Genomic DNA, 72,089 nt, shown 5'->3' with positions numbered 1-72,089 from the left:
GTAGGGGATTCATGGGAATTGATCATACAGACATATTCTCAAATTATAAGCAAGCCATTATTGTTGTGATGGATCGAGTTGGTTTATATCTTACAATCCTAGGAAGGTTTGGGTCCCGGAGCTGAATCGATTAGATTGTACAACACCTACAAGTCGACTTAATCCTCCCTACTCAACTATATGCATGGTCTAATTAGACTCGAGTTGGTTTATGTCTTACAAGTCTCATTGAAAAGGTGAGTGATGGGTAAAAAATGCAAGGATTCATAGGCTCACATTTCATCAAACATAACATGTGCATAAGTTGAGATCACAACAAGCAAGCAAATAAATTATGAAAACATATTAAATTAAACATGAATCATCCCCGATGTTGGTTTCCCCTAATTACCCATTAACCCTAGTTAAGGAAACTACTCACTCATTATCAAGTTTAACATGTTAACAAGGTTGTCAATCATATTAACAAGGCAAAACATGATGAATAAATGAAGATGATTAACAATAATTAAAAAGGGATTAAGAGAATTATACCTACTAATGATTCCAAAATAAAGCAAAGAATTATAGAAGTACTTGATGAATGATTGGAAGGTTGTCAATCTCCCAACAATAACCCAAATAATCTTCAATTACCCAAAATAAAAGATGAACAAAAGAGAAATTAAGGAAATGAGATTTGTATTAATATTTGATTAGAAGTTGATTATAAGATTAAGAAGAGATTAGAATGATATAAACTACACTAAATATTGATAAGAAGAACATGATTAATCTAATTAGACTAATAAGGTATTTATAGTGGGGATTAGGTACACAAATTAGGGTTTACTAAGGGCTTAAATGACGATTAAGTCTGAGAGGAATCGCTCCTCTCAGAAAAGATGCGAGTCTCCTTTTTGCCGGTCTTCCGAAAATATGCGCATCTTTAATGGAGGGGGAGAAGAGGACGAATGGGCTTGTAAGACAATCCGGGCATCCAAGGGGTCGGGACGAGCGGATTATGGGGTGGCTGGACGGGCGGATTGGTGCTTGGACGAGCGGATTGGGGCGTGGTTGGACGGGCGTCCCTATGGCAAAGACGCTCGGATTCCTGAAGTGTTGGACGGGCGTCTTGCCTGGTTGGACGAGCGGATTGGGTTCCAGCCTTTTTTTTATTTTGTTCCTCTCTTCTTCCAATAATCCTCCGGCATTTAGTCGGGGATGCAAGGATTTCTTCATCATTGCCCATCTACTATAATATGTACAAATGCCTTCTAGTCTTGTCTTCTCCTTGATGCTTGGTCATTAGATTCGATCAATTTAACTCTATTTTGCCATGAAAATGCAAGGTTTGCACTCCTCTCTTACCAAGGAAACAAAACCTCAAAGAATATGCAAAACAAAGGACTAAAGATAGTAAATGACCCAAATATGCACTAAAAAGCATAGGAACGAGGCTAATTCGGGGACTAAATATGCTCAAATAATGGTCACATCAAATATCCCCAAGCCGAACCTTTGCTCGTCCGGAGTAAAGAGGTGACAAAACTAGGACCCTTATTTAAACTATCCTACTAATATTGCCGACATGAGACAATTAGCGGGTCTCACTCAGCCCCTTCAACTCACAACAAGACAACCATGAGGTAGGATGCCTTCTTGCAAGGCATGGTGGGTCTTGCCAAAATGGCGACACATCCAATCATTAAAGAACATAAAATCAAGTAATGGATGCATGTACAAAAGAATAGCCACTTTCCTCATCTAAGTGGCGGAAATTATCTACAAGGGAAGCAATTCAAGGGTACACACTCCTTCATAGATGAAATTTCTTCAAACTACTAAGCCTAGAAGGATACCAACAAAGCACCTCCAAGTTGTGTCAAGATAGGGTACCTTTGTCCTTAATCGTTAAATACTTTTGTCAAGACTAGACTCCCTATGGTGTTAGAAACACTGGAGGATCGCGGAATTCCCCGTGTTGCCTAGACAAGAAGAAGGGTCGTCCCCTCTCTACCATGCACAAAAATGGATACGATGGATAAAGGGATTGATAGAATTTGAGTTTCATTTGGGAGTTTGCTTTTGTTGTTTGTTTTTCCCCCCAATTTCTTGTGGCATATAAAATTTGAGAACAATTTCGTTTTGCCATTTCTTTTGATGTTTGGCATTTCAATACTTGAAAACTTTCAACTTTTGCATTTTCTTTTGAACATTTTCAAAGTCACCCCAATTAGTAACGAGGGTGCCTTATATTTGAAGCATAGGAGTTTTCATTTTTGTTACTCCTCTTTTCTTTTGATGCATTTTGCAAACTTTTTCTTTTCTTTTCTTTTCATTTCTTGAACTCAAATTTGAACAATTTCTTTTTGTGCCCATTCCCTTTGATGACGAAATGTATGGTAGAATATGGATGAATGATGGTTGCATGGTTTCAAGGGTCACCTTGGAATAAACGGTAGCCAAGGAGTTATCACTCCATAAGGTACTCTTGACTAGGCCTTAATCCATGGGTCAAAGGATACTAGCATGACACATCCTAGGGTTTTTACAAGTATTCTAACAAGCAAAGTCTTAAGAAGAAAAAGCATCTACTAGGGCCTATATACACTTGTCAAGCTTCCCAAGTAGACGGTTTCACAAAATTTTTCTAACATGCAAACTACATGCCATGATGCAACTAACATTTATACATCCTAATGCATATGATTCTACCAACTAGTATGCCAAATAATCTAAATGCAATCCTAGATTCACATTGTTTTTACCGCATCAATCAAAATAAAGCCACATAGTCATTAACATAAAGAGGAAAAAGGAGATTGGAAAGATCATACCATGCGGTCTTCAATATCCTCATGTCTCGGATGTGGCGTAGTCAATCAATATGAGCAAGGATGAACAAACACAATATATACAAACAATATATACAAGACTACACTATAAAGGAAATGAACATGTTTTTGGTTTTTTCAATTTTTCAATTTTTTGGATTTTTTCGAAATTTTTGATTTTTTTTTGGATTTTGAATGAAAGTCAAGTTATAATTTCCCATCCCCACACTAGTATGGGCATTGTCCTCAATGGCCAATACGATAGGAAATTATGCAAGTATGATGCATGATTTCTAAACTAACTACAAACTATAGTAAGCTACACTACATGATGCATTGGTTTTTGTTATGGCGGAGAGCATAATTTAAATTAGCTCCCGATGCATATGCATGGACTTCCCCAAACCAATATAGACATTATTTCTAACGTCTTGAATTTCGGGGTAGTTCATGAACATGGAATGTAATGCATGAAACTACAAATTGTCATTTTGGATTTTAAAAGTTGGGAACAATGAAAAGAACATCTTAATGAAGCCAAGGTGTTAGTCCTTCATGTCGCTAGGACTCCACAAACAAATGATCGAAATAAAATAAAGAAAACAAAAAAAGTAGACAAACCATAAGAGGGGCGAAAGAATGTAGGAGCCTCCAAGGTTTACTAATCCTCCATCATATCATCATTATCAGCATCTTCCTCCATAGATGTGGAATCATCTCCACTCCCACTTTCACTTCCTTGCTCTTCCTCACTTTCTTCTTCCTCTTCTTGAGTTTCTCCTTCCTCTTCTTCTTCACCTTCTTCATCAACACCCTCACCATCAACATTCTCCTCTCCACCCGGTCTTCCACCACTAGAGGTGCAAGGAAAGAAAACTTCCCTATCCGCCCAACTAGGCAAAGGACATGATGGATCAAGAAGTCCTTACCTAGCTAGATGTAGGAGGGGCGGATATTGGGCCTTGTAAGCATCCACTCTATCATTGTAAGCTTGCTTGTATATTTCCCTCATGAGTACAGTCATGTAATAATTTCCTACCTCGACATCCTTGGGTTTGAACTCGTGATACTCAAATGGGTAGGGTGGTGTGACAATGGAGGAGGAGGGCTCGTTAATCTCGCCTCTTTGTTGTTGAATAATATACTCGGTCTCCTCGGAGAGTGGAAGAAGGTAGTTTGGTCGGTGAACACTCAGTCGGCAAATATTTGAAGGCAAGGTGAAGGATCTAGCTTCATTGGTTAACCACCCATATTTGGTGTCAAGAGGATCATGCTTGACCCACTTAAACTTGTGAATCATGGTGTCCATATCAATTAGATGACCTCCTTTAACTGCCACATAAGTGTTGTCTTTGTTGAAATTTGGGTTAAAGTGCTCGGCCAAATGGGTAACTAGTCCTCCATTCATAATGAAAGCGGTGCCTTCTTTACCACAATCGACATTAAGCCATCGTTCAACCAAAAGTCTTAGAGCATTATATGGCTTAGTATATTCCCTTCCTATGTTCAAGGCCGACTCAAGAAGAACAAAATCGAGCTTGGTAAGATGATTAGTGTCATTTATTGCTATCAAAGTATTCCCAATGACCTTATGCCACACTCTAATGCCTGGATGGTGGACTAATAGAGCACGACAATCATGAAGGCGCACAAATTTCATTCCGGAAACTGCCTCCCAAAGAGGAGCGGGGTCATACTTGTCGGGGAGCTTTGTATATTTCGGGGTATCACTAAAGCCTAAAATCTTACTCAATTCACCAAAAGTGATGCGTCTATCAACATTTGCAAGACGAAACTCGATGTGGGTTCTAGTCTCCACCCTTGTGACTTCCAAGGAACTCAAAAATTCCAAGGTGAGGGAGGGGTATGTCAATTCTTTCATGGTAAACAATTTACCCAATCCCATAGCCTCAAAGAAGGTTTTGGTTTTTTCAAGAACACCCATATTTGTCAAAGCATCTTCACAAATAAATTTTGTAGGCATAATGGTCTTCTTAACAAAGAGAACAAATTTATCCCTATGAGAGTCGGAAGTGAAAATTACCTCCGGATAATTGGATAATTGCTCAATGACCGGAGTTGTTGATGTTGTAGCTTCTCTAGGGGGACTTTGTTGAACCTCCAACCTTCCTTCATGGACTACCAATGCCTTTGACAATTGTTTTGCTTGAAGAGTTTGTTGCCTTTTTAAAAGTGTCTTCTTTGGGGGTGCCTTGTTACCTCCTTTAGTTCTTGCCATTCTTGATTACACCAAAGAAATATTGAAATCTTCAATTTTTAGTTATGCCCAAATTGACTTAAGATGAAAGAATGTTGCTTTGTATCTTAAAAATCGACTCAAAGGTTGAAGATTTTGGTGTTTGAATCAATTGTTGTTGTAAAAGGAATGATTAATTTGTTGTTGTGGGGAAGTTTGGATTTGATTTTGTTGAATTTGGTTGAGGAAATTTGGTTTTGTTGATGTAGAGGATGCGGGTTTTTGGGGTTTTTGGGTTTTGGGTAGTGTTTGAATGTAGGAGAAATGAAAATGAATGAGGGAAAAAGGGTGTAAGAGACCCGTTATATTTGAAATAGCAGCAGGGGACGAACGGACCAAGGACTGGGACGCTTGGATTCTTCGCGTTTTGCCTCAGGAAATGACGCCACAGGACGAGCGTCTTTCAGGAAAGACGAGCGGATTTTTCAATTTGGGACGAGCGTCTTCCTGGACGGACGCTTGGATTCTGTTATAGGGTGATACCTTAAAAATCAACAGCAGAAAGACGAGCGTCTTTGCTGTAAGACGAGCGTCCAGAATTAGACGAGCGGATTCTCAATTGGGATGCTCGGATTCTGTGACAGATCATTTTTTGAATTCTACAGCTCTGCCAGACGAGCGGATTGTATCTCGGACGCTCAGATTCCTTGACGACGAGCGGATTCCCTGTTTGTCCGCTCGGATTCTTCCTTGTCCACACGGATTCAGGTCCATCCGTGGGTACTGCATAACCCGTATCATTTTCATTCTTCAATTCTCGTGTTCTTCATTGTGGGGGCACTACAAAGGCATAAATGGCCTAGGCAATTGCTATCCCCACACTCAGTCAAAGCACTACACATTAATAAAATCATAAGTCCCTCCCTCACTTCTCTCAAAAATGATAAATATCTTGATCAAGGAACAAAAATAATTCCAAAAATGCAATGTAAAAATTGAAGTGCAAGTTAGGGAGTTAGAATATTTACAAATGGTGGTTTAGGGAGGACTCCACCAAACTCTCATTCAATGTGAGATGTCAAGGGGGCATGTTCAAGGTGTTGTTGATGTTACTCAACACCTTGAAGAAGTAGTCGAAAGCTTGTTCATTGTCATGATAAAGGTCCTGAATAGATCTTTGCACTTGTTGTTCTCCGTGATGGTCTAGGTTCATAGCATTACCAATGTAGGGATTAAATATCCCTTCGAACTCATCATCCCAAAGACCGCAAACTTCGTCTATTTGATCATTAAAAATTTCTTGAGTTGATAGAGACAACTCTCCTCCTTTCTTGTTTTGGCCAATGAGGCCATCCTCTTCATTGTTGGATTTGGGTGAGCTTTTCAAGCTCTCTTTGTTGCTATTTCCTTGCTCATTGAATGGAGCATCATCAACTTTCTTTTTCCATTGGAATTCCGACTTCTTCCTATCATCCTTCCGGCTATAGTGATCAACCATAAAGCATGGTTCATGCAAACGGGGAGCTCTCATGGTTTTGTCAAGATTGAAAGTTATGGTCTCGTCTCCCACTTCTAGAGTAAGCTCTCCGTGCTTCACATCTATCACCGCACCCGAGGTGTGCAAGAAAGGTCTACCGAGGATGATCGGAATATTAGATCTTCTTCCATGTCAACAATGACAAAGTCCACCGGGATGAAGAACTTGCCGATTCTCACGGGAACATCTTCCCATATCCCTAACGGTGTCTTCGTCGACCTATCGGCCATTTGGAGTGTGATGTTGGTACATTTAAGCTCTCCCTGAAAGATCATAGATCCATATTAGACTCTCTAATAAAAATTAAATTATCTCATAATTTGTCATTTAGGTGATCTATGTAACATGCATGCTAATATGAAAGCATAAAAATGAAAGTATAAGGAAAAACAATTTCCTTACATTGATTTTGTGGTAAAAAGAGTACAAACTAGTTCACCTTACTAGCTTGTTCTTGAGCTTATTCCAAATGGATGATCCTCCTTACTAATCTTCAAAGAGAAGATCTCCTTCTTGTTGCAAGATCTCCTTCTTGTTGCATCCAAGAACTTACCCAAAAATAATAACAAGTATTGAACTAGAACTTGTTAATATTATACCCTTGATATTATTTGTAATATTACTAACTCTCTAAGTAATAAAATTTATTTACTAACAATCTTAGTAAAGATGGATAATTATTTTTAGAGAGATGAATGATATTGTTCACATGCAAAATATAAGTAAATGTTATAGTGTAGAAATGAACAAAGGGTGGAGTATAAAGGAAGGGAAAAGTGGCGGGTGGAAGGAGTGTTGGAGTGGACAAATTTTGTCTTATATTTTTCATCTTATATCACATGCAAAATCTTATATAAAATAAATTATGGTAGTATACAAATTAAGGTGAAATGATTATGTGAGTAATCATCCACTACTCTTATTTTACACGGTCCACTTGCCCATTTACGGGTCCATGTTGGTTCTTATATTTGTCGCACAAATACGTGTAATTTTTATTTTAAACATCGTTTCATGTTTAAATACTTCCATAATTAATTCGTCCAATTCACTCCGTAAATATACGTGTACCACTACACATATTATTTACGTACTAATATTAATCACATTAATCAATTAGTACAATTTTAGTAAATTAATAGTTAATTAACTAAAACCCGTCTCCCAAAATTTATTATTGAATTATTACATAATTAAATAATAACTGCCGCTCCTCGAGTTCGCAACTCGAAATCTCTCTAAAAATAATCGACTAACTTTTTAGTCTTTAAATCAAGGGACTAAATAAATTGTATCTCACACAATTAATTAGTTCTCAATTGGGGTTCGTTCCTATAGGTGTGACCGAAAGGGGTCACTTGATCACCGCCGTCTCACGACAATAATGTCGAACTCTAGTCAGCCAACCGTTATCGATTTACATTAATCAACTGATGAGGATCAAATAATTAAATATCTGATGATATTCCATTAATGAGATTTATTATGTTAACGCACTATTGTGGAGGACACTAACTCCAACAATCTCCCACTTGTCCGACACAAGGTGTGCGCTACCAATTCTCTTGTCCGTTTTAATCTCTCACTCAATACAAGGTGTCTTTCAGGTCGCACTTGCACATGAACACATCGCGAGTGGTTTTCTCAATCGGGAGTGTGACTACCTGACCGGAAAAATATCTCACAGATTACTTCCGAGCGTGGCCACGCATTTGTAGTCATTCACTCCTCGAGTGGCCTTGAGATATAGTTACCCAACGTGGGTGGACAATTCCTGTATGCCCTATTTATCCTATTGCACAATACAACTCACCATGACCTAGTAAATGCCTTTTTGGCCTCCTTTCACGGCACGACCTAGGACAAAAACCAAAGTCACCCTGAACCGCACTTGCTCGTATAATAGTCTCCAATCAAAAGAATCGACTCATTAGAACATCTTAGAGATCCCCGCCATGACCAGGCGTCTATAATTGAACTTAGGGACTCTCTAAATGGTCACTCTCCGGCAAAGTGTCACACACTCTGCCTATGTAATCGACCAGTCATCACATATGACCTTATGGTGTTGAACAACCATCAATCGACTTACAATCTAGTTACTCCGAGATGTCACCTCATTAAGTGACTAGGGACTAAATACAATGTTCATCTTATTCACTTGAATAGTGTTCAACATTGTCTCCACAACTTATTCAGATAAACAAGGTATTAATAATTTAGTCACACTAAATAAAAGATTCATAAAAGAAATGAATGCGAAAACAATGAATGTGATTATCATATATATAATAAGAGATACACTATCCAATTATTACATATCCATAATCTAAAGAAAATATGGTACTCGTCTCAATCTCATAGCGACGACATGACCATCATGCTTAGCCTTTGATAAAGGCTTGGTTAAAGGATCAGCAATATTATCATCTGTCCCAACCTTACAAATGTCAATTTCCTTCCTTTCCACATAATCTCTAATTACATGGTATTTCCTTTCAATGTGTCTAGATTTGTTACTAGACTTAGGCTCTTTGGCTTGAAAAATAGCTCCACTGTTATCACAATATAGAGTGATAGGATCTTTGGCGGAATGTACTACTCCTAGTCCCTCCATGAATTGCCTAATCCAAACAGCTTCCTTCGCATCCTTAGACGCTGCAAGGTACTCAGCCTCTGTTGTAGAATCCGCAGTAACACTTTGCTTGAAGCTCTTCCAGCAAACAGCTCCTCCATTTAGCATAAACACATAGCCGGATTGGAATTTCATGTCATCCCGATCAGTTTGGAAACTTGCGTCTGTGTAACCTCTTACACGCAACTCAGTTTCTCCTCCAAACACTAAGAACGAATCCTTAGTCCTTCTCAAGTACTTAAGGATGTTTTTTACGGCTATCCAGTGACTCTCACCAGGCTTGGCTTGATAACGACTTGTCATGCTCAAGGCATACGCAACGTCGGGACGAGTGCAAATCATAGCATACATGATAGACTTAACAGCGGAAGCATAAAGGACGGTCTTCATGTGTTCAATTTCCTTAGGGGTGGAGGGAAACTGTGACTTGCTCAAAGTGATCCCTTGGCCCATAGGTAGAAATCCTCTCTTGGAGTCTTTCATATTGAACCGGTCAAGAACTTTGTCAATATAAGCTTCTTGACTCAATGCTAGTATCCTCTTGGACCTATCCCTATAGATCCGGATACCCAAGATTCGTTGTGCCTCTCCCAAGTCCTTCATTTGGAAGTGTTTCCCTAGCCACTCCTTAACGGAAGTGAGTGATGGAACATCATTCCCAATGAGCAATATGTCATCCACATATAGGACAAAGAATGCAACCTTACTCCCACTAAACTTCATGTATAAACACAGTTCTTCCACACTTCTAGTGAAACCGTATTGTTTAATAACATGATCAAAGCATTGATTCCAACTCCTAGATGCTTGCTTAAGACCATAAATGGACTTCTTGAGCTTACACACCTTCTTAGGGTTAGATGTATCCACAAAACCTTCAGGTAGTATCATGTACACCTCTTCTTCTAGAATCCCATTCAAAAAGGCGGTTTTGACATCCATTTGTCAAATCTCATAATCATGAAATGCAGCAACCGCTAAGATTATCCTAATGGACCTAAGCATAGTGACTGGAGTGAAGGTTTCGTCATAGTGTAAACCATGAACTTGGGTGAAACCTTTTGCCACCAATCTAGCTTTGTAAACATCCACATGTTTATCCACGCCTAGCTTAATTTTATATATCCATTTACACTGAAGAGGTTGCACTCCCTCAGGTAAATCCACCAAGTCCCATACTTGGTTCTCGTACATGGAATCCATTTCGGACCGCATGGCTTCTAGCCAAAGCGAGTAGTCGGGACTAGACATGGCCGATTTGTAGGTAGTGGGTTCATCACTTTCAAAAAGTAACAAAACACCATCCTCTTCGATGTTACCAAGGTAACGGTCAGGTGGATTAGAAATCCTACTTGACTTTCTAGGAACAATTACCGTTTCAGAGAAAGAGGGAATGCTATCCTCCACGTTCTCCTCTACCTCATTCTCGGTTTATGGCTCTCGAACTTCTTCAAGTTCAATTTTTCTCCCACTCTGTCTCCTAGAAATAAATTCCTTTTCTAGGAAGACAGCATCACGAGCCACAAACACTTTGTTCTCGTGTTTATTGTAGAAGTAATAGCCACATGTTTCCCTTGAATATCCTAAAAAGACATTTGTCGGACACAGGTGCAAGCTTATTGTCAGACTTGATCTTAACGTACGCTTCGCAACCCCAAATACGCATGAATGACAAATGAGGGACTTTCCCTGTCCATATCTCATATGGAGTCTTATTGGCCGCTTTAGTCGGGCTTCGATTTAGTGAAAATATTGCAGACAAGAGGGCAAAACCCCAAAATGAACTAGGAAGCTCAGTTAGACTCATCATAGACCGAACCATATCAAGTAAAGTTCGATTTCTGTTTTTGGCCACACTATTTAATTGTGGTGTGCCAAGAGGAGTCCATTGTGATACTATACCACAATCTTTTAGGTGTGAATCAAATTCAATATTTAAATACTCACCACCACGGTCGGACCGTATGGTCTTTATCGTTTTATCCAATTGGTTCTCTACTTCATTTTGGAACTCTTTGAACTTGTCAAAGGCTTCACTCTTGTTCTTCATTAAGTAGACATACCCATATCTACTTAAGTCATCAGGAAAAGTAATGAAGTATTAAAAACCTCCTCTAACGGTGATGGTTAATGGTCCACACACATCCGTATGTATGAGAGCCAAAACCTCACTAGCTCGTGTCCCTTTTCCCGCAAAAGGTGCACGAGTCATCTTGCCTAGAAGGCAAGACTCGCATGTACCATAAGATTCAAAACCAAATGGTTTGAGCACTTTTGATGAAGCAAGTCTCTTAATGCGTCTTTCGTTTATGTGGCCTAAACGACAATGCCAAAGGTAGGATTCGTTTGGGTCACCCGTTTTGAGCTTTTTAGTTTCCACATTATAAACGTTATTAACATCATTTAAAACATAAATGCCTCCAATTGAAATGGCCTTGCCATAAACCACATCATTAAAGGAAAAAGTACAACACTTGTCCTTAATCATAAAACAAAAGCCTTCCGCGTCTAACGCGGAAATGGAGATGATGTTCTTAGTTAAAGTTGGTACAAAATAACACTTATTTAAATACAACTCTAAACCACTAGCTAAAGTGAGCACATAGGTCCCCACGGAAACGGCGGCTACTCTAGCTCCATTGCCCATGCAGAGATCCACATCACCTTTTGCTAGTGCTTGCACATCCCTTAAACCCTGCAAATGATTACAAAGGTGAGAGCCACATCTGGTATCAAGTACCCAAGTGGAAGTACAAGCATAATTAGCGTCTATCACATAGAGAGAGGAAATCATACCAATAGGCGTCACACGCCCTTCCTTGAGATCCTCCAAGTATTTGGGACAACTCCTCCTATAATGCTGTTGGAATATGTGTCCTCCGACAATAATGCGATTACAACTGTTGATCATGATGATCAAATGTTTAAATCTTATTTTAAGAATACATGTGGGATGTAATATTTTACAGTCAACTGGTCCACACATATCGGTAATGATTGGCTGACTAGAGTTTGACATTACTGTCGTGCGACGGTGGTGATCCATTGATCCCCTTAGGTCATACCTATAGGGAAATACTCTTAATTGATTATTTAATTAATCGTATACCGATACGAGTTAATTAAATTGCTTAAAATTGACGGATGATTTTGTAAGTATAATTAACGTATCTTATTATATGATTAAATGAGACACGGTCTAAGTAATCGAATTGTTTTATTACTTAGATGAAATTATTGTTTACAGAAACAATTGAAACAGAATGAATAAATTATTATAAATACAGAATGTTGTAGTTTATAATACGGAAACACTTTTGGCACAAGTAATTACGAATTACTAGTCGATTTTGTAAATGACATATTTTATGAGTATGTTGATTTTTAATATGTTAAAAATACATTACATTGTGACATGTGACAAAATTGACAAATGACAAAATATAAAATGGACTTTCCATTTTATAAGTGCCGAAAAATTGGAGGGTTTAAGGTGTATATTGTGTTTTTTATTTAAGTGGAAAACACAATGATGAAAACCTAACTTGTAGCATTGCATGCCTATTTTTCTTGGGTAGAAAAACTAGCCCATGCATTGGACATCATACTTCCTCCAACCGGTTTTCACTTGGGTAATAGAGGATGTTTCCTCTACAATTATTCATTCACATCTTTTATATTTTTCTAGTGTAAGAAAAATGCTTTCTCTCTACACATCTTAAGAGATTTCTAGAGAAATAAAACCTCACAAAAATACTCCCTCTTGACCGAAATATTCAAGAGAAAAATACAATTTATTTTGTGTCATATTTTAAGTAAAAACTAATATTATTACTAGATCTAAATAATTTTGGTTATTATGAGTTTTCCTTGGGTATATGCTTTTGGGAGGGATTCTATACTTGAATCCTTGTTCTTCTATTTGGAGAGCTCAAGAACAAGTGAGTAGGAGAACTCACTTGTGCCCATATATCCGAAAATCATATGGTGAGAAAACGATTTCTTCTCTAATTTTATTATTGTTTGCATGCATAAGATTTGTTATTAATTTTATGACTAAATTAATTAGAACATATTGATACGTGCCTAATGTATAGTCTTTTTAGCCTATTTCAGCACGTATTTCTATGCATTTCTATACTGTTTTTATGGTATTTTGCCCCGAATTGGCTACTTTGGTGTATTTTGTCCTTTTTGTAGGAATGATCGCGAAAGTAGTGGAACCATACTCCTTTTCGTCCTTTTTGCATGCATTTAGAGGAGACGGGATTGTCCCAGAGTGAGGTACTGCATTTGGAAGCGTCGTGGCACGGATTACGAGGCACTTAGGTGAAGACGTGAGCTGAAATGAAGCCAAACAAGTCGATCGAGCTGTTTTACAAGTCGATCGAGTGGTTTTCATGCCCTCTGGTGGTCGATCGAGTGGTTTTCCACTCGATCCTTAGCTTGCACAAAGACCCTCTACTCGATCGAGTGACTTTCTGGTCGATCGAGTAGAATCTGCTCAAGAGTTAGTCGATCGAGTGGTTTCAATCCACTCGATCGAGTGGTTTTGATGGGTTGGGCTTTAATTAGCCCGCGTGATGTTTTATTTCGCTAAAACTTATTTCCTTTGCTATTTAAGCACGCATTACTAGGTTAATTAGGATCATCTTTTACTCTATCTTTGACAGTAGAAAACCTTTACTACGTTACTTTTATTCCTCTTCACTGCTACTTTATTTTGGGGTTATTATTGCTCGGATTCAGTTGTTCTTTACGCCGGATTCGCATTGATTGTAATTCCTTCTCTTCCTTTATTAATAATAATCATTTGGTTGCTTTAATTTCTTGTTTGTGTTATTATTTCTTTTGCCCTAATTTCCATCATTGCAATTTATTGTTTATTCATTATGTTTTCTGCTGGAACCTTATTTGCTGTTAGTTTAATTAAGAATATGAGTAGCTAAACTCTTTCATGTTGGGATTAGGGGATCTGCGGTAGAAATGTGACGATGTAGTGAATGAATTAGATGAATTAATTACGAGACTCTGTCACTATAGCAATTTAACTGTAATTTCCGACCTAGTTGAGTGCACGCTTCTATGTCACCCATTAATCCGGCTAAAATTAATCCTGGATCGAAAGATTGGACTAAATAGGCCTGCTATAAACAGTAGACTACCCTAATGAGGACGAAAGTTAAGTTAGTGGTATTTTAGGATAGAAAGTGGATCGAAAGGACCTTTTAACATCCGTCTCACATTAGTTCGCCCTCAATCATTTACAAACAGTCACAGGACTACCGTAGTGAACCGAATTCCCGACATGTCCCTCTCTTCTTGATAGTTCAATCGTATTTTATTGCCTTTATCTTGCTCTTTATTTTATTTCCCTTCCTTTCAAACTTCGTAGTTTAGAACCAACTTCAAACAAACCCCAATTGTTACCATAGGATTAGAATTAGACATGACTATAATTACATTACCTCCATGTGGATTCGATATTCATTGCCGCTTCAACTACATTTTAGTTGAGACCGTTAGGTTTTATCTTTGATAGGGTTGCGATAGCCGTGTCAAATTTTGGCGCCGTTGCCGGGGAGGCAATTTTTCAATTTATTAGTTGTTTTATTTTAGTCCTTTTTCGCTTTAAGGAACACCTGCCTTCCTTAGACTATTCTTATATCCTCGTTTGTAGTTTCCTCTTATGCGCAGTCACGGGCGGTGAATTATTGCCTCATAATCCCGAGCTTGAGAAATCTCTGCGCGAGTTGAGGCGATCACAAAGGGTATTACCGACAGAGGAAGAGCTAAGTACTATGTCAAGCTTTCACGAGAACGAGCTTTTCGAGGAAAATCCGTCTTCATCTCCGCTCAATTCATCAATCGAGACAGATTACTTCTCGGACTTTCTACAAATGGCCAAGAAGCAACCATTGCCGATCATTCTGAACCGACACCGCCGATCTCTATAAGGGATTTGTACTACCAGGGAGGCAAGAAAATTCGAACCGAAGCCCGCTTATATCACTGATCGAGAGAAATCGATTCGGGGAGTCAGAATCAAGATGCAAAAGCAAAAATGAAGACCTTTATTGATTATCGCTGCTCCATACCCCCTCCCCCTCAAGGCGTGACAAATGGGATCGATAAAAGAACCCATGTTTATTTTCTCACTCAGCGATCTTTGCAAGGGAGTGGTATAGGGATTTGGACCGAGCTGCTCACGGTATAACTGACTGGAATTCACTGGCTTTAGCATTCTATAAGAAGTACTTTTCTGTATCAAGGACTATTGCCATTAGAGCTCAGATAACGAGCTTTAAACAAGGGCCTGACGAGAACTTTCACGAGGCATGGGTTCGATTTAAGAAGCTAGTGCGAACCATACCGCACCATGGTTTCGAAAAATGGAGCTTGTGCAATCATTTCTATAATGGACTGTATGACGATCGAGGGCTATTTTGGATGTCTGCACCAATGGCCGATTTGCTGAGAATCTGGGAGAGACTAAGGGGTGGAAGATCATAGATGATTTGGCCATCCATAAAGCTGAATATGGGAACTCGAGAGGAAATCAAAGAAGAGCTGCTGAATCTTCTTCTGTCGCTTCACTTGAAGCTCTCACTGCAAGGTTTGACAAGTATGAGTTAGGAGGAGCTTCTAAGGGAGGCATGTACCAGGTTAATGTCTTTGTATAGACGGTCCCTTCAAACCGCAAGAGATGTGGGGAGAGGGACATGTCTCGATCATTGTCCCAATTCCTATGAGTCATGTGCCCTTCCAACACTACAGGCGGAACAACAAGCATTACTACTGAGCCGAATGTCCACCCCAATTTGAGGTGGAGTAGTCAGAATGTACTCAATCCCACTGCTCCTCCGAATCAGCAGAAACCGTACATTCCTCCACACAAGAATCAACAGGGTTATCAGAAGCCTCCTTCTTTCAACCCTCCTAATCAAGGTGCATCATCTTCCAGTGGGTGAGTGAAATGGGTGAGCTAAAGTCTATGTTGCAGTCTATTTCAAAGCAATTGCAGCTGAATGATCAACAAAATCAACAGAAGGACGCGTCAATTAAAGCACTTGAGACTCAAGTTGCCCAACTTGCTGCAAATCAACCCTCGAGAAAGCAGGGTCATTTACCGACTCAAAACGAGAAGAATCCAAATGAGACGGTATATCTGATAGAATTGATAAGCGGTCTTTCTTATGAGGGACCAGAAGTGTCGAAATCAGACCCGAAGATAGCTGTAACTGATGATGAACAGTGTTCTGTTAAGAGAAAAGGGCTCACGACAAAGGAACTACTCGATCGACAAAAAACTGGCCATCGATCGAGTGGAAATGGTGAAGAAACAGGTCGATCGAGCGGTTTTTCTGCTCGATCGAGTGAACAGGAAGGTGCAGTTGGTCGATCGAGTGGAAATGTTACTCGATCGACTGAAAATGATGAAGAAACAGCTCGATCGAGTGAGGAACTTGGTCGATCGAGTGGTATTGATGACGGGAAGCTTATTCGAGAGCCTGTTAGTGCTCGTTTAAGCGAGAAATCACCGGAAAGACCTCGTTCGAGAGGTAAGAAGCGTCCAAAGGATACCGAACTTGCTCCGGAAGACACTTTGGAAGAGAGAAACAAGGGACTCGAGATACCTATTACGGTTCCCTTCCCGAGGCGGCTGCAGAATACCAAAGTTAATCAACAGTTCGACAAATTTGTCAAACTTTTGAAGAGCTTAGAAGTCACCGTGTCGTTCACTGAATTACGGTTCCCTTCCCGAGGCGGCACGTAAGAGGACTATTAATGACAGTGAGACCGTAGCTTTGATTGAGATGGGGTCAGCCCTATTTCAAAATAAGTTACCCCCTAAGCAATCAGACCCGGGTAGTTTCTCAATTCCGTGTCATATCGGTATGCATTTGATTGATAACGCGCTATGCGATTTAGGCGCTAGCGTAAGTGTCTTACCTTTGTCTCTGGCTAAGAGACTTGGTTTGACAAAACTGAGTTGCACCAACATGACTGTCCAGATGGCCGACCGTAGTTTATCACGGCCATTAGGTATAGTAGAAGACGACACTGTTCGGATCGGAAGTTCTTTATTCCCGTTGATTTTGTTGTCTTAGACATCCCCAAAGATGCACACACCCCTATCATTTTAGGGAGACCATTTTTGTCTCACGCCTGTGCGGTGATAGACGCGTCGGGGAAGACTTTGACCTTTCGGGTAGGGGATGAGGAGCCGATTTTTCATCAGTCCAAGTTCCAGAGAGCTCCCATGCAAGCCCAGTCTTGCAATGCTCTCTCTTCTATTGTTCCTATTATTGACACTCCAACTGAAAATTTGGAGAATTATGCCGCTATTGTTAACCCTCCACCTCAGATTGAGAGCAAAAAGGAGGACAAATTCGTCTTTTCCCTTCTGCAGTACGATGAAAGTAAAGAAGGGGTCATCAAGGGATATGGTGCAGCCATTATCAATCAAATTGGAAGAAAGGATGCCAAAGACGGTGATAGAGGAGCAAGGACGAGGAAAGCTGACGCCTACGTGGATGCGAGCTACTCTCCTCCTCCCGTTTCAAGTGATAATTCATGCTCATGGAAGATGAAGAGGACAATCAACGTTCCGAGGTGACGTCCTCCAGTCAGAAGCCCACGAAGGGGCTACTGAAATTTGATGGGAATTAAACGGGGAAATGCCCCGTGTAACACCTTGTAATAGATAATTTTTGAATTTCCTTTGAATTTGTTTTATTGCGTTTTAATTAGGACAATTTGTTTAGACAATTTTTAGCATAGACGTAAGACTATAGACTGTGCTTTTGCGTATTTGGTATTTTGGGAAACTCTTGGATGTGTTCTTATGCAAGTTTGGGGAAGTTTCACGCAATTCAAGGAAGAAAAGACGAAAATTCAAGAGCCTACGAGAGGAAAGTCCTCGATCGAGTACATTTTGTACTCGATCGAGTGAAAATCCGGTCGATCGAGCGTTTTTCCAGTCGACCGAGCAAAGCAAAAAGGGGACTTGGTCGATCGAGTAACATTTTTACTCGACCAAAGCAGCTAGACCATAAAGCCCTCGATCGAGTGATTTAAAACCACTCGATCGAGTGAAATGAGCAATGGACACGGGAGTTTTCTATCTTAAACTCTTTATTTCATACTTCATTTCATTTCACCCTAATTTCCGTCTAACCCCTTCCCCTAATTGCGATTTAAACTCCCCCAAATCCCCATTTTCTCGCCCAAAATCACCAAATCCGTCACCTACATTTCATTGCTTGCATTTTAATCTTCAAAAGCCCCTTAATTTCACCCCTATTTGTGTCCATTTTCGCGGTTTTAAAAGGGATTTAGTGTTTGCGGGTTTTTCGACTGAAATCCGCCATTGTTGCTTGTTTACTTGAGGATTATTTGCTTTTATAGGTTCATCACCATCAAGTAAGTGTTTCATTCACCCTCCTTGCATTTTATCTTCGATTAACTCGAATTCATGAGGTGTTATTGAACTAGGGCTTCGAAAATCCATGTTCAGTCGAATTTCTCGACCTAATTGTGTTTGTATGCCTTAATTAGCTTGCTTGAGGATCATATCCCGATTCCTCGCTGCTGTTGCTTGTTTAGTTCGAAATTTGCACAAGAATTCCGCGATTAGGGCTTCTAAGTCGAAGTTTTCGACTGTCAGACGGTCTTTATGCTGCCATGCTTTGTTTAACTTCAGTTCTTGCTTTACATGCTGCTGTTGTTAAATGTTTTTCCGTCCCCTATCGCCTTTACATGCTGTAAATTGTTGGGAATCCTGTACTGTGAGTCGGAATTTTCGACTGTTGGGAGTCTTACATGCTTTCGTATGCAGTTTCTCATGCTGTTTTTAGTCTCCATTAGCAGTCATTACACTGTCACATTATCACCATTCACGTGCTGCCATTTCGAATTTGTTGAGGATTGTTGGGAATGCTATGCTGTAGAGTCGAATTTTTCGACTTTTAGGGGACTTACATGCTGTCACATGCTGGTTAACACGTTGTTTTAGCCACGGTTAGCAGCCATTTTTCTAATCATGTCCCTTGCTTTGATTACAGGATGGAGTCTAGTACTTTACCTTCTACTAGTACCACTTCTAGCCCGTCCTTGAGCGAGTCAGTGGCCCCTACTGTTGCCACTACCTCTGCCCTAGTCACCACCTAGCCTCCGGTTTTCCTTGTTTCACCGGGAGGTTTTCGCTCCAGCTAGCTCACCGGAAGCCCGATTGTTGCCACTTCCACTTCAAAGAAGCCACCACGTGTACACCAAATTGTAGCTCGCTTAGTCCCTTACACAATCCGAGAGCGGGCCGCTGCCTTGCGTTCCCGAGAGACGGAGGTCGGGATCGTAGACGGCCTGTAGCTACGCCACTCTGTTGCCTCTACTCCACCCCACTTCCACACACTGCCTTCCGCCTCTACTTCGAGATATTCTTACTCGAGGGGACACTTCCCTCGACTCTCACCCGACTACCCGCAGTATTATTCGTCAATGCTTTACATCGCGATAAATTTTATAACTCTTTGAAGTGTGAGCATATGCCTTCCCGATTTTTAGACAAATTGGCATTAGAGAAACTTGGCATTTATGAGTCAGTGTGTGATTTATTACAGGTCACGGGGATGCCTGGCCTCATTACCATGAGGGGCCACACCTTCTTAGAGCCGAGTCTCGAGTTTCTCGCTCTTTCACCTTCTCCCCACGCACTTAAGACCGACCCAGACGCCGTCGTTCGCTCCTTCCTGGTTATTTAACCGGACCTTTCGGATGCCTCCGGCAGAGTTTGGTAGGTTGCTAGACCTTACCTCCTCGGTGTGACGTCGACTCGAGGAAGGTTTATAAACAGTTTGGCGGTGCTTGGCCTGCACCGTTTCCGAGCGAAAGCTCCACCAGTCCACCATCCCCCGTCCGTTGTTTTCTCGGACTCATGGGGAGCTCTATTTTCGGCCGAAAGGAGCCGAATAATATCACGAACCGCGAGCTCTCCATCCCGGGCGGTTACCGAATGTCGATCGTGAGGGTCCTTTTACCTTCAACATTGCCTACCTCACCGCCCAAGACCTCCACGACCCGGGGGAAGAAGGAGACGAGAACCATTACTGCGGTGGCATAGCCACCATTCTTGCCCATCGCCTTTTCCCCACCTGGCCACGTGACCTACAAGACTACCACGGGAGAGAGGTTACGAGTCCGGATGCCATGCTCTCTCAGATTGGCCGACCCCAGCACCACAAGACTTGGAAGATTGACGGCTCCTTGTCTCCGACTTACCCCGCGACAGTCTCCCCGTCTTGAGCCCTTACCTACAAAGGGGTAAAGGGCCACCGTCCGCATGCCTTGCCTCTAATTTACCTTCCACTCCACCCTCGACCACCCATCGATGCACCACCCGCCAAGAAGCGGCGAGTTGAGACTGGAGAGGGGTCTACACCTGCAGGGAGTACCCAACCTTCCACGGCTACTCCCGATCCGACCCCTACTCCCACTGTTACTACTACTACTCCTACTCCCCCCACCTCCCACCGACACTGCACCCGCCTCGATCGAGCCTGGTCTTTTCCGGCTACTTTTAGACTACCTCCTCCTTTGTAGCGCCCATGTCCAGACCAAGGGGGCGCAGATTTACTGGTTTGTTGATTGAGCTTGCAGAGCGTCAGGCTTGTATGGAGAGGGACTTAGCTTTGACACTACACCCTCTCAATACGAGTACCACTTGAGAGACACGACCGATCCCCGAGGGTTGGCCACACCCTTCCTTCTTCCTGGTTCCCACCGAGGGGTACCCGGTGTCGAGGACGAGGAGGAGAGCGAGACCCGAGGTGGCGGTGGAGAGAGCTCGCCCTGAGGAGCGGGAGAGGAGAGAGACCCATTGTACCGGGGGGAGGGAGATGGAGATGGCGACGACGACGACGAGTAGCTACTGGTCTACTCACTTCCCCAGTTTTTTGGTTGGTTTGGGGAAGTTCGTTTTTGTATGTACCTCTTACTCTTTTTATTTTGTCTCCTTTATTTTATTATTTTTATTTTGTTGGTTGTATATTCCCGTTCCCCATTTTTCTGCTGGTGTATGCTGGAGGACAACGAGGGCATTGTCCGTTTTGGTTTGGGAGGGTATTGCATCCTTTTGAGTCTGCATTTGCATTTGTTGTTGCATTCACGTTTATTTTTCAGCCTTGCATTGTTTTATTTCATTGAAAAATCAAAAAAAAAAAATTAGAAAAATTCCAAAATTCAAAAAATTTCACGTTTATTTCTGCATATAGGTTGAGTCGGAACGGTAGATTCCCATGATGACAATGCACTATAACTTGTCAATTTACTTGAGCCTTGCACTTTATTGATAGTTTTTAGCTTTGTCATACGCATAATCTACGAATTTCTGTTCAAATATAAGCTGACTGTTTAGACTTGACCTATAAATTGGCAAACTACTAAAAAATTCTGAGTTTTTAGAGCCATAACTGGTGACATTCATGACCAGTTCATTAGGAATTTTGAGTAGTACTCCTTGCATAGCATGTTCATCTCATTTGCATATTTATGACATTCAATTCCTTGTCAAATGCACATATTCGGGTTTGTGGTTGGTGTCACATGCAGGGAGGGCCTTGCAAATTTCCCTTTCTTATTACTTTACACCCATTTAGCTCCACATAAGCCAAAATTGCCTTTTGACCCATTAGCTACATCCCAAACTAAGCCTGCCTAGTCAAGCTAGTTAGTATGTTCTTCTGCGGTATATTTTTCCTTTGCAATTTGGTCCGTGTTTCTTGTTTCGGAGTTGGTGTAAGTATGGAGGAAGAAAGAAAGAAAAAAAAGAGAAAAACGTGAGAAAGAAATCAAAAAAAAAAAAATTTGAAAAATGAAAAAGAGAAGGCTGGAACGTAAGGAAGAAAAAAAAAAGAAAGAAAAAAAAGAGATTGTGAAAATGAAAAAGAGTTGAGAAGATGTTCGAAGATGTACAATCGAAAAAGGTTGATTTGTTTCAGTCAGTTATTTCAGACGGTGTTTAAAAAAGGAAGTTTGTGACCGTCTGACTCCTCCGTTCTATGCCGTATTTTTTGAGGAGATTGTGTTTTGAATCTAGTGAGTTTTGTGCCAAATGAAGGGCACTTGTACTTAGTCTTTCAGTCAGTTGAGATTCGGATGGTTTCATTATGGTCCTGTTAGGAACTAGCTTGACGCTTTTATCTCCACATTTCCATAACTTGTTTTGCCTTTTCTCACCTGAACCTCACTATTCCCAAATTATTTGTAAGCCCTCGGCTGTGACGGACATTATCGGTTGGAATTTGTGCATTAGTACTTGAATTGCCTCTCATTTTTGTTGCATGCATGCTATGTAGGTCGCAGTTAGGTGAGTGACTGTCTTTTCTTCTCTCTTTTACATACAACATTTGCCCTTTGCTTCTTGAGAGAAGAGTGACCACGAGAGAGTCCAGTTTTGTTGGTCTTGCAAGGTCGATAGGTCAGCTTTATTTCTGAACAACTTATAATTCGTTTGCGTATTGACTGCTTAGCTTTAATTGTTAATTTTTGTTGCATTAAATTGGTTCAAGTAGACAAATTAAGCTAGCTCTGAGTTATCATTTCCGTTCCATTAGTTTAGTTTTGAGTTTACTCGAGGGCGAGTAAAGGTTTGGTTTGGGGAGATTTGATACGTGCCTAATGTATAGTCTTTTTAGCCTATTTCAGCACGTATTTCTATGCATTTCTATACTGTTTTTATGGTATTTTGCCCCGAATTGGCTACTTTGGTGTATTTTGTCCTTTTTGTAGGAATGATCGCGAAAGTAGTGGAACCATACTCCTTTTCGTCCTTTTTGCATGCATTTAGAGGAGACGGGGATTGTCCCAGAGAGTGAGGTACTGCATTTGGAAGCGTCGTGGCATGGATTACGAGGCACTTAGGCGAAGACGTGAGCTGAAATGAAGCCAAACAAGTCGATCGAGCTGTTTTACAAGTCGATCGAGTGGTTTTCATGCCCTCTGGTGGTCGATCGAGTGGTTTTCCACTCGATCCTTAGCTTGCACAAAGACCCTCTACTCGATCGAGTGACTTTCTGGTCGATCGAGTAGAATCTGCTCAAGAGTTAGTCGATCGAGTGGTTTCAATCCACTCGATCGAGTGGTTTTGATGGGTTGGGCTTTAATTAGCCCGCGTGATGTTTTATTTCGCTAAAACTTATTTCCTTTGCTATTTAAGCACGCATTACTAGGTTAATTAGGATCATCTTTTACTCTATCTTTGACAGTAGAAAACCTTTACTACGTTACTTTTATTCCTCTTCACTGCTACTTTATTTTGGGGTTATTATTGCTCGGATTCAGTTGTTCTTTACGCCGGATTCGCATTGATTGTAATTCCTTCTCTTCCTTTATTAATAATAATCATTTGGTTGCTTTAATTTCTTGTTTGTGTTATTATTTCTTCTGCCCTAATTTCCATCATTGCAATTTATTGTTTATTCATTATGTTTTCTCATTGAACCTTATTTCGTTAGTTTAATTAAGAATATGAGTAGCTAAACCTCTTTCATGTTGGGATTAGGGGATCTGCGGTAGAAATGTGACGATGTAGTGAATGAATTAGATGAATTAATTACGAGACTCTGTCACTATAGCAATTTAACTGTAATTTCCGACCTAGTTGAGTGCACGCTTCTATGTCGCCCATTAATCCGGCTAAAATTAATCCTGGATCGAAAGATTGGACTAAATAGGCCTGCTATAAACAGTAGACTACTCTAATGAGGACGAAATTTAAGTTAGTGGTATTTTAGGATAGAAAGTGGACCGAAAGGACCTTTTAACATCCGTCTCACATTAGTTCGTCTCAATCATTTACAAGTCAGTCACAGACTACCGTAGTGAACCGAATTCCCGACATGTCCCTCTCTTCTTGATAGTTCAATCGTATTTTATTGCCTTTACTGCTTTTTATTTTATTTCCCTTCCTTTCAAACTTCGTAGTTTAGAACCAACTTCAAACAAACCCCCAATTGTTACCATAGGATTAGAATTAGACAGCTATAATTACATTACCTCCCTGTGGATTCGATACTCGACTGCCTCTACTACATTTTAGTTGAGACCGTTAGGTTTTATCTTTGATAGGGTTGCGATGGCCGTGTCAGGTATCAAGAGCCTAGGTTGTTTGCATGCAAATCGGTTATAGTTTTTCCGAGTTATACGATTAACATATAAAACTTGTAAATTTGTGTTATTATGATATATCACGAAAATAATTTATGCATGTTAAAGTTTCTGATCCTAAAATGTATTTAGGATATTTTGGTTAATTTATGGATTTTTATTGTTCATTTTATATAATATTGGCATTAAAATGTGATTTTTATGATAAAAATGTCATTTTTGGACGAAAATTAGCTAAACTTCGAATTTTCCAGTGGTTTTTGGATATGATTTCACATATATTATTTTTAGATGATCTGGAAATTTTCAAAATTTTTGGAGTTCTTATGCTCGAAATATGGATTTTTCATGATAAAAATCAATTTTAAATGAAAAATAGGTTAATATGAGAAATATTTCGAATCTGGTCATATAAATTTAGTATGTTGTCACATGAAATTTTACAAGATGTTTGTAAAATAATAGGCTATATAGAAGTCTTTATGCATGATTTATGATTTTTTGATGAAAAATAGCATAAATAGTGACTTAATTAGTGAAAAATTGCTAAAACATACTTCATGACTAAGGAAAAACGTCATATGTTGCATTTTATCATATATTTCAGATCTAAAATTGAAAATTTGGTAAATATAATTTTTCTTATATTTTTATGACAATATTTGATAAATCCGATAAACCGCAACATTGTTTTTCCCGATAATTTTCAAAAATTTTAACCTAAGTTTTTTGAACATTATGAGTGTCATGGTATTTTTCCAGAATGTTCATGAGTTTAAATTTCAAATTTTGAATTTAATTGGAATTTTTGTGATTTATTTGAAGTTTATTGCCTTTTTATTGTAATTTTAAGTCCATTAATGAACAATTTTAGAAATATGAGTTAATTATGGTCAAGTAGTTAGTGAAGACTAATTTTGAGTCCTAAAAGGTTAGGGTAATTAACTTATGCATAAATATGAATTTATGTATTTTATTGTGATTTTAAAAGGTTGAATCACGCAAATCCGTAAAAACCGTTAAATATACGATATTGGCTCCTTAAAGGCGATTTAGCATGAAATTTGGCATGTTCATACATATTATAATGCTGCATTTTATTTATGATTGTCATAATTTTATTTTATGTAATTTTGAATTATGTAATTTTTACTTAGTATGGCCTTAGTTTTTAATTGATATTACCCGAAATGTATGGGAATATCGATTCGGTTATAATTTATTGTGATCTCGTATCACCGTTTTGTAATTTAATAGATTTATTTTATTTTAATTACAAATGTATAGTAGGAAATTATGTAATTTGTTATGTAATTTATTTATTCCGGAGTTCCTTATAGACTGTGTCATTTAAGATGGCAATTCAAAGAGACGGTGTTACCTCGAGATGCGTGCCTCAACCGAAGTTCAAGGGACCAATGGAGTTGGTTTCCGAATATGTAATAGTTAAATAGTTTTTCTATTTTAGGAAGGCCATACTAGGATTTAATTTATGCTTTGCATTTTATTTATATGTCGCATGCATCGCTAAATCGCCATAACTAAAACATGCATTGTCATTTTAATCGAGTTTATCGACCGTGTCAATTATAATTATCGTAGTTCACCGCTTTAGTTCACTTAAAACGTGATAGATAATAAATTGACATGACCTCTCGCTAAAAATAATCAATTGAGACTTAGCCTTACCAAAAATTAGAAACCATGAAGTACCGGTTTCGCATGAGGGGAGTTGAGCCTTCGCTTTTACCGTAAGACAAACCTTGTTACGTTGGTGAAGTGGGTGATAAATGTCTATCCACCGAATTCATGTTTATGAGGGATGAATCGGCCCTACCGTGCCCAAGTTGATGTGGATTTGGATCATGGACACATTTATTCGAAATTTGGATTGAACTCAACGGAAGTATTCGTGACCGTAGTCGCATGTGTTCCGGGCTAAAGATAAATGTTAATGTAATTTTATCGGCCAAGAGTTCTAAAAGTAGAACTGATTAAAGAGTTAATCCACCGAGTTATATTGATAAGGGATGAATCGGCCCTACCGTGCCCAAGTTAATATGAATTTGGATCTTGGAATCATTTATCATAGTTGGGTAGAGGTCACTATGTAAATGTTTTACTTGTAATTTACAAGTATTAATAAAACGATAAATGTTAAGTTTTCCACTATTCCGTTATCATATTGTTCTATTTCTTTACCACAATTCATATACGATATCATTTCGATTTTTGATTCAAATCTCCATTAAAACATCGTAACTAAAGACAAATATGAATTTTCTTCTAAAACCTCATTTTATCCATTGGAAGGATCTCTTGTAAAGAGTATAGATAAAAGTTATTCATTATCAAACAGGTTTTTGATTCTTGACTAACACATCTACTTACAATGGATTGTTATTCATATACATAATTGAATTAAGTACCTTGAAGCGATAAATTGTTTTGGTAATTAGATTTGTCAGAATTCGTAATTGACCAAAATAACGCAACCACTTCAATGAAAGTTTTAAGACTAAAACGAACAAATGAAGAGTAATATTCATGAATTCAATTTTGCTTCTCAAAGCAAAGACTCATTGAAATGAGTGGGAGCATTCTCTTAAACCGTTAAGATGAGGACGAGGTTCAAGAAGTAAAGATTATAATGGAATTGATACAAGGTAATGTTAAGTGAAATTATTGAGAATAACGACACTAAACCTATCAATCCCGACCAATAAAGTTTCCATTGTCTTAAATGTTGGACACTAGAAAGGAAACTACCTCAAATTATTGAAGAATCAACAAGTTAGTTGTGGGACATCTAATAGGATCTTCTTCTTTAAATATTTATTTGATTAACATAAATCTTGCTAGAACTACATCGTCAATATTAGAAACCAATGGAGGTTTTCATCATTGTATGCGATACATAAGATGATTAGAATATGACGACTAGCAACAATAATGTCGAGAGATAGAGTAATTGTGTACTCAATCTAGTTTTTGGATTTAAAGTTGTACTTAATTGTGACTATTAAGTGCATAAACTCTAAATAAGAATATAAACTTGTTAAGATACAAAAGAGGTTTCACTTTTGTGACCCTATACACCACAATTTGATGTATGGCTAGCCCATTATCAAGGTGATTATATTCTAAACCAAACTAGAATGATATATCATGAAGATGATGCAAGACTCAAATTGGTAACCTAAGATTAAACCTTAAATTCTGGAATGATTAACGCAAAGAGTTATCGAGTACTCTTGAAACCATTAGATCTTATGGTTTATGCGTATCTTGTATTCAAAGAAAGATGTCTCGTGCCTTTTGGTTGAAAAGGAGATCGAGGTTGTAAATCATTGATCCAAAATAGGTTGATCATTTTCTTTTACCAACGATTTAGGTTGACACTAATGTGTTCACTTAATAAGGCAAATAGAGAAATCTTTGAAGAAGTTCAAAAGTTCAAAGAAGCACGACTTAGTCGTGATGGGATTATCAAAGTGAAGACTTTGATATAAGCCAAAGGAAATGTGATATAGTATCACAAGTTAATCTCTCTTAGCACGCATTATGAAATAATGTGTGAATCGAATAAGAAATCAAACGCTATTCGATATAGTTTGGACTTCAATCAAGTTACTTTGAGTTACTTGATCCTTTTGGGGATTTTATCATTTTGTCTAAGTTGTTTTTTCCACTAAACCTAAACGATACATATGAGATATGAAATGGCAGAGTACCATGCTTGTAAGTTTTTCACAAGAAATAAATGCTCATTTTTCCCTTTCAATTATCACGAGTACGACGGGTTTGCGGCTCGTGAAGCTGTCTTTCTATAAATACAAGTTTATTTCTAGAAGACAGAGTGGGAGAAATTATTCAAGAGCCACAAAGAATGCCACAAAGAATGTTATGTCGCAAGAAACTGGTCTTTCTTTTCTTGGCTACATGAGACGTTTTGTGTAAAGACGTTGTTTCTTCAAAACCTAGGAGGTTAAATTCGTCACTTGTTAAAGATGATGAATTCATGTTACTTTTAAGAAAGTAAAGAGCTTAAAACTTACAAAGAAATCGTTTGATTCAAGTTGATTACTTCTAGAAAGTAATGAACATATGACTTACATGAGAATGTTTAAGTCACAACTCAATACAAGGCTTAGAGCCATGAAAATCCGAAATTAAAGGCTTGATTAGTGACAAAGGGTTTTGCACTAATAAAGAGAGATTTCAAAGCAAGATTGGTTGCAAAGGGTTTTGCACTAATTGAAATGCTTAAGTCTATTTGGATCTTCTTAGGGATTGTGTTTCATTATGAGGATATGCATACAACAAGTGAATCTAAAACCCACTTCTTCAAAAGAAGGAATGTATTCAATACATGTCATGAGTTTTATAGATTCTTACAATCCTAAGATAATGTGAAACTTAAGAGAGGATCTTAAGTAGGACATCAATTAGTTGGAATCAATGTTTTGATCATGTTATAAAACTTTTCTCGATAAGTCGAGAAGTTGTGTTTATACATGGAGTTTAGTGGGAGTTACGGAAATTTTAATTAGTCTTATATGTGGATGACATATTGATCATTACGAATGATTTAAGACTTTCGGAGTAATATAATGCATCTTTAATATCTAGATTTATGTAGATAAATCCACATGATATTAGCGTTAATAAGAAGTCTTATGTTGATAAGATTCATGACTAGTTCAATTAAATTGAACATATTTGATTGATTCCATTTTGCTTCATTCAAATCAATTAAATAGGAAATGATGTATAACACTTCATATACTTTGAGTATGATGAATTGCTTTCAAAATCGAATTTAAGTAATCTTTACCAAGTAAGCCATAAAGATTACCCTTAAGTGTTTGCAGAAGCATTAAGGAAGTAAAGCAAAGTGTTTATGATGCAATTTTGTGTAAGGGTGTTACACAAGTGACAATTGACAATTGAGATTGCGCATGGTTTCCGACAAAACCATAATCAAAACACATTAGGATGGTTAAGATACCATTGTGGCTATGTTATTTAAGAAATAGATTTTCTAGAATCGTTCTAGGCAATAAAGAACAATGAGAAATGTTTACAACGGAAATTGAGTACACTTGCAATCATGGGATGTGCAAGAGAGTTGGGTCCCGCACACTGTGAAAACAGTGGGAGCTATTCTTAGGCTAGAGGACCTATGTCTTGATTGGATCTCGTCACGTACTCAGAAAGTTTTGTGATGCAAATGTATACATTACAAAGGAAAACGAGTATGTAGTAAGGTTGAGTAAGGTACAACAAGTTGATAAAACCTACTAACCAAAGCCTTCTCAAAGGCTAAACATGATGAGTCATGTCATTTCAATTGAATTGAAATGAACAACTACATACAAGATCTAATTAGATTATAGAACATGAAATAGTAATCAGGCATTGACTATTCATATGTGATAATCGCATTTGTCGTTCGAGTTTTTCTTTAAAAACTCCTTTTATACTTTGTTACATCCAAACGGGTTGTAGAGACAACATTGAACCCCGTTAAAGTGAACCCGGATTAACATGGTATTTGCCCATAGTCACTTGTATGAGGTGACGTCTCGAAGTGACTAGAGTGTGATGCGATTGATGGCAAGTTCAAGTGCCATGGAGTCATATGAGAATGACTAGTCGATCACATAGGCAGACTGTTAGGAACACTTTGTCGGGCCTTATGACCACTTATAGAGTTCTGGCAAATTTATATAGTCTGGTCGTGGCGAGAGCTACTATAATATTCTAATGAGTCGATTCTTTTGACTAAAGACTATTCGCCTAAAATGGCACAGTTTCAGATTAACTTTGATTTGTGTTACTACGACCTTTCGTATATGGGGTCAAATGGGCATATTTTTGGTTATGATGGCTGTGGCTAGTCGAAGGGAATGAGTGCGATAGGAATTGTCCATCCCCTTGTCAGGGTTAAAACAATATCTCAAGGCCACTCGAGGAGTAATGAATTAGAAATGCGTGGCCACGCTCGGAAGGTATCCATGGTGGATAATTCCGGTCAATCAGTTATTCTCCAAGATCGAGGAAACCACTCTCGATATGATCACTTGCAAGTACGACCTGAAAGACACCTTGCATTGAGTGGGAGATAGTAATAGGACAAGAGAATTGGTGACGCACACTTGTCAAGGACAAGTGGGAGATTGTTGGAATATGTGTCCTCCGACAATAATGCGATCACAACTGTTGATCATGATGATCACATGTTTAAATCTTATTTTAAGAATACATGTGGGATGTAATATTTTACAACAATCGTCCACACATATCGGTAATGATTGGTGACTAGAGTTTGACATTATTGTCGTGCGACGGTGGTGATCTATTGATCCCCTTAGGTCATACCTATAGGGAAATACTCTTAATTGATTATTTAATTAATCGTATACCGATCGAGTTAATTAAATTGCTTAAAATTGACGGATGATTTTGTGAGTATAATTAACGTATCTTATTATATGATTAAATGAGACACGGTCTAAGTAATCGAATTGTTTTATTACTTAGATGAAATTATTGTTTACAGAAACAATTGAAACAGAATGAATAAATTATTATAAATACAGAATGTTGTAGTTTATAATACGGAAACACTTTTGGCACAAGTAATTACGAATTACTAGTCGATTTTGTAAATGACATATTTTATGAGTATGTTGATTTTTAATATGTTAAAAATACATTACATTGTGACATGTCATGTAACATGTTACATGTGACAAAATTGACAAATGACAAAATATAAAATGGACTTTCCATTTTATAAGTGCCGAAAAATTGGAGGGTTTAAGGTGTATATTGTGTTTTTTATTTAAGTGGAAAACACAATGATGAAAACCTAACTTGTAGCATTGCATGCCTATTTTTCTTGGGTAGAAAAACTAGCCCATGCATTGGACATCATACTTCCTCCAACCGGTTTTCACTTGGGTAATAGAGGATGTTTCCTCTATAATTATTCATTCACATCTTTTATATTTTTCTAGTGTAAGAAAAATGCTTTCTCTCTACACATCTTATGAGATTTCTAGAGAAATAAAACCTCACAAAAATATTCCCTCTTGACCGAAATATTCAAGAGAAAAATACAATTTATTTTGTGTCATATTTTAAGTAAAAACTAATATTATTACTAGATCTAAATAATATTGGTTATTATGAGTTTTCCTTGGGTATATGCTTTTGGGAGGGATTCTATACTTGAATCCTTGTTCTTCCATTTGGAGAGCTCAAGAACAAGTGAGTAGGAGAACTCACTTGTGCCCATATATCCGAAAATCATATGGTGAGAAAACGATTTCTTCTCTAATTTTATTATTGTTTGCATGCATAAGATTTGTTATTAATTTTATGACTAAATTAATTAGAACATATATGATTATGAACCAACCTCTCATTCGAGCTGGGCATGGAGAAAGATTTGTCAGACAAAAACTACATTCAAGGAGCTCTTAAGCCTGGTTCTGGAGTGATTGCGTATTATTCTACTGCTTTGGGATACAAATAGTTACAAGGTCAGGATAATGTTTGTGAGTGGTACCCCTGGATCCTTAATACGTGGGTGGTCCCTAAACATGGATTAATCAGTTGGTTGATGGGTCATAACAGGCTTCTTACTCAAGATAGATTGATGAACATGCAGATTATTCAGTCGAATTTGTGCTATCTCTGTGGTTTGCAGCAGGAAAACCATCGTCACTTATTCTTTAAGTGTGAGTACAGTAGGAGGTGTTGCAGTTTGGTTGCTGTGTGGTGTGCTGAGATGCTACCTGATGAAGAGTGCATTCAATGGTGGTGTCAAAAACATTACAGGAGTCTCAGCAAGAAGAGAATAGTTGGGGTTATTTTGGCAGGCCTGATTTATCATGTGTGGATGGCGAGAAACAAGTGCAGGGTGGAACAGGCTGTGATTCGTCTAGAACAGCTTGTCAAATTTGTTCAGATAGATGTTTGTAATAGAGTTAAGAAGTTTAAGACTAAATGTCAAAAGGCTAATGTTAAAACTTGGTTAGATAAATTTGTTAAGTAATGAAGGAAGTTAGTATTACTATGCCTTCTAATAGTTTGTAATTGGAGATTATGATCTTTTAATGAGAAGCTTACATTTTCCCAAAAAAAAAATATATGAATATGTTACGTATTGAGATATAGATTTCTAACAAATGCCCCTTCCCATTATAATGGAAGCATTCGGCCTCAGAGAGAGCTTGACACTTTTTGCCTTGGGATTGCCATTCTCAACGGCCTTCCCCTTTCCCTTGTCATTTTTCTTTGACGATTTCTTGAATTGGGACTTTTCCTTCCCTTTTCCTTTCTTGACTCCAAGGGACATGTTCTTTAACTTCATGGTTAAAGCATCTACTTTTTCACTCCCACTAGCCTCCATAACCCTCTCCACTTGGGTGAGGAGTGCATGAATTTCATGGTAACTCTTATCCATGTCATTCATGTTGTAGTTTACCCTAAAGTGGTGGGAAAACTTGGTGGGGAGTGAGTGGAGGATACGATCCACCACAAGAGTCTTAGGAATCTTACACCCTAGACGCTCTAGGATGTCAACATATTCGACCATTTTTAGTACATGGGGACCAACCTTTTGGCCCCTCTCAAGCTTAGCTTCAAAGAAGCGTGCCGCCGCATCGTATTGACGGACTTTAGGTGTTTGTGAAAACATAGTGATCATACGAGTAAATATCTCGTACGCATTTAAAGAAATGCAAGATAGCTTGAGCTTTGGGGATATTGACCATATCAACACATTCTTGATATCATTCAACATCCTCACATAGTCATCATAGGCGGTCCGCACCGTCGATGAAGGTCTTGCACCGGGCTCGATTGGAGGAGCATCGGTCAAGTAAGTGAGCACATTGTCGGACAACATGACACTTTTGATGTTGGATTCCCATTCAAGAAAGTTACTACCGTCATCTTTTAAAATACATTTGTCTATTACGGACCTTAGCCATGAATCTTTGCCTAGTGAAGTAGTCGATGGAGTTGATGAAGTTGCCATTGCGAATTAAAATGCTACAACAAAAAGGAAAAATTAACATTCACTGTTTTAAAAAATTACTTGTAAAAACATGTTTAGCAAGTTTTAGCATTTATATAATGACCTCCCACTAAATTATATAAATGATTCCAAGACCCAAATATTAAACAAAAATGAGCATCGCTTGGGCGAAACATCCCATAATTGCGTAAATTCGGTAAGTCACGTTGACTAATTCTACCTCTAGAACTCTTGGTCGACGAATTTCCTCAAATTCATCTACTAGCCCCGGAACACAAGACCGTCTTATATCCCGTTGAGTCCAACCAATTTTAGCGTGTGATAACCGTTTACCACCCTACTTACCCAAGGTAAAAAGAGAACACCCCGCTTGGGCGAGCGTGGCTTTAATGAACAAGAGATTCATAGGTGTTACTAATTGGTAAGGCTAATCTCAATTTTAGTTATGTGAGAGATCTTGTCAATTTAGTCATAAATTCCTTATAAGTGAATTAATTCGGTGAATGTAAATGATGTGAATTGACAACCGCGAAAATAAAATGCATGTGAATGGCGATTTTGGCATGCGCGAAAATAAAACAAGCAAACATGTAAGCATATGAATAAATCCTAGTATGGCCACCTAGTTAATAAAAACTAGTCTATTACATTTCGGAAACCAACTCCTTGGTCCCTTTCCTCTTCAATCCATAAGTGGCTCTTCCTTGTGGGATTTGGAACACCTTCCAAAAATAGACTCCGTCTCGATGCAATCCGTTTTTTGGAAACGCCGGTAAAAATAACTATTACAATTAAACTACATAGCTATTCTTATTATATATTAATTAATAAAATAAATAAAAATATTAATTAATTACAAACCGACGATACGAGATCGTATTTAATTACAAACAAATCGATATTCCCATTCATTTCGGGTAATAACGATTAAAATTAACTAGGCCATACTAGGTACAACAAGATAAATACTTTAAATAAATGACAATCATTCATTCAAATTAAATAAATATGCTTAAAATGCTGTAAAATGATGCCAAAATCGCCATATCTATCATTCGTTGGTATCCATCTCGTTTTTTGTGGATTTAATCGATTTTCAACATGTAAAAATCAATAATCAACTCTTAAATCTCATTTACGTCCAAACTAATTGTCCAAACTGTTTTGAACCTCAAAATTAGTCATCACTAATTTTATGATAAATAATTAGTTTGATTTGGTGATATTTTGCTAATTTAATCGATAAAATCATAATATTTAAGTAAAAATCCAAAATAATTGAAACATTACCCAAAAAAAAAATTGAAACAAAAATTTTTAGTATTCTGGAACACTCCTAAGAACACCAAAAAGTCAGAAAAATTCCCCAAAACTTCCGGATAAATGTTATAAAGAAATAGATCGATATTTATCGGTTTTTAACCACTAAAACCAATAAACATCAAAACAAAGTGGAAACACAGATGAATAATCACTTTTAACATTTAAATAATATTTTTAAATGTACATAAATTTATCATGGGCAGAATCAAATGTTTCGAAGTTATGATTAATTAATTTCACTTTTATCGACTTTTATCTCATAAAATCAATAAACATGCAAAAATTCAAACCAACCTTCAACCTTTTGCATACAATCAGTAGAAAACATGCATGAAATACCATAAAAAATCCATGCACCGAGTCAACCTTTAACTATTTTTAGTCAATTTTTAACTAACATACGACATTTTGACTCGGTTTTCTACCAAAAAACATTAAAAATAGCAAAATAACTTCAAAAATCACCAAACAATACCACAAACCTTTTGAGATCAGTAGGTATGCATGTCCCAAAAATTTTGTGCTAAAACCTCTTCTAACACAATTTTTGAGTTTTTATAAATTATCTCATAATTCATTAAAATGCTTAAAATCAACATGCAAATTACAAGCCTAAGCTCTGATACCATTTGAAAGATCATAGATCCATATTAGACTCTCTAATAAAAATTAAATTATCTCATAATTTGTCATTTAGGTGATCTATGTAATATGCATGCTAATATGAAAGCATAAAAATGAAAGTATAAGGAAAAACAATTTCCTTACATTGATTTTGTGGTAAAAAGGGCACAAACTAGTTCACCTTACTAGCTTGTACTTGAGCTTATTCCAAATGGATGATCCTCCTTACTAATCTTCAAAGAGAAGATCTCCTTCTTGTTGCACCCAAGAACTTACCCAAAAATAATAACAAGTATTGAACTAGAACTTGTTAATATTATACCCTTGATATTATTTGTAATATTACTAACTCTCTTAGTAATAAAATTTATTTACTAACAATCTTAGTAAAGATGGATAATTATTTTTAGAGAGATGAATGATATTGTTCACATGCAAAACATAAGTGAATGTTGTAGTGTAGAAATGAACAAAGGGTGGAGTATAAAGGAAGGAAAAAGTGGCGGGTGGAAGGAGTGTTGGAGTGGACAAATTTTGTCTTATATTTTTCATCTTACATCACATGCAAAATCTTATATAAGATAAATTATGGTAGTATACAAATTAAGGTGAAATGATTATGTGAGTAATCATCCACTACTCTTATTTTACACGGTCCACTTGCCCATTTACGGGTGCATGTTGGTTCTTATATTTGTCGCACAAATACGTGTAATTTTTATTTTAAACATCGTTTCATATTTAAATACTTCCATAATTAATTCGTCCAATTCACTCCGTAAATATACGTGTACCACTACACATATTATTTACGTACTAATATTAATCACAATCAATTAGTACAATTTTAGTAAATTAATAGTTAATTAACTAAAACCCGTCTCCCAAAATTTATTATTCAATTATTACATAATTAAATAATAATTGCCGTTCCTCGAGTTCGCAACTTGAAATCTCTCTAAAAATAATCGACTGACTTTTTAGTCTTTAAATCAAGGGACTAAATAAATTGTATCTCATACAATTAATTAGTTATCAATTGGGGTTCTTTCCTATAGGTGTGACCGAAAGGGGTCAGTTGATTACCGCCGTCTCACGACAATAACGTCAAACTCTAGTCAGCCAACCGTTATCGATTTACGTTAATCAACTGACGAGGATCAAATACTTAAATATCTGATGACATTCCATTAATGAGATTTATTATGTTAACGCACTATTGTGGAGGACACTAACTCCAACATTCCCATCCCTAGACTTTTACTAACCGAATACGGCATAACACTCACACTTGCTCCTAGATCACACAAAGCCTTGTTTATCGTGGTGTCGCCAATGGTACACGGTATTGAGAAGCTTCCCGGGTCTTTAAGTTTCGGAGGTGAACTCCCTTGAAGGATTGCACTACTCACCTTAGTGAAGGCGATAGTTTCAAGCTTCTGGATCAACTTCTTTTTCGTAAGGATGTCCTTCGTGTACTTTGTATAGGCCGGCACATGATTGATTAATTCCGTAAAAGGAATCGAGACTTCCAAATTCTTCACAATTTCCATGAATTTTCCAAGTTGGTCATCAAACTTAGGCTTAGCTTGACGACTTGGGAATAGAAGTCTAATCATGATAGGCTCTTTCTCCTTGGCCTTTTCTTGACTTTTCTTTGAAACTTCTTCTTTTGTTGGTTCATCTTCCTTAGAGTTTTGCACAACTTCTTCTTTGTCACTAGCTTCCACAACTTCATCCTCAACTTGCTTCTTTGGTCCTTCATATCTCGTACCACTCCTCAAGTGAATGTCACTAACCGTTTAATGTCTTGGGGGATTACCTTGAGGTGGTAATTGCCGCTTTTGTCTTTGAGAGTTTGAAGATGCTAGTTGGGTCAATTGAGTTTCCAATATTTTTGTGTGGGCTAGGGTGTTGTTGATGGTGATGTCTTTTGCTTGGCTATCTTTTTGCATTTGAGTGAAAAATTCTTGTTGATTCTTTTGCATTTGGAGGACCGCTTTTTGAAATTCAAAACCTTGGTCATTTTGTTGATTGTATGGAGTTTGATTTTGGCAACCTTGGTTTTGGTTGAAAAAGGGTCTTTGATTTTGGTTTCTCATGGGAGGTGGGGTGTATGTTTGTTGAGGGTTTTGAACATTTTGGCTTTTGTATGAGTGATTTTGGTGGAATTTGGTGTTTTCATTGTAATAATTGGAATAAGGGGTACCACTCTTGTATGCTTGAAAAGCATTCACTTGTTCATTTGTTCCCCTACATTCACTTTGGTCATGTCCCAAAGTTCCACAATTCTCACATATCCCACTTGGGATTGATGAAGATGCTACCATGGCATTAACATGATGCTTTGGTGATTTTGAGGCTTCTTCAAGTTTAGCCATAGCCTTTTCAAACTTTAGGTTGATGGTATCAATGTGAGCACTAAGTTGAGCACCCAATTGAGTAATAGAGTCCACTTCATGCTTTCCTCCTCTAGTAGCCTTGCGAGGTCTACTATATTGTGAATTATGGACCGCCATTTCCTCAATCTTGTTCCAAGTTTGATTATCGTCAACTTCGGTGAACATACCATTTGACCCCATGTTGAGAATGTTTCTTGAGTCTTCATAAAGCCCATTCCAAAATTGTTGTACCAAGAACCACTCGCTAAGTCCATGATGAGGACATGAGCGACAAATTCCTTTGAACCGCTCCCAAGCTTCATACAAAGATTCTTCATCCCTTTGCTTAAAACCCGTAATTTGAGCTCTTAGCATGTTAGTCTTTCCCGGAGGGTAGAATTTTTTGTAGAAAGCTAGAGCCAACTTCTTCCAAGAGTCAATTCCAAGAGTAGCCTTATCAAGGCTTTTCAACCATTGTTTTGTGGTGCCAATTAGAGAAAAAGGAAATAAGACCCATCGAATTTGGTCTTGAGTCACACCGGTTTGTGAAATCGCATCACAATAGTCACAAAAAGTCTCCATGTGAGAGTGAGGGTCTTCACTAGGCATCCCCCCAAATTGGCTTCTTTCGACTAATTGGATAAATGCGGATTTAGCAATGAAATTTCCGGTTAAGTGTTGTGGTGTGGGAGTACCATTGGGTAGGTTCTCCTCGGTTGGTACGGAATGTGATGAAAATTTAGGCATTGTGGGTTGATTTTGTGTTGGGTTCCCCTCACCTTCTCTTGAAAAAGGGTTGATGAACTCAATAGTATTTGGTTGAATATCTACAATCTCACCAATACCTCTCAAAGTGTTTCTAGCAAGTCTTCTATTGTTGGTCAAAGTCCTTTCAATCTCGTGATCAATGGGTAACAAGTTACCTTGTGATCTTTTAGACATGCAAAGTATCAAACAACTTGAAAACAATTAGAATAAACCTTGAGGAGTTTGACTTCCCCAAGGCAAAGAAAGACACAACTAATAACAACCTAAGAAAATCAAATCAAGTTCACACCGTCCCCGACAACGGCGCCATTTTTGGTCGGACTCACTTGGAGCTTAATTTTCGGTTACTTGTCGTTAGGAGAACCTAGACCAAAACAATATTTATAACTTCACAAACAACTCTACTATTAGTAAAGAGGCAAGTAAAGGTCGGATCCCAAGGGACGGGTATTGATGTAGGATTTTCGACTGCAAGTAGCGGTGTCTAGGGGTGTCACGATTTGGGTTGAGATAAGAAGATCACTAAACTAAATAGCAATAAAATTAAATAAGCAAGATGATTAAAATGAGATGTAAACAATTGATTAAAAGCACTAGGGTGTCATGGGGTCATAGGGGATTCATGGGAATTGATCATACAAACATATTCTCAAATTATAAGCAAGCAATTATTATTGTGATGGATCGAGTTGGTTTATATCTTACAATCCTAGGAAGGTTTGGGTCCCGGAGCCGAATCGATTAGATTGTACAACACCTACAAGTCGACTTAATATTCCCTACTCAACTATATGCATGGTCTAATGAGACTCGAGTTGGTTTATGTCTTACAAGTCTCATTGAAAAGGTGAGTGATGGGTAAAAAATGCAAGGATTCATAGGCTCGCATTTCATCAAACATAACATGTGCATAAGTTGAGATCACAACAAGCAAGCAAATAAATTATGATAACATATTAAATTAAGCATGAATCATCCCCCATGTTAGTTTCCCCTAATTACCCATTAACCTTAGTTAAGGAAACTACTCACTCATTATCAAGTTTAACATGTTAACAAGGCTGTCAATCATATTAACAAGGCAAAACATGATGAATAAATGAAGATGATTAACAATAATTAAAAAGGGATTAAGAGAATTATACCTACTAATGATTCTAAAATAAAGCAAAGAATAATAGAAGTACTTGATGAATGATTGGAAGGTTGTCAATATCCCAACAATAACCCAAATAATCTTCAATTACCCAAAATAAAAGATGAACAAAAGAGAAATTAAGGAAATGAGATTTGTATTAATATTTGATTAGAAGTTGATTATAAGATTAAGAAGAGATTAGAATGATATAAACTACACTAAATATTGATAAGAAGAACATGATTAATCTAATTAGACTAATGGGGTATTTATAGTGGGGATTAGGTACACAAATTAGGGTTTACTAAGGGCTTAAATGACGATTAAGTCCTTGAGGAATCGCTCCTCTCAGAAAAGATGCGAGTCTCCTTTTTGTCGGTCTTCCGAAAATATGCGCATCTTTAATGGAGGGGAGAAGAGGACGTATAGGCCTGTAAGACAATCCGGGCATCCAAGGGGTCGGGACGAGCGGATTGGTGCTTGGACGAGCGGATTAGGGCGTGGTTGGACGGGCGTCCCTATGGCAAAGACGCTCGGATTCCTGAAATGTTGGACGGGCGTCTTGTCTGGTTGGACGAGCGGATTGGGTTCCAGCCTTCTTTTCTTCTTTTCTTCCTCTCTTCTTCCAATAATCTTCCGGGATTTAGTCGGGGATGCAAGGATTTCTTCATCATTGCCCATCTACTATAATATGTACAAAGGCCTTCTAGTCTTGTCTTCTCCTTGATGCTTGGTCATTAGATTCGATCAATTTAGCTCTATTTTGCCATGAAAATGCAAGGTTTGCACTCCTCTCCTACCAAGGAAACAAAACCTCAAAGAATATGCAAAACAAAGGATTAAAGATAGTAAATGTCCCAAATATGCACTAAAAAGCATAGGAACGAAGCTAATTCGGGGACTAAATATGCTCAAATAATGGTCACATCAGACGGCGATGCGGCATATTTTGCTAGGCAAGATGAAGGGCTTAGCTTCTTTGATGAGCCACTCATAGTTGTTGTCAAGATTTTCATTCTTGACCCAATGGAATTTGTTGATCAAAGTGCTCATATCAAGGAGGTTGCTCCCTTTAACCGGTTTGTAGGTTTTGTTTTTGTTGAAATCCGAGTTAAAGTGCTTTGCTAACTTTGTTACTAAGCCTCCATTTACAATGAAAGCCGCTCCATCTTTCCCATTATAAATCTCGAGCCACCGATCAAGCAAAAGTTGAAGTATTTTGTATTCTTTGGTGAACTTTCTATTGATATTCATGGTAGACTCAAGGTAGACAAATTCAAGCTCGGTAAAGTGATTGGTGCCTTTTCTAGCAATCATGGTATTGCTCACAAACTTGTGCCTATAATCTTATGCCCGGATGGTGAACATATAGAGCATGGCCCTCCCGGAAAGAGTCAAATTTTCGCCCGGTAATTGCTTTCCAAAGGGGTGCGGTATCATATTTTAAAGGCTTCTTCTCATAATGATAATGTTGTAAAAGACCAAACACTTCACCAAACTCATTCAAAGCCATTCTTCTACTATTGTTCTCAAGACGGAATTCAACATATTTTTGAGTTTCTATCTTGAACACCTTCAAGGAGCTTATGAACTCCATGGTTAGTTAAGGGTAAGTCAATTCTTCCATTTCAAAGAGGGCTAATAACCTCATGGACTCGAAAAATTTCCTAGTTCTTTCAAGCACACCCAATTTTTCCAAAGTGTCTTGACATATAAACTTGGTAGCCACAATGGTCTTCCTAGCAAGGGATAAAAATGCATTCCTATGAGCATCGGTTAAGAAAGTTATCTCTGGAAAATTTGGCAATTGCTCTATAACCGGAGTAGGTGTAGTAGCTTCCTCAATAGGAGTTGCAATTTCTTGGAATTCCACCCTTGGTTGTACCACTACCAAAGCCTTAGATGCAAGAAGAGCTTGTTGTCTCTTTGATAAATTTGTAGTCTTGGGTGCCTTGTTTCCGCCTTTTGTTCTTGCCATTGTGTTCTCCTTCTTATATTTGTATCAACAAACCAATATTGTGCTTGAATGCTCCTTGTTTCCTCAAACTTCAATCAATTCCTCAATCAATTTTAGGATTTTCGAATTTGTACCCAAGCCCTAGAAAATTGATTCAATTTGTGAGGATTTTGATGTTTAGATGGTCTTTTATTGATAAAGGAGTGGTTTAATCTTGATTTGAGCAAGTTTTGTTTTGATGGTGGTGATTTTGGTTGAGAAATTTGTGTTTTTGAATGAGGGGATTGAGGGTTTTGAGGGAGAAAAGATGTGTGTTTGTGTTTGTAAAAGATAGAAATGATTTTGGGAAGGAAGGGATGAGTCATGTGTTTTTGTTAAATAGCAGCAAGGGACGCGCGGATTCAACACGGGATGCTCGGATTCTCAGACAGTACGTCCTGAATTTGCAAACCCGTTCTAGGACGCGCGGATCCAGCCCAGCTCAAGCGGATTCTCCCTGGGGACGCTCGGATCCTTCTGGGGACGTGTGGATTTACAAACAGCGTGAACTCATAATTTTGAAGCATGCCAGGACGCGCGGCTTAGTCTCAAGACGAGCGGCTCATGGTCTGGGATGAGCGTCTTGCAGATGATCTGTGCTGATTTTGTGACAAAACACTTTCTTCAATTTAAGCTTTCCCAGGACCCGCGTCCTAAGGCCAGGATGCTCGGATCCTCCCCTGGGATGTCCGGATCATTATCAGTTCCCACGGAATCAAGTCTGCCTGTGGGGTTTCTTTTTCCCATATCATTCTTTCTTCTTTTCTTTTGTTCTTTGTTGTGGGTGCACTACAAAGGCTCGGTTAGCCTATTCAATTGCCATCCCGACACTACACATCAAAACACATTAAAATACCTCCCTCACTTTCTCTCATATCGAAAATCTTGATCAAAGCACAAGAATGTAAATCCAAAAATGACAAAAATGCAATAGAGGAAATAAAATACGAGTTACGGGGTTAGAATATTTACAAATGGTGGTTTAGGGAGGACTCCACCAAACTCTCATTCTTTGATGAGATGTCAAGGGGGCAAAGCCAAGGTGTTGTTGATGTTGCTCAACACCTTGTAGAAGTAGTCGAAGGGTTGCTCATTTTCATTATAAAGATCTTGCATATAGATCTTTTTGCATTGTGTTCTTCATGGTGGCGACCCGATTAAGATGATGACTAGGATCAACAAAGCCTTGGTCTAAGGTCATAGCATTGCCAATGTAAGGATTGACTAATCCTTCAAATTCGTCATCCTAGAGACTACACACTTCAGTAGCTTATTCCCTAATGATATCATGAGTTGACAAGTGCAACTCCTATTTCTTGTTGCCATGGCCAATGAGGCCTTCTTCATTACTTGTCATGATTGGTGGTGAGTTATTCAAGCTCTCATTGTTGTCGAAATATCCTTGCTCTCCGGTTAGAGTTGTTGGGATTCATAAATCTCGTTTGATTACATATTGAATATGTGAATAATTAATTTAGTCATAAAATTAATTCAAGATCTTATGCATGCAAAACAAATACAAGAGTAAGGAGAAAAACGGTTCCTTACATTTGTAATTTCGGATATATGGGCACTAGTAAGGTCGCCTACCTTAGCTAGTTCTTGAGCTTTCCTTATGGATGAACAAGATTCAAGTGTAGAATCTCTCCCCAAGAATTATACCAAGATAATACCCTTAATAATTTAAATTAATATGAGACTAGTATTAATCAAAGCTACCTTAAAAATTAACTCAAAATAATTGTTTTATGCTCTTGAATATTTCGGTCAAGAGGGAGGATTTTATGAGCTCTCCTTGTTCTCTCAAAAATGTAGAGTAAAAGGAACCACTAGTAAAAATATGACATATATATTTTTATAACTTATAGAATGAAAAATATAAGAGAAAAACTCTTCTTTTTCTCTTTGGAAAACCGGGTAGCATGGGAGGAGAGGAGCCAATGCATGAGCTTTTTTTCTTCCCAAGAATAATAGGTTTGCATGGCTATGAAAATAGGTCATCATTGTGTTTCTTTTGAATAAATAAATTAGACAACACAAACCTAATACTCCCTCCATAAAACCGGTTATTACCCATAAAAGGGAGGTCCATTTTATTTTTGTCATTTGTCAATTGTGACATATGTTACATGTTACTTGACATGTTACATTATAATGTATTTTTAATATATTAAAAATCATCATATAATTAAATATGTCACATACAAAAATACGTAGTAATTCATAATTACTTGTACCAAAATGGGTCATAAAATTATAAACTACAACAACTTGTATTTATAATAAATTATTCATTCTATTTTTAGTTGTTTCATAAACAATAAATTAATCTAAGTAATAAAACAATTCGATTACTTAGACCGAATCTTATTTAATCAAATTACAATAAGACACGTAATTTTACTCACAAAATCACTCGTCAATTTTAAGGAATTTAATTAACCCGTATCTTCATACGATTAATTAAATAATCAATTACGAGCATTACCCTATAAGTATGACCTTAGGGGATCAACTGCTCACCACCGAAGTACGACATTAATGTCAAACTCTAGTCAGCCAATCATTACCGATATGTGTGGACCAGTTGATTAAGAAGTATTACTTTCCCTCATGTATTCTTAATATGAGATTTAGACATGTAATCTCAATATGATCAATAATGTGATCGCATTATTGTTGGGGACACTCCAACAATCTCCCACTTGTCCTCGACAAGTGTGCGTCACCAATTCTCTTGTCCTATTACTATCTCCCACTCAATGCAAGGTGTCTTTCAGGTCGTACTTGCAAGTGATCACATCGAGAGTGGTTTCCTCGATTTGGAGAACAACTGATTGACCGGAATTATCTATTATAGATACCTTCTGAGCGTGGCCACGCATTTCCAGTTCATTACTCCTCGAGTGGCCCTGAGATATTGTTATAACCGTTACAAGGAATTTAACTCCACGCATTTCCAGTTCATTATTTCAGTTCATTACTCCTCGAGTGGCTCATCATAACCCAAAATAAGCCCTTTTAACCCATTTACGAAGGTCGTAGGAACATAAATCAAAGTTACTCTGAAACTGTGCCACCTTGAGCGAACAGTCTTTAGTCAAAAGAATCAACTCATTAGAATACTATAGTAGCTCTTGCCACGACCAGGCCATATAATTTGCCAGAACTACAAAAGCGGTCATAAGGCCCGACAGAGTGTTCCAAACCGTCTGCCTATGTGATCGACTAGTCATCTCTTATGACTCTATGGCACTTGAACTTGCCATCAATCGCATCACACTCTAGTCACTTCGAGACGTCACATCATACAAATGACTATGGGCGATTACTATGTCAATTTAGTTCACTTTAATGGGGTTCAATCTTGTCTTTACAACCCATTTGAATATGACAAAGTAATGAAAAATTAAAAGACAAATGTGATTATGCATATGAACAAATAAAACAACTCTTTTATTTCATATCAAAATCTAACATAAAACTGGCATGCGTTTAAGTCCCATGGACACAACATGTCCATCATGTTTAGCCTGCGATAAAGGCTTGGTGAGCGGATCAGCAATGTTATCATCCATCCCAACCTTAAAAATCGCAATTTCCTTCCTTTCGATGAAATCTCTAATTACATGGAATTTTCTAAGTACATGTCTAGATCTATTACTAGACTTGGGCTCTTTAGCTTGGAAGATTGTCCCATTATTGTCACAATAGAGAGTAATGGGATCAATGGCGGTAGGTACTACTTTTAGCCCTTCCAAGAATTGATTGATCCACATAGCTTCCTTGGCAGCTTCTGATGCTGCTATGTACTCAGCCTCCGTTGTAGAATCCGCAGTCACAGCTTCCTTGAAGCTTCTCCAGCTTACGGCACCACCATTGAGCATGAAAACAAATCCAGCTTGTGATTTCATGTCATCTCTATCTGTTTGAAAACTGGAGTCCGTGTAACCCTTAACACAGAGCTCGGAGTCACCTCCAAACATTAAGACATAATCCTTAGTCCTTCACAAGTACTTAAGGATGTTCTTAACGACAATCCAGTGACTCTCACCTGGATTTCCTTGATATCTACTCGTCATGCTCAAAGCATACGAATATCTGGACGAGTGCATATCATGGCATATATGATTGATCCAACGGCGGAAGCATAAGGGATCAACTTCATGCGTTCAACATCTTTGAGTTCGGTGGGTGATTGAGACTTGCTCAATATGGTCCCACTAACCATAGGAAACAAGCCTCTTTTGGATTGGTCCATGCTGAAGCGTCGAAGAATCTAATCAACATAAGATTCTTGACTTAATGTCAATATCCTTTTGGGTCTATCTCTATAGATCCGGATACCTAATATGCGTTGTGCTTCTCCTTAATCCTTCATTTGGAAATGATTTCCTAGCCACTCCTTGACGGAAGACAACATAGGAATGTCATTTCCAATAAGTAGTATGTCATCCACATACAATATTAGGAACACAACATTTCTTCCGCTGAACTTCATGTATAAACATGGTTCCTCAATACTTCGAGTAAAACCATTTTCTTTTAGGATATGATTAAATCGATGGTTCCAACTTCTTGATGCTTGCTTAAGACCATAAGTGGATCTCTTAAGCTTGCATACATTGTTAGGATTTTTAGGATCCACAAAACCTTCGGGTTGTATCATGTACACCTCCTCTTCTAAATGCCCATTTAGAAAAGCGGTCTTGACATCCATTTGCCATATTTCATAGTCATGAAATGCGGCGATCGCTAACAGTATCCGAATTGATCTTATCATAGCCACGGGGGCAAAGGTTTCGTCATAGTGAAGACCATGAACTTGAGTAAAACCTTCTGCCACTAGCCTAGCCTTGTAGACATCATCATGTCCTTCTATGCCATTCTTTACTTTGAAGATCCATTTGCACTGAAGAGGTCTTGCCCCTTCAGGCAAATCCACCAAGTTCCATACTTGATTTTCATGCATAGAACTCATTTCGGATTTCATGGCTTCAAGCCATAAAGCTGAATTGGGACTAGAGATTGCAGCTTTGTAGGTGGCGGGTTCGTCACTTTCTAAAAGTAACACATTGAGGGTCCCATCCTCTTCGATAAGTCTAACATATCTATAACTCGACCCGACCTCCTCGGTTGAGGAATAACAACAAAATTAGACGACGAAGGAACGTCTTCTTGCGTCTCTACTTCGGTTTGTGGCTCTTGAACTTCATCAAGTTCAAAATTTCTCCCACTCTGTCTCTTAGAAATAAACTCACTTTCTAAGTAGACAGCCTCACTAGACACAAACACTTTGTTTTCATGAGGTTTGTAGAAGTAATATCCTCGGGAGGTAATGGGGTAACCTACAAAGATGCATTTTTCGGATCGTGGGGCAAGCTTGTTGCCGGTCTTTGCCTTGACGTAAGCATTACATCCCTAAATATTCATATAGGATATATTAGGAACCCTTCCTTTTAACATCTCATATGGAGTCTTTTCGGTTGCCTTTGTTGGACTATTATTCAATGATTTGATTGCGGTTTGGATTGCAAATCCCCAAAACGAGTCGGGTAACTCGGTTTGACTCATCATGGATCGAACCATATCTAGTAGGGTTCGATTTCTCCTTTCGGCAACACCATTAAGTTGTGGTGTACCGGGTGGAGTGAGTTGTGACACGATGCCACAACCTTTCAAGTGTGAATCAAATTCATTACTAAGATACTCTCCACCATGATCGGATCGTAGTGCCTTTATCCTTTTGTTCAATTGGTTTTCTACTTCATTTTGAAATTCTTTAAATTTCTCAAAAGCTTCACTCTTATACTTCATTAAGTAGATATATCCATATCTACTTAAATCATCAGTGCAGGTTATGAAGTAATCATAATTTCCCCCAGCGGTGATAGTCATTGGTCCACATACATCGATATATATAAGTCCCAATAGTTCACTAGGTCGAGTCCCTTTACCACTAAAAGGATTACGAGTCATTTTTCATAGGAGGCAAGATTCGCATATACCATATGATTGAAAATCAAATGGTTTTATAACATTAGTGGAAACTAATCTTTTGATGCGATTCTCGTTGATATGACACAATCGACAATGCCAAATGTATGATTCATTTGGATCACTTGATTTGAGTTTCTTCGATTGTATATTATAGATGTCTTTACTTGGATTAAAAGTTTCTAGAACATAAATGCCATTAATAGAAGAGCATCGGCCTATGACGAAGTCATTTCTTGAAATAATACAACAATTGTTTTTAATGACAAAATTAAAACTCTCTATGTCTAACATAGCAATTGAAATAATGTTCTTAGAAAGAGAAGGTACATAAAAACAATTATGTAAATACAACTCAAATCCATTTGCTAAAACAAGCACATAAGTTCCCATGGATGTAGCCGCTACCCTAGCTCCATTCCCAAGACGGAGATCAACATCGCCCTTGCTCAGCTTTTCCACGTTTCTTAGCCCCTATAAATGATTACAAAAGTGAGAACCGCAACCGGTATCTAATACCCACGTTGTGGTGGAAGTAAAATTTATATCAATAACATAAATTTCAGAAAGAATTTTACCGAGTGGAATAACAAGTCCATCCCTAATATTTCCCAAATATATTGGGCAATTCCTCATCCAATGTCCCATGCCATGACAATAATGGCATTCATCATCAATTTTGGGTCCTTTGGTAGTCCCACTAGCCATCTTTTTTCCATTGTTGAATCTTCTACCTTTCTTTCCCTTCCTTTTGAACCACTTTCCTTTAGTTGCAAGAGCTTGCTTGCTAGAACTCCCACTAATTTGGGCATCCCTTTCTTCCAAAGATAAGGACCTCATAGATTTAGCGAGATGGTCTTCCCGAGACACATTCACAAAAGATCTAGTCATAGTAGGAGGTATGGTGGAAGTAATGAAATTAAGGTTTCCATCCGAACCGATCCCAAAATGAAGCTCTCTAGTAGTATCGAGATTGTGGTTGGAGCAAATATCGTCAAATAAGTTATGACAAGACTCAATGGTAATAGGTGTTGTTGCATTAGTAGGATCCATTGCTATATATAAATTACAAACGTGGAGGTAAAGGAAATATTAATATTTCTCATTTGATCAAACTTGCAAACATTTTTAAACAAGTTTTAAACATTTATATAGTGACCTCCACCCAACTATTATAAATGATCCCGAGATCCAAATTCATATTAACTCAGGCACGGTGAGCCGATTCATCCCTTATCAATATAACTCGGTGGGTTAACTCTTTAATCGATTCTACTTCTAGAACTCTCGGTCGATAAAATTACTCTAATATTTATCTTTATCCCGGAACACATGCGACTATGGTCACGAATACTTCCGTTGAGCTCAATCCAAATTTTGATGTAATAACTTTTTACTACCCACTTACCCAACGTAACAAGTTTAGCACCCCGCTGAGCCGAGCCTACTTCCTTATGAAATTGGGATTCATGCTTTCTACTATTTGGTAAGGCTAATTCTCAATTATTATTTAGTGAGAGGTCTTGTCAATTTATGGTGGTGATTTTGGTTGAGAAATTTGTGTTTTTGAATGAGGGGATTGAGGGTTTTGAGGGAGAAAAGATGTGTGTTTGTGTTTGTAAAATATAGAAATGATTTTGGGAAGGAAGGGATGAGTCCTGTGTTTTTGTTAAATAGCAGCAACGGACGCGCGGATTCAACACGGGATGCTCGGATTCTCAGACAGTACGTCCTGAATTTGCCAACCCGTTCTAGGACGCGCGGATCCAGCCCAGCTCAAGCGGATTCTCCCTGGGGACGCTCGGATCCTTCTGGGGACGTGTGGATTTACAAACAGCGTGAACTCATAATTTTGAAGCATGTCAGGATGCGCGGATTAGTCTCAAGACGAGCGGCTCATGGTCTGGGATGAGCGTCTTGCAGATGATCTGTGCTGATTTTGTGACAGAACACTTTCTTCAATTTAAGCTTTCCCAGGACCCGCGTCCTAAGGCCAGGATGCTCGGATCCTCCCCTGGGATGTCCGGATCATCATCAGTTCCCACGGACTCAGGTCTGCCTGTGGGGTTTCTTTTTCCCATATCATTCTTTCTTCTTTTCCTTTGTTCTTTGTTGTGGGTGCACTACAAAGGCTCGGTTAGCCTAGGCAATTGCCATCCCGACACTACACATCAAAACACGTTAAAATACCTCCCTCACTTTCTCTCATATCGAAAATCTTGATCAAAGCACAAGAATGTAAATCCAAAAATGACAAAAATGCAATAGAGGAAATAAAATACGAGTTAAGGGGTTAGAATATTTACAAATGGTGGTTTAGGGAGGACTCCACCAAATTCTCATTCTTTGATGAGATGTCAAGGGGGCAAAGCCAAGGTGTTGTTGATGTTGCTCAATACCTTGTAGAAGTAGTCGAAGGCTTGCTCATTTTCATTATAAAGATCTTGCATAGATCTTTTTGCATTGTGTTCTTCATGGTGGCGACCCGATTAAGATGATGACTAGGATCAACAAAGCCTTGGTCTAAGGTCATAGCATTGCCAATGTAATGATTGACTAATCCTTCAAATTTGTCATCCTAGAGACTACAAACTTCAGTAGCTTGTTCCCTAAGGATATCATGAGTTGACAAGTGCAACTCCTATTTCTTGTTGCCATGGCCAATGAGGCCTTCTTCATTACTTGTCATGATTGGTGGTGAGTTATTCAAGCTCTCATTGTTGTCGAAATATCCTTGCTCTCCGGTTAGAGTTGTTGGGATTCATAAATCTCATTTGATTACATATTGAATATGTGAATAATTAATTTAGTGATAAAATTAATTCAAGATCTTATACATGCAAAACAAATACAAGAGTAAGGAGAAAAACGGTTCCTTACATTTGATATTTCGGATATATGGGCACTAGTAAGGTCGCCTACCTTAGCTAATTCTTGAGCTTTCCTTATGGATGAACAAGATTCAAGTGTAGAATCTCTCCCCAAGAATTGTACCAAGATAATACCCTTAATAGTTTAAATTAATATGAGACTAGTATTAATCAAAGCTACCTTAAAAATTAACTCAAAATAATTGTTTTATGCTCTTGAATATTTCGGTCAAGAGGGAGGATTTTATGAGCTCTCCTTGTTCTCTCAAAAATGTAGAGTAAAAGGAACCACTAGTAAAAATATGACATATATATTTTTACAACTTATAGAATGAAAAATATAAGAGAAAAACTCTTCTTTTTCTCTTTGGGAAACCGGGTAGCATGGGAGGAGAGGAGCCAATGCATGAGATTTTTTTCTTCCCAAGAATAATAGGTTTGCATGGCTATGAAAATAGGTCATCATTGTGTTTCTTTTGAATAAATAAATTAGACAACACAAACCTAATACTCCCTCCATAAAACCGGTTATTACCCATAAAAGGGAGGTCCATTTTATTTTTGTCATTTGTCGATTGTGACATATGTTACATGTTACTTGACATGTTACATTATAATGTATTTTTAATATATTGAAAATCATCATATAATTAAATATGTCACATACAAAAATAATTAGTAATTCATAATTACTTGTACCAAAATGGGTCATAAAATTATAAACTACAACAACTTGTATTTATAATAAATTATTCATTCTATTTTTAGTTGTTTCATAAACAATAAATTAATCTAAGTAATAAAACAATTCGATTACTTAGAACGAATCTTATCTAATCAAATTACAATAAGACACGTAATTTTACTCACAAAATCACTCGTCAATTTTAAGGAATTTAATTAACCCGTATCGTCATACGATTAATTAAATAATTAATTAAGAGGATTACCCTATAGGTATGACCTTAGGGGATCAACTGGTCACCACCGTCGTACGACAGTAATGTCAAACTCTAATCAGCCAATCATTACTGATATGTGTGGACCAGTTGGCTAAGAAGTATTACTTTCCCTCATGTATTCTTAATATGAGATTTAAACATATGATCAACAATGTGATCGCATTATTGTCGGGGACACTCCAACAAGAGCTACTCGAGGGTTATCCATTTTCTTCTTCCATATGGGTGGTGATTCTTTTCCCATAGCTTGATATTTTCATGGAGATGCTAACTTATTCCTATCACTTTCTCGGCTATAATGATCGGCCATGAAGCATGGCTCATGTAGTCGGGGGGCTCTCATTGTTTTGTCAAGATTGAAAGTGATTTTCTCATCCCCCACTTCAAGTGTGAGCTCTCCATGCTTCACATCGATTACCGCTCCGGTGGTTTGCAAGAAAGGTCTTCCTAAAATGATATGAATGTTGGAATCCTCTTCCATGTCTACAATGACAAAGTCTACCGGGATGAAGAACTTTCCAATTCTCACAGGCACATCTTCCCATACCCCTAAATGTACCTTTGTTGATCGATCCGCCATTTGAAGAGTGATGTTGGTGCATTTGAGCTCTCCCATCCCTAGCCTCTTACATACCGAGTATGGCATGACACTTACACTTGCTCCAAGGTCACATAATGCTTTGTTGATCGTAGTGTCGCCAAAGGTACATGGGATAGAAAAACTTCCCGGATCTTTGAGTTTTGGAGGGGAACTTCCTTGAAGAATAGCACTACTCACTTTGGTAAAGGCAATAGTCTGTAGCTTCAGGATGGATTTCTTCTTGGTAAGAATGTCCTTCATATACTTTACATAGGCCGGAACATGATTGATGTTGGACCATATAGATATATGATTAAGTTTTGATAATGACAAGTGTGTGCTTCGTTTTATATATACTCTTGCTCGTAATCGTTTGTTTAGTCTGTGTTAGATTGACTTAGGTTACAAGTTTAGCAAGTAATGTTATAGCATCCTTAGTTATAACATTAAAGATTTGTGAAGCATCATTCAAGTAATGTTATAGCAGCTTGAGCTATAACATTGAAGATTCCTAAAGCGTCATAGTAACTGTAACAAGTTTCAAGTATGATAATCACTCAAGCAAAAGGCTCGATCAAGTCTTTAACAAGCTCAAGATGAAGAGCTTATGATCAAGATAAAGAGAAGATTCTACTCTGAAGATCTCCAAGAAGATTAGCTAGTTTAGGTCTTCATCTAGTAACGGTATCTTAAGAAGAAATATTGGGAAAATAAAGTTATAGCTATTTGACCTATAACTTGACTTACCAAACTTAAAGTTATAGCTGTTTCTACTATAACTTTAAATAGAGATTTTATGGCACGATTTTAATAATTTTAAAATCATTTTCAAAAGATAAAATTCTTCAAATATATTTCAAAAATCATGTGTGTATATAATAGAGATGAAATATGGGTTGTTATAATGGTTAACTTGCATGTCTCTATTGGTTAGTAAAACGACTTATGGGTCGTCATGCTACCTAGGGTTTGCTAGTTTATTTAACCTAACCCTAATCCAAGAAGAAGGATTTTCGTCTATATGGACACGGGCCTGGGGTTTCGGCCGTTGGCTTTGAACCGTTAGGTTTCACAAGTCCTCTAGTACAACTAATCTATCTAATTAAATCTAACTTATATTTTTATAAGATATTCTCATATCTTAAATATATACTTGATTTAATTTGTTTACTTATCTGAAAATCTTAAAGATATAGTTATAGAAAAAATAATATTTACTTTTATCTTATTTACTTAAACTAAATTATCTTGGATTAAATTAGGCAAGAGATAGAGATTTATTTCTTGCGAAAGAAACTGCCTACCTCACGGCAGTTCTAGGGTTTTGTGCAAAACCCTATTCTTCTCCTCTATTATAAATACACATGATCATTCTTCATTTCAAATAAGCTTTTCGAAATATTAAAATCTCTTGCAAACAATTTTAAGTTTAATTTTAATCAGTTATTTTTATTGTTTTGCATTTGAAAACTCTTGTGAAACGTCGTGTTCTTAAAATTGCTTATTATTCTTAAGGTTACGTTACAAGATAATAGTACTTCATATTGTTTCTTACTCGTTCAATTGTGTGAACACTTAGAAGAACAATCAAGAGCTTTCTTAGTAACTTAAGATAGTCAAATCGAATATCTAGTGATATTCAAATTGAGTTATAGCTAGAGTTAGCTACACGAGTTGGGTTAATAATTTTGTAATGTGGGGAAAGGTACTAAAACTATTAATCGAGAATAGTGGACGTAGGCTTCGACGTGTGAAGCTGAACCACTATAAAATCGTGTGTCTTTGCAGTTTTCCTTTTCGTTCATTTCATTACGTTCATAATCACCCAATTAATTAGTTAAAGTTTAATCAATAAACTTTAAGTAATTAATTACATTGATATAAAATAAAAAGTGGGCATAAGTTTTTAAATACTCAATTCACCCCCCCCCCCCCCTCTCGAGTATTTTGGGTGTGATAGACTCTTCAATTGGTATCAGAGCCTCGTGCTCTTGATTGCCTAAACCGCAAAGAGGCTAGATCCGTCTATCTTTTCATCTTTTTATTTTATTTTTATTCCGCTGCCTTACACGTGTGAAATGGATTCCAAGTATCTTATCCTATCTTTGATGGGAAGAATTATGGACTTTGGAAAAACATGATGACACACTACATAAAAGGATATGATTGGGAGTGCTGGACGGTTATCAAGAATGGACCAAACAAAGTTTGGTCGCATCTTCGGAAGGCACTACCTATGAGAAAAAGGAAGAAGACTATATTGAGGCTGATTACAAGAAGGCTGAGAAGAACTCGAAAGCGATAAGCTTGTTACAAAACGGCATGACATCGATCGAATTCGATCGTTTTTCTTCTTGCACTTTGGCCAAGGAAATATGGGATGGTCTTGAGTTGGCCTATGAAGGAATGTCGGCTGTTAGAAAATATCGTATTGACTTGCTGATTCACAAATATGAACTTTTTAAAATGGAAAAGAATGAATCACTCGATATCATGTCAGCACGATTTTCTACCATAGTCAATGAGCTCAAAAATCTTGGTAAAACTTTTAACTCCGAGGATATTGCTAGAAAAGTACTTAGGAGTCTAACCAAGAAATTGCGTCCCAAGGTCACGGTTATGGAAGAAGTCAGAGATCTCACTTCTCTTCGTTATGCAGAACTTATTGGTGCTCTCATGGCTCATGAACTCGTCATGGATGACGATGAGGTCGAGTCCAGTAATAATAAGAGCATGGCTTTACAAGCTTCTGCTAAGGAAGAAGAAGATGCAGAAATAGAGGACGAAACTGTTTTGTTTGCCGAACGATTTAATAAACGAATTTTCAGAAATAAGCAAGCAAAATCGTTCAACAACAACAACAAGTCCTATAATAAGAAAACTTCTGAGTCAAAGAATACGTTTGCTAATAGAGGATGCTTCAAGTGTGAAGAATCCAGTCATATGATTAAGGATTGTTCTACATGGGAGAAAATTAAAGACAAGGCAAAACGTGAGAAGACTAAGAAGGAATTCAAGCAAGTGATGATAGTATCATACTGGGGAGATCTCGACACTGAGGACGATGAAGCATTAGAAGAAGAAGAAGTTTCTAACCTATGTCTAAGCAACGTAAGTCTTGACCTAGACAATGATAAAGATAGTGTGGACTCCTATTGCTGCTTTCTAGGAGATTCCGATTCAGAAGAAGAAGAAGAGGTAAGCTATCTTGAACTTAAGAAAAGTGTTAAGAAATTGCCTAAGAATGCTTTAATTGAATATTTTGAGCAATCTCTTGATAAGTGTCATGAACAAGAGATGGAATTAAAAGACTTAAAAGAACAAATTCTTGATATTGTTGAAGAGAATCGTCTCCTTAAAGCAAAGGCTAAAAATCTCAAATCTAAAGTTACAACAAATAAGGCTTCAACTTCAGATACGACAAATGCTGAGAAGAAGGCTCTTGAGTCTAAAGTTATAACTAATGAAGCTATAACCTCAGACCTGAAACTCAACATTAAGCATCTTCAAGCCAAAGTTACAGCTAGTGAAGCTATAACATTGGAATTGAGGAAAGTCAAAGAGCTTCTTGAGTCCAAGGCTACGGCTAGAGAAGCCGTGATCTCAGATTAAAAGAAGGAGATTGAATCTCTAACTCAGCAATTAAAGGAATCTAAAACCGTTCTTTCAAATACTAAAAGAACGCATACCGAGACGGTACAAGCTCTTAATGATAGATTCCAGAACTTTCGTGACAATTATGAAGAGACTCATCCTCCCAAGATCATAGAGGCAGACCATTCCAAATGCAACAAAGAGATACAATCTTTAAAAGAATTACTCTTGCATGCTAGAAAGGTTCACGAAAAATGGGAAGGTAGCACACGTGTTCTAAATTTCCTAACTGAGCAATCAGATAATAACATGAAAATGGGATTAGGGAACGAGTGCTATGGTCGTAGAGATCACTCTAAATGCAAATCAACCCCTTCCGAACGAGATTTCAGAAGGAGAAAATATACAAATTTACCAAAATATTTGATTTGCAATTACTGTGGTCATACTGGACATATCCAAGAAAATTGTGTCAAATATGCTCAGGATTTAAGAAAAGGAATCAACTTTGTTAAAGCATCTGACACTGTTTTCGAGAAAAGTGATTGTACCCCATCTGAACCAAGTACCAATGAAGAACGCAACAATGATCATCGTTGGTTCTATGATATGAGCTTCGATTTTAAGAAGGCTACCAAATCAAAACAAACACCGAAACCTAAAGATCCCTTCAAAACAAAAGCTCCCCCAAAACAGCTTGAAAGACCACGTCGTGAGGAACCCATAACTCAAACCAAGACGGTTCCCAGAAAAAACCATTCACCTCCAAAACGTAAAGTTACTAAAAGTGTTTGGGTTAGAAAGGATATGGTCTTTAGGGTGACTAACGTCAAAGGACCCAACTTAGCTTGGGTACCTAAAAATTGTCTCTAATCATTTTTGCAGGTTGTAGTGAAAGAAAATAACTTATGGTACCTTCATAGTGGATGTTCAAGGCACATGACTGGAGATGTAAATTTATTTCTTTCACTTGAGCCCTTCGATGGAGGTAAGGTCACATTTGGCGATAACAAGAAGGGTAAGATTATCGGTGTTGGTAAAGTTGGAATATCTTCTTCTCATGCTATTAGTGATGTTTATCTGGTTAGTGGTCTCAAGCACAATTTACTAAGTATCTGTCAATTATGCGACAAGGAAAATAAAGTTGTCTTTCATTCATATTCTTGTCGAATAATAATTGAAGGAACAAGTAGTGTTGTGCTTGAAGGACATCGTAGAAGAAATGTCTATATGATTGATCTAAACAATATTCCTACTAACTCATTCACGTGCATGAAATTAATGACAGATGATCCGTGCCTTTGGCACAAAAGATTTGCACACATAAATTCAACAACGTTGAATAAGCTAAAGAAATGGGATTTGGTTGAAGGACTTCCCTCAATCAAATTCGATCAAGAAACCTTATGTGACTCATGTGCTCGTTGTGAACACATGAGATCATCATTCAAATCCAAGAGAATGGTAAGTACCAATGAACGACTGGAGCTCGTACACATGGATCTTTGTGGTCCAATGAAGGTAAGAAGTAGAGGTGGATCCAGGTATGTCTTCGTTCTAGTTGATTATTATTCCAGATATGTTTGCCAATCTTTCTGAATTCAAAAGATGAAACTTTCGAAGAGTTTGCAGTTCTAATGAAGCTTGCCCAAAATAAGTATAATTCAAAATTAGTTTCCATTCGTACGGATCATGGCACCGAATTTGATAACCAGGCATTTATAGAATATTGTAGGGAGAATGGTGTTGGGCATAATTTCTCGGCACCACGAACCCCACAACAAAACGGTGTTGTTAAGCATATGAATAGGACATTGGAGGATATGGCACGCACTATGTTATTGTGTAGTGGACTACCTCGTAATTTTTGGGCTGAAGCTGTTAGCACTGCATGCTATATTCATAATCGAGCTTTGATTAGACCCATTATCAAGAAGACTCCTTATGAGCTTGTTAGGGGACGTAAACCTAACATATCACATCTACGTTGCTTCGGGAGTAAATGTTTTGTCCATAATAATGGCAAAAATAGATTAAGAAAATTCGATCCCAGAAGTGACGAAGCGGTGTTTGTCGGTTATTCTAATCATAGTAAAGCATATAAGGTTTTCAATAAGAGAACCTTATGCATCGAAGAAAGTGTTCATGTTGTTTTTGATGAGAATAATATGTTTGACAAAGCTGAATAGGATGAGGAAGAAGATTTGAACGAACCTGATTTCCGACTATCCAGGGATGAACTTCCAGAATTAGATGAAGAAGATAAAGAAATTGAGGGCACAAATGATGAACAAAGAAGCCCTTCGAATGATAAAGTAAAGAGAACTGAGAGTTTAGTTGATGATACTAAAACCTCTTCTCAACCTAAGTATTTGGAGGATAAAGTTATAATTGATGAAGCTATAACTTCAACTCCAAATCAACGAACTGAGTCCAATGTTATAACTGATTCTGTTATAACACCAGGATTGGATTCAGGGGGAACAAGACTTGAAACCCAATCATTCGAAGAAGGCGAGACTAGTTCAGATGAAGATGTGCCTCCTGTTTCTAAGAAATGGAAATATAAAGATTCTCATCCAATGAAAACCATCATAGGAAATTTGAATGAAGGTGTTCGAACTCGTAGAAGACTTAACAACTTTTGCTCGTTCTACTCCTTTCTCTCAACCATTGAGCCAACAAATATCAAAGAAGCACTTGCTGAACCATATTGGATTGTTGCTATGCAAGAAGAGCTTCAACAGTTCGAACGAAACAAAGTGTGGCATTTGGTTCCAAGACCTAAAGACCGAACGGTTATTGGTACAAGATGGATTTTTAGAAATAAGCTGGACGACACATGAGTTATTGTACGAAATAAAGCCAGATTGGTTGTACAAGGGTATAATCAACAAGAAGGAATTGACTATGATAAGACCTTCACTCCTATAGCCAGACTTGAGGCTATTAGACTATTAATAGCATTTGCTGCTCATAAAGGAATTAAACTTTATCAAATGGACGTTAAGACAACATTTCTTAACGGTTATCTGAATGAGCAGGTTTTCGTCGAACAACCTCCAAGATTTCTCAATAGCAAGTTTCAAAACCATAATTTCAAATTAGATAAAGCCCTGTATGGTTTGAAACAAGCTCAGAGGTCGTGGTACGACAGATTGTCAAAATATATTCTTGAAAGTGGTTTTAAAAGAGGAGCTATCGACGAAACCCTATTTCTGAAAACTGAGGATTCCGATTTATTAGTTCTATAAATTTACGTTGATGATATTATTTTTGGTTCAACTAATGATCGTTTATGTAAGAATTTTTCAGAATTAATGACCTCAGAATTCGAGATGAGCATGATGGAAGAACTCAAGTTCTTCCTTGGACTCCAAATTCAACACACTGCTGAAGGGATTATGATACACCAACAGAAATACATCAAGGAGCTGATCAAGAAATTCAGTATGGAAAATTCTAATTCTAAACCAACTCCTATGGGTACATATAAGAAGTTGACTTCGGATGAAAACGATAAGTGTGTCGATGAGACGACTTATCGAGGTATGATTGGCTCACTTCTTTATTTAACTACAAGTCGACCGGATATTATGTTTAGTGTATGCGTATGTGCTCGATTTCAGTCGTGCCCTAAAGAATCGCATATGATTGCAGTTAAGAGAATCTTGAAGTATTTAATTGGTACATCTAAATTATATCTATGGTATCCTCTTGAGTGTAATTTCGATCTCATAGGGTATTCAGATGCAGATTATGCAGGTTGTTCACTTGACAGAAAAAGTACTTCCGAACTAGCCACGTTTGTTGAACCGTGTATTATTACGTGTGGGTCAAAGAAGCAAAATTCCGTTGCGTTATCTATAGCTGAAGTCGAATACATTGCCGCTGGATTGGTATGTTCTCAACTTTTATGGCTTAAGCAACAGTTATGTGATTACGATGTTAATATTGGATGTATACCTATTTTATGTGATAATACTAGTGCTATAATTATATCTAAAAATCCTGCGCAGCACTCACGAACTAAGCATATAGACATCAGACACCATTTTTTACATGATCATGTAGATAAGGGCAACATAAGACTGGAATTTTGTAGTACAGAAAAACAATGGGCTGACATTTTTACCAAAGCATTGGCTAAAGAACGTTTTGAGATTTTAAGGTTGGAAATTGGTTTAATTGGTGGCAACTAAACTTGTCACAAATATTTTATTTCCCTTATGATTGACTAGTTAAGACGAGATTGTCTGTCTATGTTCGTATTTTCCGTTGCAAGTACATTCCTATATAGTATTTTATTATTTTATGAGAATATTCCGTTTGCTAGTCTGTTATATTTTGTGTTGTATACAAACCATAATTCTCGTTCATCACTTATACATTCTAAGGTTTAGAGTTTTATAAACCAATGACATTCATGATTGGCTTTATTTAGGATGTGAGTAGTACTCCTTACATGGCATGTAACATCAAATTGCATAAGCATGAAATTTTGTCTCTTATTACCTGTATACACTCGGGTTTGTGGTGGTGACGCATGTGGAGAGGCGACCCTTCCTTTACGTTTTACCTACTAACCTCACATTAGCCAAATTTGCCTTGTTTTGACCTATTTCTTCAACTATACTCCATATGGCCTACCCTTGTCAAGCTAGTCTTGTTGGTAAGTTTGGAAGTCTTGTTGTGGTCAATTTTGTTGCTTTTGTGATGGATATTGGAAGGACGAAGAAAAAGATGGACTGGAAAAAAAAATGAACAACAAAAAAAATAAAAAAAAGGAGAAAAATGTTATTATAAAAGATGGAAAAGCAGAAATCTCTTTTTACTCCTATTCTTATTCATTTCCATTTTACTTGAGGAGAAGTACTTGTAGATGTGAGTGAGTTTGTGCCGTACTTGGCATGGTGCATCATCTTTCATGTTGGGTTGGAAAGTGGAATTTCGTTACTTTTGGTTGTGATCGGTGCTAGCTTGGCTTTTACCTCCACATATCCACATTATTTTGCCCCTTCTTACCCAATTACCTCACCTCACATTACTTTGTAAGTCCTCGGCATGTGTTTTGGACCTCTCTTGGTTGGAGTGTGTATGTACGGTCATTAGAGATATCTATCATGTTAGATTGCATGCATGCTTCTGTAGGTCGTAGTTAGGCGAGTGACTATTTTCCTTCTCTCTTACAAAATCTGTACTCAACTTGGTTTGTATTACACACTTTATATGTAGAGCTAGCTTATGTTGAAGTCGTTCTTATGCTATAATATATACTTTGATTAATTTATATTTCTTGCCTCGGTTGATATCATTCTAGTCGTTTTATATCTGTTCTCGTCTTTTCGATGATGTCAAGAGGGGGAAGAAAATGATCGTGACTTAAGTATTTGCCTAAACTTGCTCCTTCTCAGAACCTTTAATCTCTTAAGGTCCTTAGATGCTATACTTTGTATATAAGTGATTGTTCTTGCGTTCAACTGACTATGACTTTTATAGTATTATGTTGAGGGGGAACTTACATTTAGTCACAAATGGTAAGAGACTTGTCATCATCAAATAGGGGGAATTTGTTGGACCATATAGATATATGATTAAGTTTTGATAATAACAAGTGTGTGCTTCATTTTATATATACTCTTGCTCGTAATCGTTTGTTTAGTCTATGTTAGATTGACTTAGGTTACAAGTTTAGCAAGTAATGTTATAGCATCCTTAGTTATAACATTAAAGATTTGTGAAGCATCATTCAAGTAATGTTATAGCAGCTTGAGCTATAACATTGAAGATTCCTAAAGCGTCATAGTAACTGTAACAAGTTTCAATTATGATGATCACTCAAGCAAAAGGCTCAATCAAGTCTTTAACAAGCTCAAGATGAAGAGCTTATGATCAAGATAAAGAGAAGATTCTACTCTGAAGATCTCCAGGAAGATTAGCTAGTTTAGGTCTTCATCTAGTAACGGTATTTTAAGAAGAAATACTGGGAAAGTAAAGTTATAGCTATTTGACCAATAACTTTACTTACCAAACTTAAAGTTATAGCTGTTTCTACTATAACTTTAAATAGCGATTTTATGGCACGATTTTAATAATTTTAAAATCATTTTCAAAAGATAAAATTCTTCAAATATATTTCAAAAATCATGTGTGTATATAATATAGATGAAATATGGGTTGTTATAATGGTTAACTTGCATTTCTCTATTGGTTAGTAAAACGACTTATGGGTCGGCATGCTACCTAGGGTTTGCTAGTTTATTTAACCTAACCTTAATCCAAGAAGAAGGATTTTCGTCTAGATGGACATGGGCCTGGGGTTTCGGCCGTTGGTTTTGAACCGTTAGGTTTCGCAAGTCTTCTACAACTAATCTATCTAATTAAATCTAGCTTATATTTTTATAAGATATTCTCGTATCTTAAATATATACTTGATTTAATTTGTTTACTTATCTGAAAATCTTAAAGATATAGTTATAGAAAAAAATAAGATTTACTTTTATCTTATTACTTAAACTAAATTATCTTGGATTAAATTGGGAAAGAGATAGAGATTTATTTCTTGCGTAATAAACCGCCTACCTCACGGCACTTCTAGGGTTTCGTGCAAAAACCTATTCTTCTCCTCTATTATAAATATACATGATCATTCTTCATTTCAAATAAGCTTTTCGGAATACTAAAATCTCTTGCAAACAATTTTGAGTTTAAGTCTAATCAGTTATTTTTATTGTTTTGCATTTGAAAATTCTTGCGCAAATTTCGTGTTCTTAAAATTGATTATTATTCTTAAGGTTACGTTACAAGATAATAGTACTTCATATTGTTTCTTACTCGTTCAACTGTGTGAACACTTAGAAGAACAATCAAGTGCTTTCTTAGTAACTTAAGATAGTCAAATCGAATATCTAGTGATATTCAAATTGAATAATAGCTAGAGTTAGCTATACGAGTTGGGTTGATAATTTTGTAATCCGGGGAAAGGTACTTAAATTATTAATCGAGAATAGTGGGCGTAGGCTTCGACGTGTGAAGCTGAACCACTTCAAAAATCGTGTGTCTTTGCAGTTTTCCTTTTCGTTCATTTCATTACGTTCATAATCACCTAATTAATTAGTTAAAGTTTAATCAATAAACTTTAAGTAATTAATTACATTGATATAAAATAAAAAGTGGGCATAAGTTTTTAAATACTCAATTCACCCCCCCCCCCTCTCGAGTATTTCGGGTGTGATAGACTCTTCAATTGATCAATTACGTGAATGGGATTGAGATTTCTAAGTTCTTTACAATTTCCATGAACTTTCCAAGTTGATCATCAAGCTTAGGCTTAGCTTGTCGACTTGGGAAGGGATGTCTAATCACAATGGGCTCTTTTTCCTTAGCCTTCTCTTCATTCTTCTTCTTTGAAACTTCATTGGAAGTAGGATCTACTTCCTTAGGGTTCTTCACAACTCCTTGCTTGTCACTAATATCCACAATATCTTCCTCAATTGGCCTCTTTGGTCCTTCATATCTTGTACCACTCCTCAAATGGATGGCACTAACCGTCTCATGTCTTGGGGGATTACTTTGAGGTGGTAATTAACCCTTTTGTCTTTGAGAGCTAGAAGATGCTAATTGAGTCATTTGAGTCTCTAACATTTTGGTGTGGGCAATAATGTTGTTGATGGTGAGTTCCTTAGCTTGGCTATCTTTTTGCATTTGGGTGAAAAATTCTTGTTGGTTCTCTTACATTTGAAGGACCGCTTTTGAACATCAAAGCTTTGGTCATTTGGTTGGTTGTAAGAAGGTTGATTTTGGTAACCTTGGCCTTGGTTGAAAAAGGGTCTTTGAGCTTGGTTTCTCATTGGAGGTGGGTTGTATGTTGGTTGGGGGGTTTTGGACATTTTGGCTCTTGTATGAAAGATTTGGATGGAATTTGGTGTTCTTATTATAGTAGTTGGAATAAGGGGCACCACTCTTGTATGCTTGGAAAGCATTGACTTGTTCATTTGTTCCCCTACATTCACTTTGATCATATCCCAAGGTTCCACAACTTTCACATACTTCACTTGGGATTGAGGATGATAACACCATAGCATTAATATGTTGTTTGGGTGATTTGGAAGCTTCATCAAGCTTAGCCATGACCTTCTCAAACTTCAAATTGATGGTGTCAATATGAGCACTTAGTTGAGCACCCAATTGTGTGATGGAATCTACCTCATGCTTTCCTCCTCTTGTAGCCTTTCGAGGCCTACTATATTGGGAATTATGAACCGCCATCTCTTCGATTTTGGCCCATGTTTTATTGTCATCAACTTCGGTAAACATACCATTGGATCCCATATTGAGAATATTGCGAGAGTCTTCATATAGGCCGTTCCAAAATTGTTGCACAAGGAAACACTCACTAAGCCCATGGTGTGGGCAAGAACGACAAGTGTCCTTAAATCTCTCCCATGCTTCATATAACGATTCCTCATCCCTTTGCTTGAAGCCGGTGATTTGGGCCCTCAACATATTAGTCTTCTCCGGAGGATAGAATTTCTTGTAGAAGGCAAGTGCTAACTTCTTCCATGAATCAATACCAAGTGTAGCCTTGTCTAGGCTCTTTAACCATGGCTTTGCGGTACCGATCAAAGAAAAAGGAAATAATACCCATCGGATTTGGTCTTGAGTAACTCTGGTTTGAGAAATTGCATCACAATAGTCATAAATAGTCTCCATATGTGAATTAGGGTCTTCACTAGGCATCCCTCCAAATTCACTTCTCTCAACTAATTGTATGAATGCGGATTTGGCAATGAATTTACCGGTTAAATGTGGTGGTGTAGGAGTACCGTTTGGTAGGTTCTCCTCGGTTGGTACAGAATGTGATGAAAATTTAGGCATTGTGGGTTGATTTTGTGGTGGGTTTTGAGTTCGGTTATCCTCTCCTTCTCTTGCAAAAGGGTTTGTAAATTCAAAGTTATTTGGTTGAATGTCCACAATCTCTCCAATACCTACAACTCTTGAATTACCTCTAGCAACTCTTCTATTGTTGGTTAAGGTCCTTTCAATCTCGAAATCAATGGGTAACAAGTTATCTTGTGATCTCCTAGTCATGCAAAATATCAAACAACTAGAAAACAATTAGAACAACCTTGAGGAGATTGACTTCCCCAAGGTAAAGAAAGACACAACTAAAAATAATTAATGAAAATCGAATCAATTTAACACCGTCCCCGGCAACGACGCCATTTTTGGCCCGATTAAAACTTGTCGTCAAAAGCTACCAACCAAAACGATATTTATAACTTCACAAACTACTCTTAGCAAAGAGGTAATTAAAGGTCGGATCCCAAGGGACGGGTATTGATGTAGGATTTTCAATTGCAAGTAGCTATGTCTAAGGGTGTCACAAATTGGGTTGAGATGAGGTACAAACTAAACTAATCAATAAGATGAATAAAAACAAAGTAAAGCAATTAAAGGGGTTTGTAAACAATTGATTAAAGGCACTAGGGTGTCATGGGTTCATAGGGGATTCATGGGAGTAGATTATACAAACATGTTCTCAATAAGATGCAAGCACTTATTGTTGTGATGAGATCGAGTTAGTGTATGTCTTACAATCCCTTGGAAGATTTGGGTCCCGAAGCCGAGTCGTCTAGACTGTAAAACACCTACAAGTCAACTTAATTCTTCCTATTCAACTCTATGTATGGTCTAATGAGGCTCGAGTTGGTTTATATCTTAAAAGCCTCATTGAAAAGATAAGAGATGGTAAAAAAATGCAAGGATTCTTAAGCTCGCATTTCATCAAACATAACATGTGCATAGGTTGAAACCGCAACAAGCAAGCAAATTAATTATGAAAACATATTAGATTAAGCATAGATCAATACCCATGTTTATTTCCCCTAATTCCCCATTAATCCTAGCTAGAGAAACTACTCACTTATGATCAAGTTTAGCATGCTAATAAGGTTGTCAATCATACTAACAAAGCAAAACTTGATGAATAAATGAAAGTGATTAACAATAATTAAACAAGGGTAAAAAGTAATTATACCTATGAAGATGATCAAATAATAAAGCAAAGAATAATATAAGTACTTGATGATTGATGGAAGGTTGTCAATCCTCCAAATAAACCCAAATAATCTTCTAATTACCCAAATAGAAGGAAGAATAATAGAGAAATTAAGATGTGATTAATATTGAGAAATGTATTACAACTAAATTAAGACTAAATTAAGTTGGATTAAGAGAGTATTAAGAGGGCATAAGATTGGATGCCCATCTAGGTAGTACAAAAGGGGTATTTATACTAAAGATTATGTACAAGGATTAGGGTTACTAAGGGCTTAATTGACTATTAAGACCCTAAGAAAAACTTGAGGAAATGATACTCCCGAGGGACATGCGCGGATCCTCCTTGCTAGTCCTGCCACGATCCGCTCGTCCTGTGCTAAGGCACGGGTTGTTCTGTGAAGAGATCCGCTCGGATCAGGGAGGGGACGCTCGGATCGTAGCTCTCTAATCCGCTTGTCATGGGATCAAGCCGTTCAGATCCTGGCACTTTGGTACGCTCGGATCGCTCGGGCCACTCGGATCCTTGGACAGAGTAGTTACGTTGTTTGGCTCCTTAACAATTTACAAGGATCATTTTGGGGATGCAAGGATCTTTTCATCATTGCCCATTTCACTTTATTTATCTACTTAGGCCTCTAGTGTCGGTCTTTTCTTTGATGCTTGGTCATTAGATGCGATCCATTTAGCTCCATTTCGCCTCATAAATGCAAGGTTAGCGATCCTTTCCTACCAAGGACACAAAACCTCAAAGAATATGCAAAATGGGAAACTAAAGATAATAAATGATCCAAATATGTGTTAGAAAGCATGGGAACGAGGTTAATTCTGGGACTAAATAAGCTCAAATATGAGTCACATCAGGTATAAAAGAATAATTCGACAGTTTTCTTTTCATTTTACACTTTTATTCTCTAAAACTTTTCATAACTTCAAACGACGCTTTCCAATCTCCACGGTTATCATCAAATCTAAGTCTAGGGTTCATAACTTTTGGGGATTTTTACACCTTCGCGATCGTCAGTAATTGGGTAAGTTCTTCATGTTGTTCTTATGTCTTTATGTTAAGTTTGGTCTAACCCTAATTTGGGTGATTTGGGGGTTTTGGGTAGAATTCGGTTTATGATGTGTAGTTGTTGATTATTGTTGTAAGTGATGATTTGGTACCCTTGTACATTGTATGATTGGCTGCTGTCATGGTGGATTCCGAAAAGATAGGGTTTTCCATACTCGGTTATTGTATAATTGATTTAAGTGCTATGGTGGTTGAATCATATGATTATTTCTATGGTTAATTGTATTTCTTGGTATTGGCACGATTATCAGTATTGTGGTTTTGGTTGTAATTGTATGTGGTTCGCAAGGTGCGCCCTCGGATGAGTGGAGTCATTTTCGGGAATGACTTCACGCCCTTGATTCGCCCCTTGTGGTTGCCGTCACAAGGGGGATGTGCACATTAATGGTCATTGGGTTGTCGCTCTATGGTTTTGAGTGGGGCTTAGGTGGTAAGGTTGCGGTCCCCACTGGCGGTGTGGATTATCTGTTGTGATGGGTAATCTTTCAGGGCTACACATTTCGTGTGTAGTCAGATGAGTGGTGGTTAAATGGAGATTGGGGAATGTCTTTGTATATTTGGATGCTTATTGTTTCTTATTTTAATTATTCAGTAACTGACCCCGGTTAAATGTTTTGAAAACTGTGGTGATCCATTCGGGGATGGTGATCAGTTGTTTAGCAGGTAACCATATGGATAGCTCGTGGGATCTGGCTGGGATGGAGTCATCACTAGTTGGTTTGGTTTGAGACAGTTTGTATCGTACGTTTGGTTTTGGTTTTTTGGTTGTACGCACTTTAAACAGTTGAACTTTAAAGTATGTTTCATTATGGTCACTTTTGATATACTGTACCTCGGGCAACCGAGATGGTAGCATCTCCATGTGCTAGGATGGTCTTGGTAAAGCACCTTGGTGTATGGGGGTGTTACAAGATGTGTACGAGTGTAAGAGAGTACATTCGGTAAAGAACCACGTGCGAGTCGAGTGAGGAAGGTGAGAACCATATAGGCATAACAAGAGTGCGTGCTTGGGAGAAGACGGGAAGAAACTTGAGGGAGTATTAGGAAAGGAGAGTATGAGGCGAACTTCGGGGACGAAGTTCATTTTAAGGAGGGAATATTGTAATACCCGGATATTTTGGGACCCACAAAGGTCTCTTAGGATGCGTGAGTGGACCCACAGACTTGGTGAGACTATCGGATGTAAAGGATGACCGTACACTAGACCAAGTATAACCAAAACTAGACCTAGTAAGACTCCTAGTGGACCGAGTAGCGGTCACTCGGTCGAGAATGCATAGTACTCGACCAAGTAGAGTTCACTCTGTCGAGTGAACTCTTTACTCGACCGAGTGATACTCGTCAGGCCGGGTTATAAACTAAATCGGGATCCTATCTTATCCAAACCCTAATTCATTTCTACCTTCTTCCTTATCACTCTAAACTCTCCCCCTTCTCTCTAAGATCTCCCTAAACACCTTCTAGTGAGACTCGAGCTTGGATTAGAAGATTTGCTCACCTCACTTTCCATTCCTTCCTCTTTGTAAGTTGAAATCTATCCCTTTTCTAGTTTTATGAACCCTAGATTTCGGGTTTTTCTAATGAGTAATTAGTTAGTAATTATTATGTTTAATATGGGTAATTAATGGGTAATAATAAGGGGTTTCATATCGTATAATAATTTAGTATGTATTGTGATGGTAATATGTGAATTGTTTAGGATGAGACAGTTTTATGAGACGGAATCGGGTCGGATTCGAGTAGCTGTGAGGGATGCTAAAAGGTAGGTTAATCCTACTCGGTTTCAATAATGTGGTGTTGTTTATGTTATTGTTAATGTTGTAATTAGTCTCACATGTTTAGGACATTTACATTATAACATGTTCAGTTGTTAATTGCATCGTTAAGGAGATGATTGTAATATGTTGGGTTGTGTATTATGTATTGATTATTGTCGTATATGTTGAGGATGTATTATTGTTGAGGAGACGTAAGACGGTTGGGAGACCGTCTTACGCTTAAGTCGCCTATTGGAGCTTCCCACTCCAAGAGGGATGTGCACATTAAGGACATGAGCACGGAGGGCTCGTATGGTTGAAACACGACGTCTGGTAGGGGATCCGGTTGGCTTCTGGGCTCGGTACCACGGTCGCGTTCCGAGTACCTATTTGTGAGATGCGATGTCTTGGGCGTCTCCCTGGCATCAGTGTAGTTGTGGGTACGTCTCGGCGTGTCCGAGTATGGTGATTGTGTAACCGTGTTTCGTTCATGGCATTAGTACATTTCATACTTATATATTGCGTCGTGTCCCATGTCTATTATTGAAACTGACGTGTTTGTGTTTTTGTGTAATTGTCACCTATTTTTGGGGTGGCCTGTGTTGATCTTTATAATATTTTCGATCATATGGGGAGCAGTCATTTACGGGATACTTTGGGTATCACGTGGGAGACGGGATGAGCCACGAGGCTTGGTGACATTCGAGTCGAGCATAGCTTTGTTGAAAGAGTACAGTAGTCATGAGTTGTATCATTTCATTTATTTATTTATTCATTTATAATTCATTAAATACTTTATTTTTCTTAAATGTTTTTTTAATTGCAGCTCCGATTCAACGCCTCGGGAAACCGAGATGGTAACATCCTCCCATTGCCTTGGCCGGGCAAGAAGGGGGTGTTACATCTTGGATATTCAATTCCATTTAAAATGACCTACGAAAGACGATTTCATATCGTTCCGAGGCCAAACAAGTGTGGAACAACATCAGTCAATAACCACCTCCACGAAACCTAGAGAATTAAGAGGAAAATGGCTAAAAAGGGGTAAGAAGTTAACAGTAAATTAGCACATGTGAATTATGGTCCAACAAGGACAAGATGATAACTCAGTCAATAACCACCTCCACGAAAATAGGGCAGCTGAGCAGAAAAAGGAGGGGGTTGTTGACAGGAGTCTACCAAGAATCAAGCATATATATACCACAAAAAGTCAAGCATCAAGGGGCATTCACTCATTCACAAAATCTCTACTCCAGAAAATCAATCACCCATAAGTTATATACCTTATTTTCTCCATAGTTATATTAGTATGTCGTTCCACCTCAGCACCCCAGAAAGTTATAGTGCATCACAACGTACAACAAAACACCTATCACCATCATTCATCTTACACCTTATAATCACCATGACCATGACCATCATTCATCCACATCCACACATCAGCGCTCTCCAATTCATAAAGAACACCCAAGTTCTTGCACAGACTCCTCTTCAGGTTCCGACAGAGGATCCAGAGGTTCCAACAGAGGATCCAGCGGGAAACGTTTCTACAGAGCTTTATTCTTAGCCTTCCTCTCGTACTTCCACTGGAATATTACTTAAAGAATTAGAGTGCATACTTGGTGGGATTCCGACTTCCCCCGCGTGTAATATCTCGGGTATTCTGGTCTTAGGGTACTCTATCGAGTAGGGGGTACTCTATCGAATAAGTTGTATGTGGCTTCTGGAGTACGTTCTGATCTGAGTGTACTCGATCGAGTAGAGGAAACTCGATTGAGTAGGGTGTACTCGATCGAGTACGTAAGTTACTCGATCGAGTGTCAGTTTATTTATGGGTTTTTGTCGCAGTTTGATAGTAAAAGTGGAAGAGGTATTTAAAAGTTATTTCATCAGTTTTTTTTCATTCTACATTTTGATCTCAAAGGGTTTCACAAAACTTCAACGACGTTCAACCTCTCCACCTTTTACAATCAAATCTAAAGCTAGGGTTCATAACTTTTGGGGATTTTTACACCTTTGAAATTGTCGATATTTGGGTAAGTTCCTTATGTTGTTTTTATGTTGATTCGTTAAGTTTGGTCTAACCCTAATTGAGTGATTTGGGGGTTTTGGATAGAAATTGGATTATGATGTATAGTTGTTGATTATTGTTGTAGGTGACGATGTGGTACTCTTGTACAATTGTATGTTTGGCTGCAGTTATAGCGGATTGCGAAATGATAAGGTTTCCCTACTCAGTTGATTGTGTAATTAAGTATAAGATGGTGTGATTGTTTTACTGGCATGATTACTATTATTTTTTAGATTGTTACTTTGGATTTGACATGTTGATATTGGTATTGTGAGTTGGTTGCTTGTTGTGTCTGTGGTTTGCGAGGTGCGCCCTCGGCTGAGTGGAGTCATTTTCGGGAATGGCTTCACGCCCTTGATCCGCCCTTGTGGTTCCCGTCACAAGGGGGATGTGCACATTAATGGACATGGGTTATTCGCTCTATGGTTTTGAGCGAGGCTTAGGTGGTACGGCTGCGGTCCCCACTAGCGGAGTGGAATATATGTTGCGATGGGTATTTTGGTAGGGCTACATACTTTAGTGTGTAGTCAGGTGATTGGTGATGAACTTGAGTTGGAGGAATGTGTTTATGTAATTGGATATTGTTGTTTGCTTATCTTGATTATTCAGTAACTGACCCTGTTTAAATGTTTTGAAAATTGTGGTGATCCATTCGGGGATGGTGAGCAGTTGATTAGCAGGTACTTCTATGGATTATGCGTGGGATCTAGCTAGGGATGGAGTCATCACTAGTCCGAGTCTTTTAGTCTTCTGCTGATAGTTATGTCAGTTTTGGATTTCGGTTTGAGACGGTTGTATTTTATTTCCAGTGTTGGTTTTAAGTTGTATGCACATTAAACTTTTAAACTTAAGTATGTTTCTTTATGGTCTCCTTTGATTACTATACCTCGGTTAACCGAGATGGTAGCATTTTCATGTGTTAGGGTAGTCTTGGTAAGACACCTTGGTGTATGGGGGTGTTACACATTGGTTGTTCCGACATTGGGTTTTCCGCGTCACCAATATTTTGCGTCATTATTCTTTTACTTCGCACTTTACTTTATTTTCATCGTTATTTCCACTTATTTTTCATCCATCTTTCGTCATAAATCACATATAAATTAAACTCCCCACTTCGAGGCTAAAATGAGTAGATCGCTTTAACCCGCAAAAATATAACTCGATAGTAGGTAATTTTTTACCAAAACCGTCAGATGATGCAACACTTAGGATTCGAAACCCAAAAAATGGTGAAAACATCCACGTTGTAGAAGGTACGCCTTTGTCTTCTGTTGTTCATCATTTTTATAAATCATGTTAAAATAAATTCCAGGTAAATTTCATTTTAAGTTTATGTTTCTAAATCTATATATTGTTAATGGTCCTTGTTGTGTCGTGGACCTATTAAACGGGTCATCTGAAATATGTTCAACTCGATCAGTTTCGGGTTTTTCATGTTCGTGCATGTAAGTGTTGTTATCTTTTCATTTAAAGGTGAGAGTCATTTTCG

At 37.7% G+C, this 72,089-nt stretch overlaps 2 non-coding genes across 2 annotated transcripts; both read left to right on the top strand.

Annotated features, from left to right (window-relative positions):
• The first annotated feature begins 38,001 nt into the window (after positions 1-38,001).
• On the top strand, positions 38,002-38,108 carry LOC141625818 (small nucleolar RNA R71). Its single transcript, XR_012535570.1, has one exon. It is a non-coding gene; the product is annotated as a small nucleolar RNA R71 (small nucleolar RNA).
• A 25,928-nt stretch (positions 38,109-64,036) lies between these two features.
• On the top strand, positions 64,037-64,143 carry LOC141625325 (small nucleolar RNA R71). The gene has a single exon (XR_012535110.1). It is a non-coding gene; the product is annotated as a small nucleolar RNA R71 (small nucleolar RNA).
• The last annotated feature ends 7,946 nt before the right edge of the window (positions 64,144-72,089 follow it).

This window comes from Silene latifolia, chromosome X (genome assembly GCF_048544455.1).
Source record: "Silene latifolia isolate original U9 population chromosome X, ASM4854445v1, whole genome shotgun sequence".
NCBI lineage: Eukaryota > Viridiplantae > Streptophyta > Magnoliopsida > Caryophyllales > Caryophyllaceae > Silene > Silene latifolia.
Note: the sequence above shows the minus strand (reverse complement) of the source record. Positions and strands in the feature narration are given on the sequence as shown.